The 60,948-nt window shown below is 42.2% G+C and overlaps 1 protein-coding gene across 1 annotated transcript; it reads right to left on the bottom strand.

Moving 5' to 3' along the window:
• Positions 1–1,023: 1,023 nt before the first annotated feature.
• On the bottom strand, positions 1,024–27,479 carry ANXA10 (annexin A10; the record flags this gene model as incomplete). The annotated part of the gene is made up of 12 exons (XM_084262887.1): positions 1,024–1,092; positions 1,872–1,994; positions 4,311–4,369; positions 5,006–5,101; positions 6,445–6,538; positions 6,664–6,717; positions 9,483–9,562; positions 10,202–10,292; positions 12,274–12,387; positions 15,858–15,952; positions 18,227–18,308; positions 27,462–27,479. The coding sequence occupies 12 exons, from the start codon at positions 27,477–27,479 to the stop codon at positions 1,024–1,026; spliced, it is 975 nt and encodes a 324-aa protein (XP_084119013.1).
• Between the last annotated feature and the right edge of the window lie 33,469 nt (positions 27,480–60,948).

Raw genomic sequence — 60,948 nt, 5'->3', positions numbered from 1 at the left:
TGAATTCAACAACCCCGTGGCACCCTGCAAAGCACCTCAGTTCTCCGAAGGTCGATGTTCAATCAACGATTAAAACGAGAGAGGTGCAAATGGGATTTCAGAGTTTAATCCTCTGGAACTTGGCAGTTCAAAGCTGTGTTTTAGTGGCACTAAGCTGTGCCAGGGCAGGGTCAGATCAGAAGTGAGGGAAAAGTTCTTCCCTGAAAGAGGTGTGGGGATGTGAAACAGGCTGCCCAGGGAGGGGGCTGAGTCACCATCCCTTTAAAAAATGGGTATATGAGGTACTTAAAGATATGGTTCAGCATAGGACAGGAACCGTTGGACTCAATGATCTCAAAGGTCTTTTCCAGCCTATAAGATTCTGTGATTCTGTGTCTTCCAGGGGTCTCTAATGCATGGCACTAAACCAACAGTGATTTGAGTTACTTTATTCTATTTTTTTTCTTTCATTTCAGATGGAAACAAGGGAAATGGCGTTAAGTATGTGGGCTAAGGGAAAGAATACAAAAGCACTCTGGTGAGTGACTGATAATAGAGTGGGGCAGTTGCTTAGTTTGATAGTAACTTCACCAGTAGTCATCAAGAGCATGAAATAGTTACAAGAAATGGGAAAGAAAAGAAAAAAAAACAGTTTAAAGGAAGAATTTGTGCTGCTCAAAGTAAATAAACTTTTTTTTTTCCTCTCTCCAATGTGGAAGCAAATAGGATCTTCCAGAGCCAATTGTCTCATGTTTGGGATGTTGCAAGAATAAATCATAAACATATGCTTACACAGAGTAATTTTACTGTTTGCTTCATTAATTTATATTAATCATAGAAACAAATATTAATTAGAACTAGGACTAAAACTGTGTTCCTGCCAACACTTTTTCCTGTCTCTAGAAAGACTGGCAAATGTATAGTGCTGATTTTTCTGTTCTTTTGCATAGAATAGAGACCTCTTTACAGTTAGTATAGTCTGTATAGCTTCAACTTCTATATAAAATAGAATTATACAGCCTTCAAAGCTCATCGTCTTCTTCCTTAATAATCTTCAGCATCGCCAGCACAGATAGCAAGTAAAGCACTCTCATAGTGCCCTGAAGCAAAATGCTGCAAGAAAAGAAACACCAAACGTTTCTGTGGCTGTACTTAATCCTGTTTTTCCTCTGTGTGTGACAAGGGCTGGAGTGGTGGTGTAAGGTTTGGTGGAATGCTACATTGTTTTCCCAAGGACTCAAGGCCAAGATTGGTTTTCGTTTCACATAACCTCAGGCGTTAGTTGCTCGGGCACCCAGAAACAGTTTACCTTTTGAAAGGCTGGGGCAGAGCTGCTCAGTGCTGCTCGAGTTCAATACCAAAAAAATCATAAGCAATTTCCTACAGTTCTGCACGTCTCAGAGGTGAATTGTAGCAACAGAAGACATGCAGAGTGCCTTAGCAAGAGCTGGTTTTGCACACTTCCATGTTGTCAGAGTTGGGTTTTAACATAAGCAGAGGAGGGATGGTTTTTCTGGTGGTTGATAGCTCAGCACAATGATAACCCCAGACTTTGATCTCAGTTTCACACAGAACTTTCATCTGCCTTGCAGCCCCTGTGAAAAGGAACGATTCACCCAGCCCATTCTTCAGCATACACTGTCCTGCCCTGTGTAGACCCTCCTCTTGCTACTGGGAAGGGACAAAATGAGGTAGGGTGAGAGGGAGCTGAGAATTCACTGCTTGCTTACTGAAGTCAGCCCTAAAAAGGTAGGCTATGGATTTTACACTTTTTCCTTTTTTAAAAAATCAAGTAATTGAATGGAGATTAACTCTTCATTTCTCTGGTAGGGCTTGGCATGGTCTGTGCGGTGCCAGTGCTGAGTATAGTGAAAGTGTGTAAACAAACTTACTTTAATGTCATGGAAGAGCGATTTCCCATATCTCTCTTTGTAGCGCTGTCGTATGTTCAGCAAGTCAATCTCACTCCGGGCAATGAGAGTCCTGATAACTGTTTTATTGTGAAACCCAAAGTCCTAAAAAGAAAGGGAGACGTGAGGAAACTTGGCAGTTGGACAGTATGTGTTTACCTAGCTGTACATGCTCGTAGTAATGATTCATAGATAAGCCAATTGATTGGGCTACCCATAAAGATAACCTAGATTTGAAATACCTGTGCAATATGAGCTGGGGAGCTGCTTTGGCAGGGGGTTGGACCCCACGAGCTCTCAAGGTCCCTTCCAGCCCCTGTGATTGTGTGAATGGAATCCAAGTTTTCAAACATTTTATCCTACACAGTTTTCACATGCTCGAATAATAGGCTTCATGTTACTGAATAACACAGATTCCACTCCCATCAGTGTTTTAACTGTGCTGAAGGTGTGAAAAACCTGATGAGTTTTGGTGAGCAGTCTTTAGGTGTCCAGGTTTGTAGGCAGCTGTTGTGACTCTCATGGTGGAGTCCATTCACAACACACCGAGTCCAACAATCCGTTTCACAACTGCTGCCAAATGTGAACCTGTAGAGTTTGTGCAGCTTGTGTTCAGCTGCCTTTCCTGGTGACTGCTTCTTGAGGATTTCTCATGTCATTGTGTGGAGGATGGGGACATCTAGTGGGAATTAAATAATCAAAACAGATGTAGGGCTGGGATCACTGGTGACCAGTTTGGGTTGTTTAAAGCAAAATTGCAGTTTTATCAACTAGCCATTGATATTCATAGAGTCACAGGCTCACATGGCTGGAAAAGACCTTTGAGGTCATCAAGGCCAACCGTTCCTATCCTCTACTAACCCAGCTCCCTGAGCACCTCATCTCCCCTCTCTTAAACACACCCAGGGGCGGGGGCTCAGCCCCCTCCCTGGGCAGCCTGTGCCAGCACCTGATAATTGAACTCTTGCTCTCGAAACCCACACCCCCCAACCAGCTAACACCTAACCAAGTAATGAGATAAATTACAAAGCTGCATATAGAGAATTTGATACATGCTTAATGGCTAGATTAAAATCTTTCCTCTAAACCATTATGGACTGTGATTTCAACCATTAGAATCCTGGGAGGGTTTCATTATACTGTAGAAAATGGATGTATAGAAAATGAACTGTTGGTATGCCCTGGGCATAACTTGGCTGCAAAACCAGACACTATTTTAAATTACTGGATTTCTTTTGAGAATTACCTGTCTTAATTTAAACACTTTGAGAAAACAGAGTAACGTAGTAAAACAAACTCCAAATTTTTATTCTTAATCATTAAAAACCTTTTCCTGCATCATTTACATCATCTGAATGTAATGCAGAAGAAAACTATGTGATATCTCGTAACATTAGAATGAGGTTTTAACTTGAAAAGTGACCTTGATACAGGACCTTTGAGAAACATCACTTTTCCTGACAGCCAGTATTTCTCAGTACTTTTGGCAACCCTTTTCCATGTCATGTTCCAGAAACCTCTTTTGACCACTCAGACAAAAATCCTGTCTCTTTCTCTCAGCCCCTGGGATTTTCCTTGGTTCTTTCCTGCCACTGTTGCTGATAGAGGCAGCACATGGGAGAGGATACTGGGAGCTTGTTTGGAATGCTGGTGAAGAGTTTTGTAGTTCTGGCCTGAATCCTACACTTGCCATTCCTGCTCTAAGGTGATACTTCACATTTTATCCATGGCTGGGTTTTATGAGTATCCTCTAAAGATTACACTTAAAAAATTGCATCTTAATTTTTACATAACATAGACTGGTTAGGGTTGGAAGGGACCCTAAAGATCATCAAGTTCCAACCCCAAGAATGCTTCACTATTTTCAGTAATGAATGGAAACAAAATAAAATGTCTTCAGTGACCTCCATGAGGAAGAATTATTAGGTGTTTCTCTGCATTCACCCACATTTATTCTTGGCACTTGTTTCAGTATGTTAGCCCCGACACACGGCTGGAAGAACCTGCAGCCATACATTGAGCCCCACAAGATGATCCGACCGTTTGCTTTTACACAACATTAACTTAGGGCTGCATTTGTAATGATGGTTAGCAAACCTCTAAAGACAAAAATTGCATCGTAAGAGAAGTGCACATCGAGTTCTGCGCAGCAGGGGGAGACACAATCCACAGAAAAGAAAGGTCCTCACTTTAAAAAGAATTAAAAATTACCAGACAGATCTTTTTAAAGGAATCTAAATATTTAACCTTTCACTGGTAAATCATGGCTGTTGGTGAGGATCTGCTGCTTTGAAATTTATGTGGGTACCAACAGTTTTAAAACACACAATCACACCACAGGATTTATTTAAGAATAATCAAGTGTGTATAAAAAGTAGGGAAGCCACTTGTTATGGTATGTGAGGAAGAAAGGCTACTTACATGAATTGCATTGTAAAGCCTGTAAGCGAAGTAGGAAGGCTTGTCCCGAACACAGAGCACTGGGATGGAAGAGTTGCAACAGGTAAACACAAGATTATTATAAAACAATTTACACTGGCTTTGGGCTTGTTCAAATACAAAGCTGAGTAGTGCTGCCTGTGACACAGGTTAAAATTAAGCTACTGGTTTTCACAATCACTGCTGTGTTTATCATTTTAAAAGACTGGAACTTAATTTGGGTGGATCCTCATTGAAGGGCTTGTTAAATACCAGTGAATCCACTCACTGACATCTTGGTAGAAATATCTGTATTCTATAAATGGAAAACAAAGGCACATCAGGCCTGGAACTTGTTTACATGCCAATGAAGTCCTGAAAACTTTGCCAATTATTATATGTAGAATCAGTTGGTAATGCAGTTGTCATTGATCACACCAAATCTGTTATCCAATAAAGAGTGGGTACTACTTCTGCTCAGTCAGAATCTAGTGCTGCATATATTTTTAGACTTAAACAAGCATGGAAAAGTACTTCAAATATTATCTTGCAATTATCCCTGAAAAAGTAATTACACAATAGAGGAGGGTAAAGTGGATAAAATATCAGAGAAAATAATGTTCTTGATGCATCAGAGGCACCATTCTAGATATTTATGAAGAGATTACTGCTAGTATAAAATAATATTTTTACATTACCTATTGCAACCAGTAGTTCCTGAAAGTATCCATCATAACATTCATTAATGGCGTCTACTATGTCCTGCCCAGAGATGTTTTGGAATTCCTGGAAAACTTGGGAAGGGAAAAAAAATCTTGCTTTAGTCTAATTCATTAATAATGAACAACGTGCCCCTCCCTCTCCTTTCCCCCAGTACTATAACTATTGAGTTTTCCCTCTTTATTCTCAGTGTTTCATTATGTTTACATCCCCCAGGTGAGGCAGTCTAAATGAGTAGCCTGAAACCTGGCTTCAGTCTGCACTGTAAGGGGAACCCATGCCAAAGCCTCTGCTTCCCTGGAAGCTTTAATACATTTCTCAGTGTGGAAACCCCTGCTTACAAAACTTGAAAGAAAATCAATCGTGTCATTAAGACAGCTTCCCTGCTCAGCCTGGCCAAAACTGGCCAGAGATTCTCAGGGTGTGAGCTGTCGGTACCCAGACGTGGACACCTGAATGTTGCAGGTAGCCAGACTTGCACAGACACAGGACGTGCTTGCTTCTTTAGGAAAGGGGGAAAACTCAACTCGCTGCTTACTACAGAACTTAGAGGGCTGTGTTACAGGCAGAGCCCTCCAATCTCTGTCACAGGGAGTAGAGCATAAGCAGGTGTGTTACATTTTGTTAATCTGTCATCCCCAGCCTTACAGAAGTCATGCCAGAAGAATTAATTTGTTGATCCATGACAGCAGAGCAGTTCTAAGCTGCTGTTAGAAGTTGGCATTAAGAACTACAGCTGGCTGCACAGTGATTAACTTGTCACCAGACTCTTTTTCCAGTGCAGAGCAAAAGACACCTCAAACTTGTCACCAAACAGATACAATGGGTTTCTTTTCTACAGTGGGAGGTCTGGATGATCTCACATCAACTTCTTGCAACCTGTAATTATGTCTGATTATTTTAAATGAAAGCGCCCCATTATGTTTCATGTTCATTAGGAGACAGCGGATGTGGACCCTGAAAGTGCTCCCGTGAAAAGTTCTTGGAAAACTTTTTCCTTGGCAACAGCTTTACCACAGCACTGTGTTTTCACATAGAAACATTTGTTGAAGACACTCCAGCTGCCTCTCCCAGCTACCCAAGAGTTGAGAAAAGTGAAGGAAGTAGTTAAGAAAAATCTGCCTCGGTCTGTTGTGTCATGTGTGAAGCCAGCACAGCCCTAGCCTAAGCCTTTCTCTGGTCATGAGTTCTTCTCTCTGTAATTAGGTGTCCTGATGTCTAACTGCTCTACCTACAGCTGTCTGTAGTCATCAGGCAAAGGTCAGTTCTGCATTGCTTCCAAGATGCCATTAACATCAGTGGGAGTCTGAGAGCTCCCACAGTTCACACTCAGGCCTCACACTGCACTTCTCTGTACGTAAACCTTGGGTTTATTAGCAAGCCAGGTTCTTCCTTCCCAGCTGAACCGCTGACTTACCCATCCACAGCTGCTGGTAACTCTTGTTGCAGAGGATCATTTGCAGCATGTTCTTGTGTTCGCCTGTCTTTTGCTGACATGCTTCCCACAGAATCTAATACAACAGGAAAAGGGGAAAAAAAGAAGTGCAAAAGATTGTAAGTAAATCCTAGGTAACTTTCCAACATTGTCTATTTGGGGGTTTTTATGTTTGAGAAGCTCACATCTGATGATAGTTACCATTGCATCCTGAACAGCTGTAGAAGGATCTGCATATCCTTCCATCCTTGTTCCCTGGGGGAAGAAAAGATACAGTTTCTTCAAAAGCTAAATCCTCTTTTAAAAGACTGCAGGAATATGAAGTTGTCTCTATAGGAAGCTATGTTTCATTTCTTGAGATAACACAGGTGGGCTTTTAGATGGGATCAGCCTATTCAGTAGCTGAATTTGCCACTGTAGAAAGCATCTTCAAGTTGTCACGTTATGTTTTCTTTTCCTTTTGTGAGAGAAAAAAAATGGGGGAAGTGGATAAAGCTCTCCTGCTCTATCCAGTATAATGGATATAACACCCAGTATAATGGATGTTATATTGCTTACTACAGTTTGTAACTACGAAGGGAAAATAAGGCCAAGAGTAACGTTTGTCATGCACTGGTTATTTTTTATAAATATACATCTTACAAGAATAATATTTTCTGAATTTTTTCCCTCCCTGCACAAACTGTAGGAGCAAATACATCAGATGGCAGAGATTTTGCTGGCTTGTAATCATTGCTTAAAACTAAGAACCAAGACTAGGAAATTGTTTGGCAACTTTGATACATAAACCACAGAAGAATACCTCTAATTTTCCCATACATTTAATAGCTTTTCAGTTCCACAAATCAAGCTGATATGCTTTACTAAACACGCTATGATCTGAACGATAGAGTTAAAGAAAGAGGAGAGCACACAACTTATGGAATTGCTTTTTTAGCCATAATAATTTTGAAAGGATACAAATCAGCCGTGGTTGCAGAACTCTTAACAACCTCAAGCTGTATGTAATCACTGCCTTAATGATACGAGTTTGAAGCAATTTGCTTTAGTTTAAAATTTAGTCATTTTACCCTGTATGTGGAAGGGAGGATTAAAATTACGTTATTTGTTGACAACTTGTAGAATGACTGATTTGTAGCTCTTTCCTGTTAAAAATGGGAATTTATGTTTCAATTAAACAGTTAGCATTTCACCCAGTGAAATTCCCAGTAACAAGAGAAATGCTTGAAGGAAATTGTGCTGGAGTGTCTGCAAAATGTTACATGCACAGGAAAACACAGGGGAAAAAAGACAAGCAAACAATATAATACGTTAAATTATACTCTACATGAATGAAATGTCTCCCTTCCCCAGTAACACTGAGCACTGACTAGCTTGGCACAGTTTTGCTAGAGAATCCCACAATATGTATAATTATTTTTTAAGTTTTAGAAAATCATCTTATTGCAATTCACAAAAAATAATTAGAATAAAAATGTGTTTGTCTCATAACTCAATGAGTTAGCCTGAGTTTATGGGTCTGTTAATTTACTTCGGAAGGACTACAACCTGTAACTCCTCACATGCTTCAGTGTGGACATGAAAGCCATAAACACCACACTACAGCCACTGAATGCTTTGCTGTCCTTGTGCGAAGCACACTGACCTCTATCTGTAGCCAGAGTGTGCGGCGTCAGTCCCGAGGCCTAACAGAAATCACAGCAAAGGGTGACTGAAAAAAAGCACTGAAGGATGCACTGGAGATGGTGCTATAGAGTGATCTCTAAGTTGCCTGGTACTAGAACTGGGAAGGATACTTTTTAATGAAGAGTTTTAACTTAAGGTCATATACCAACAGAGCCCTGGGACAGGCTGCCCAGGGGGTGTGGAGTCTCCATCTCTGGAGAGATTCCAGCCCCGTCTGGACACCGACCTGTGTGCCCTGTCCCAGGGACCCTGCTCTGGCAGGGGGTTGGACCTGATGAGCTCTGGAGGCCCCTTCCAACCCCTACAGCTCTGTGATTCTGTGAACATGGATGATTCAACTAGCAGCCTTCAGAAGGATATGCTGTAAATGAGTGGAACTGCAATTTATCTTGTTTACTCTTCTTATCTTGTGAAACATGGCAGTTAGATCTCATTAGGTGTGAAGCTGCCAATTTCAGCCTCCTGTATCGCTATCTGTGGTTTAAGCAAATCAGGACTAGTAATGTAGTCTCAGATAATTTATTTTAACTTTGTTCTTTTGACAAGTAAAATGTGTCCTATTGTTTTAGTAAAGATGAGAAGGAAGGTTGCTTCATCTATAACTCAATTTTTAAGCAAGAAAGAATTATTTTCATTATTAGGCAGAAAAAACATCCAACATTAGGAAGAAAATATTCCTTGTTTATAGCTTTGCTCTTTATCTCTGTACCTGAGTGGAGCCTGCTGCTATTTCAGATCTTAGTAAGAAACACTTTTCCCTCAGACACTAATACATAAAAGTACAGCTGTGCCTTATGTAGGCTGTTACCTCCTGGCAGCCATTCTATTATTATTGATTACTTTGGTTTACAATAGATATTTAAGGTAAGGGGTGCAGTGCCTACAATGAGAATGGGAACTCATGTTCTGGCAAGGATGACCAGCTCTGTCACATACAAATTGGTGGTGTGAGTGACACCACCTGGAAAGGCTGGTCTGTGGTAGTGACAGTTTGTTCACCTGCACACAAACACGCTGCGAATTTAGCAAGTGTGGTGGCACAAAGACGTGCAAGCAGAGTCCTTTTGGGATGAGACAGCTTGCACAGAGGGTCAGCAGTTGAATATCCAGGGACTTACTCAGTAAAATAGTCTGCTCACCTCTGCCTCCAACTGAAAGCCAAAGTCAAAGTACATGAGGAAATTCCAAGTTCTTTTCCCCTTCTGCTTTACCCCCTCCTCTTGTTCAAGCGTGTAGCTTTAACCACAGTCACCTTAAAATTTACGACTTCTTAAATGGCATCAAAAGTTATTGGGATTTGTTTAGAAATGGAAGTCATTCCATTTTTACAGTACCTGAGCAAGGTTCATGAGTGTGTCTCTGAAGTGACCTGAAGTCTCGGAATCGATATCTTGTTGAAGATCAGTATTATATTCTAGGTTAAACAAAAACCATATCATCTAAATCACAACTGAACATGCTTTGAATAGTAAAAATGAAGGTAAGCCAACAGAGGATAAATCAATAGTGTGCAAATACTTGGTGTTACTTGGTAGTTACAACTACTTCTGTAGTTGTTATTCCCCAGTAACCCGTGTAGGTTGCACACAGACCTAGCCATGGGGCTGGCAGGGCTCAGGGGGGACTCAGCTGCTGCCCTGGCTCACCTGTCCACCCACCCACAGGTGCAGCCCCACCTCTGCTGCTGCTCTGTGGTGGTGGGATACTGGGAAATACCCCTTTGAGGCAGGTGAGGGGAGTGTCCAGCCTGAGCAAGCACTTTTTGAAGGAAAGCATCTTAAATGCTTTTCTGAATAAAGCCAAACTTTCTGAAAATCCCCAGGTGGGGCTGCCCAGTATTTCAAATGCCATAGGCAGCAATACATCTCAAAAACACAGTGACCTGTTTTCAGCTCTAAACATTTTGCTTCCTCCTGTGTATTGCTTTGGGAGAGCAGGAAGGGACCCAGTTAGCATTAAGAAATCTTATTTGCAGTTCAGTCCCTTCACGTGTGCTGGTACATCCAGAGCACACATGGTACATGGGCTGCTGTGCACTTGTGAAAAACATTACCCATTAAGTAGGCTTCTTTCATCTGGAAGATCTCCATATTTGATCTGGAGGCTAATATGTCAATTAGACATTTTTCTTCTGTGTCCACTCCCTGCGTGGAAAGAAGTAAATATAGTAAGAGGCTTGGTAGAAACCACAGCTTTTAGATGAAAGTAATGCTGTACTTACTGGGAGTAACAAAAGAATGGCAGTCTCTGCTGGAGCAGTGCAGAGTGTACTTTTGCATAGTCTTAATAGTTTAAATAGAAAATTACTTTAGATCAATAGTAGAACCCTGTATTTCAAATATATTCCTACTTACTCTGAACCTCAGCATGTGCATTTGCAAGTGGGGAATGAAGCAAGACTGGTGTTGACAGAAACGTAATAGGGAGAATTTTAGAGCTTTAGTAAGAATTAAGGGTTTGCTGAAAGAAATCAGACACAAAGGTTGAGCACACATTCTCAGCAAGCATTCAGGCAGTCTGAAGTAGCTATGAGCACACATGTTATGCTTCTATCTTATTGTTTTATTTATTGAGGAATGCTACAGTCTGCAATGTAGAACTTGGTATTTAAGGGAAGCATTGTGGCCATGCACTTTACGCTGCAAGGACAGTGTTTTCCCCCAAGATTTGAATTAATTTTAAAAACTTGGATTGATACAAGATTCACTGCATCTGTTGCTTTTGATGTGCACATGAGCAGTGTTAGTGATTATTCTGCATTTGGTTTAACATGACATCACAGACTCACAGAGCTGTAGGGGTTGGAAGGGGCCTCCAGAGCTCATCAGGTCCAACCCCCTGCCAGAGCAGGGTCCCTAGGACAGGGCACACAGGTCGGTGTCCAGACGGGGCTGGAATCTCTCCAGAGAAGGAGACTCCACACCCCCTGGGCAGCCTGTCCCAGGGCTCCCTCACCCTCACTGGGAAAAGTTCGAGCCTGAGCCCGGAGACACATATGGACTGTTTTTTACTTTAGCCATATGAGTCCAGGTCAAGGTAGGATGCTGTAAGAAAGTATAACTTTGAGCCACATTCAGAAAAAAAAAATGTAACTTTCACAACTTATCGCAACTTGTCAATAACTTTTTACTAAAAATTGTGCTTCCAGTGCTGTCAGTGGTATTTCACAGTCCTTTTACTGCCAGCTGTAATTGAAAATATATCAGTAGTTCTGAAAAGTACATTGGTTTAACTGTTTGAAGGGCAAGAAAAAAACGTTTGTTTGTTTGTTTTTGAGGAGATTCTCAAAATATGTACTTTAGATCACCTTGCTCAGAGTCATAGAATTGGGCCTTATTTGTGACAGTGGGAAATAGCAAATACTCAGGGGGAAAAAAAGAGGAAAACAATGTTGAGCTCCCATCTTCCAGGAACTGGCATTTGAACAATTTCCTGGGAAGGAATTTACCAGGGATTATTATTTTCAATAGCCTACAGTTTTCTAAGCGTTTATTGAAGTCATTTAAGAACTGATTTGTTGATTTTGCCCATGTCTTGCGGGAATGAACTTCACCCTTTAATTACATGGTCTTTGAAAAAATACTTCTGTTTGTTGCAAAATGTCAGTTGTTCAAGGAGCACAGACCTAGTTCCTGGGAAGAAAAGGAGATATTTTCTTCAGAATGTGCAGTTTGAGTGGCGTCACCGTTGCTGTGTCACAGAGCGATTTGCAAGTGTTCATGCAAAGACACGTTCTGAAAAAGCATCGTTCTTCTCAGAGCGCAGCACTGGCTGTTAGGTGACTTCAGAACATACACAAGTGCTTGCAGGTTCAGGGCCTTGCATTTCCCTACATAAATACTGCTTCTCTTACTGAGTTTACCGTGGGTGTTAAATGGCTTGTGTTTGTTACAGGAGAAGGAGATTGTTTATGCTGGTTTTAGCATACCAATGAATAAACTTCATATAGCACTGTATTTCTGATAACCTAGTGTACTAGGCAGTAGTACATTACTCCAGTATACTAACATCCAGCAGTTTATCAACCATTTAAATGCCAAAACCCCCCAAAAAAATCAACTTAACATCTGTTCAGTACTGTAATTAGTGTCTGCAACTCTAAGCAATTCTGAATTTGACAAGTACCTTCAAGGCATGCCAGAGCTCATGAGCATCATAGGAGGCAGGTGGATACATCAAGCCAACCATGACTTCTTTGAAGTGATGGGAGAGATTCTCTTTTAGGTCCATTATCAGATCCTTGAAGAGAAGAAGAAAATGCATAGGCATTATTGTTTCAGTAGTCACACTTGATGTAAGGACAGCTTAAAAAACCTGTTAGTGGTTTTGTCTGTAAATGAATAAACTGTTGAAGATGAATTTTTGCTAAAATGAAGGAAAATACTCTTTTAAATAATACCTGCTTCTTCTAATAGTATGGGTGAGATAACAGATGCACGAACCACACAGGGCTGTTGATCTTTTGCCCGTTAGAATACAGAAGAAAATTCAGGGCTTTAAGTGCAACTGCTGTTTAAAGGCTTGGAAACATGAATACCTTGGCAGAGCACCTGCAGCTCCCCTTGGCATACTGCCTGTGGAAATCTGCAGGAGCAAAGCACCTTTGGAAGTCAAATCCCATAGAGCACAGGCAATTTCTTGTGCTTTTCTTCAGTGTTACTCCCTATGTGAATAATTCAAAAGCCCTATACATATTGTTCCTAGTACATCAAGATACCTGCTTTGGATCACTAGGAGGCAATGTGCTTCAATTTACCTGTATATTCCATTCAAACTGAATTTATTACTTTTGATGGATGCTGGATTAATAAAAAGGAACTCCCCCCCTTCTCCCGCATCTCTCAGTACTCCTTTGCCAGGTAGCTGAGTAATGGATGAAAGTTTCCTCCCCACTCCCACCTTCCTGGTAGCATCCTTCAAAACACTGCCAATGCCCAAAGCTTGTCGGCTATCCTGTTGTTTCTGATTAAGAGGATACTTGTGCACTTAGCTTTTTAATGTTGTGTGTACAGCATCAGGCAGCTGTCAGATATGTTCTGGCCTAAGTTAGAATTTAAAGGGGTACCAGAAGTGGTTCCCATGATAGAGACTATTATATTTGCAGAGCTGCATCTTTTTCAGGCCTATACATTGGTTTTCATCCATACCTGAATATAATTAAATCAGTAGCTAGAGTAGCAGTGAAGGGGGACATACACATATTAAAAATGAAAATTATGATGAGGAAACATACACAGTCTTCAGTGAATGCACGTTAGATGCATTTGACAAGCACTCAATCACACATGGAATAGAAATTAATTCATTAAGACATTTCACTTCTGACAACATGCCCGTGGGGGAACGGATTAATAATACAAATGGATGCTAATTAAAAATTACTCTGCAATCAGAGCTAAGGGAAGTGAAGTATTGAAAAATAAGAAAAGACAACTCTAAGTTGTCATTATTAGCATTTCCCAATCATCTGTGCTGTAAGAAATCCTTCAAGGCTGATTGTAAGAAGGTATCTTAAAGTTTGTCTGTATCCTGCAGCCTGTTCAGGGTTTTATTTTCATTTTTGAAATACGTTTATGTCACGTTTTACATTTGTCTAATGAATTGCCATAGTGGATAGCAAACTTCTGAGGGATCACTCGAGTAAACTGCACCAAGCACTAACCAGATTATCCCTTTCAGTGTGTCTGCCAGTGAGACCAAAAAAAGCCCCAAAAATCAGCATTCCTGAAGACAGCATTCCATGTGTGGCCTGCCAGTTGCTGAATAGAGTAGTGGGGGAAGGACTTCTTCATCTCTGCTGATGCTGCCTTTATTGGTGTAGCCCAGCATCTCGTTGGCTTCTTTGTCGCTGTGGCACACTGCTCACTCACACTGAGCTGCTTGTCCCTTTCCACAGAGCCACGTGGATCCCAGAGCTTTAAAATGTTTTCCTTTGTTAAAATGATAGGCCCAGTTGAAACACCATAGAGAAAAAGGCTAAAAAACCCCAGCCAGCTGCTATGGATGGAGTAGAGAATGAGCATGGTCCCATGATCAAGGAGATAAATGAAGACTTGATAAGAATGGGTTTAGGTTCTTTACTGTCACAAGCACCTTTGGGTAGCTTGGCATGATTTTGCTTTCTGTAAGTAAAACTAAAACTCAATGAGGAGTGTTGCATGGGGAAACACTGAACTTGTGTGGTGTGTGTGTGTAGTGGGATACCTGTGATTCGGTTACTGTTCTTTTACGGTCTGTTTCAAGCCTTATATACTCATCATTCAAGGCTGCATCTAAGATGTCACAAAAAGATGTGTTTTCGTAACAATCCCATTAAAGCCAGTGATCTCCCACAGATGAGTAACAACACAAAGTCAATCCACTACACTGAGCTCTTAGGCCTTCTTCAGTTCTAGGGCAGGAATGTGGTGTTTCAGCATTGCTAGGTGTCCACAGTTGTGGTATACAGGTGGCACAAAAGCTGTCTCTGGAAAACTGCTCAGCTACCCAAAAAAGAAAGTAACACACTGTTCTTCTGGTTAACAGACTGATGGTGTAAACAGACTGATGGTGTAAGAGACTACTACATCTGTAGTTAACTTAAATGGACTTTGGGAATGAAATTTAAGGCTAATTAAGGCTGATGGCTGTGTTACAGGATTTCTGCAGGCTCACTGTCCTCGTTCAGGCTGACTGATTCAATGGCAAGCATACACTGACCTGCAAGGTGTTATCCAGTCAGCCCTTAAGTTTTTCAGGCTTCAGAAAAAGAACACAACTGGATTTAGTTTAAAAAATTTGTCTGGCTTCTGATAGGGGAAGGGAGTGTCTTGTTAGTTTAATCACAGCATTTTTCTGTAGCTTTCCAATATTATCTATTTTCATACAGCACTTCTCATCACTAGACTTCAGAGTTTTTACAAAAGGTGTTGCTGTTATTTTTGCCCTTATATAGAGGGAGTAACTGAGGAAAATGCAGGCATTGCAACTTCCCAGAGTCATTTGGCTGGCAATAGTAGATCTTGAAATAGAATGGGGATATCTGTCTCTGTGTGTGCTTAAGAACTGATATAACAAAAATCACCTTGTTTCATACAGTAAATATGGATACAATGCACTGAAAGAGTTAACTTTTTATGTCTTAAAATTTTTGAAATGCCTTTTAAAGATTCATAAATTTAATATTGAGCCCTTTGGATGAGTGTCGTGCTTACTGCTCTGGTGGGGTTACATGGTACCAAGTCTGACCATGTCAGTGCTTGAGATGAGAACATTCATCAGTGCGTGAGTCAGATACAGTGACCTGCAGTTGTGGGTGTGCTGTTTTTCTTCGGTGTTTCAAACCAAACACAACACTGGTTTATTACATATTCCAAAAACTTGGAAAAAAAGCAATTCAGAAATCTGCAGAAGCACTGAGGAAGAAATCAGTCTGTCCAGAAATTCTGGTTTCCTCCAGTAGAGGAGAAGGAACTACAGAAAAAGAAATGTTCCATCTCCCTGTTTTTAAACTTTGTGTATCAAACTTCCTGCTGTTGCTGTGTAAGTGACAGGTGGGAACTGTCAGTGGTGTTGCTAGTTACACGAGCCAAGTTGCCTGCCAATCTGTTGGTGCCAGCCTGCTGCCTGCCAGGCTTTTGGTTCCAGTGACTGACCTGGGAGGAGGGCTGGCCAGCAGCACTGTGGACAGAGAGACAGAAGGAGCCCGAGGACCGAACCGCTGTGCGTACCCTGCCGTACATGTCTCTGTACGCCTCGGCAATCATAAGCCGCTGTGAGTTGCAGCGCTGCGTTAGGATGTCAATCAGCACATCTTTTTCACAACCTGTAATTGAAACATGACACAGACTCTAAATTAGCCAAGTGTTATTTCTTATATTTGTGATTGTGTGTGTTTTGTTCAAGATCATTAACCTAATTTCTTTAAAAAAAACCTCAGATCAACAGATTAACACCCTACAGATAGATACCAATATGATTTATATTTACTGTGCTGATCATCTTTCACTTGCTGGTGTGATACCAACAAGAAGTGAAGTAGTTTGTTATTATTGCCATCTCTCTCAAGCTCAATGGGTTTGAAAGCATCAATAAAAGAGATTGAGGCTTTCATCTATTCAGAACTAGGCACAGTAGCAGAATTTGTGGCCGACACTGGGAAGTCATACTTGTGTGCCCTGTTAGTATTGATTGAACTGTCATTTCAGGATTAGGATACCTTTTGTGGGGAAGACAAATCAATGTCAGACCATTTGTTGAAAAACCAAAAGATATATATTTTCAGAGGAACTACATAAAATAAGTTATGAAGTTTAAAAAATATATAATATTTAAACCAATTCCAAGAGCATCTTATTGAAGGTAACTATTGTGTTTTGCTTGATGGCTAGAGCATATTGCTAAACTTCTATAATGAATCAGTATTTATGGCTTATGAAAAAGAAGATAATGGTCATATACTGAAAATTATTTTGTCTTTTTTTTCCCCATCCCAAAAGTAGGCTGAGCATTTTAATGCCATTCCAACACAAATCTTCCTCCAAGTGTGAATCATCTGACTTCATCACATTTGCAGCTGAGTTGAGTTAGGAAAAGCGTGGGGATCAGCTAGCATCTGAATGGAGTGGGGTAGTCTCTTGTTCTACCAGTCATTGTTGTATAAGCATATATCTATGTAGGTGTTACAGGTACACATTCTGTACCTATTGCAGCTTTCTTAGGCAGATGTTATCATATCCTCTGTAATCCACAGATTCTATTTTGATGCAAATGTAAATAAATTGACACTAAATACCTTTTATTTTTTTAAGTTGGCAGAGGAATTCTGTATTTGCTCATTATACACTAAGCTTAGTTCTCTTTCTTCTGGGTCATCTAGCCAAAATTCCACCAGCTTTTGAGCAAGACACTGATTGACTGATTTCCATCCAACTCACAAAATTAAAGTATTACTGAATCTCTGTGCACAAGGATTTCTTTATGCTTTTCAGAAAATATTTATCACTAAGAATCTGTACAGCTTAAATAGTCTCTACAGAAAAAAATAAGAAGGATTTAGGAATATTTAACAACCTAAATCACCCGATTCATTTATGTAATACCACTGGTATCAGTGGGACAACACATGTGACTGAACCTGTGCAAGGGCCAGGGTGTCAAGTGCCCCTAAGGGCTGTGGAGACTCAAAGTCCTCTGACACGGAGCTTTTTCTTTTGCCAATCGTCCTTGCAATTAGAATTTTATTCCATGTACTCTGTTAGGTAAATCAGAAGTAAGGTGAATGTGAATGTATTTACAGTATTAGGAGAATCATCTCTGCCTTGTCATGTTAGCAACACTCCATTAAAAGTACTGCTGGAAGTTAATGTTTAAAACTTTTCATCTGTAGCCAGCTTAATCAAAAAGATACTTCAGATTCCCTTGATCAAGAATACTCATTGAGGTTCATTTGATATTACATCTGACTCCTCATGTTTCCATTAAAGAAGGTGAAAACATACTGCAAGATTTGGTGTGGTACAACCTTGACAAAAGCCCAAGGGATGTAAAAATTCTGACACAGAAAAAATATGTAATGTGAGGAAAACAAAAAACAGGAAAATAATTTTGGTGAACAACATTTTTTGTGGTCCATAGACTGAAAGCAAAAATTGCTCCTGAGAGAAGGAAAAAATTCTTTGAACTTTTGACTCAATTTATTTTTATTTCTTGGTGACTGATTAAAAGCCTTAACAGTCCCTGGTAACAGTCCATGGTTGAAGTTACAGTTGAAAACCTTTCCTTCGTTGGCTTTCCCTGTAGTGACATACCACAGAATTCTGTTTTCTCTTTCTTATTTTCTCAGGGAAAGCTTTCCTTGCTGTAAGTGTTGGAATAGATTTCAGATTAACCTTAATCACCTTTTAGTTCCTGTAAATGCAAATACTTGATTTATTTGGATGTCAACAGTGTGTTGTACCGTGCTGCTTTGAAGAATCATCACCACATACCTGGTGACACAATTTTATGAGTTTTTATTTTACCTACTGGTTGTTATATTAGGAGATCTTTTTAAGAAAAATAAAAATAAAGTTGTGTTAGAATCAGCCAGGATACTCACAAATTCCCTGTAGAGCTCCTCCTAGCAGCTGGGCATCCATAACAGGGTTAAAATTCGGAGCAGGAAAAATGGTTCCTTGTGTCTGCTAAAAGAGAAAGCAGCCTTCAGTGAAGGTGGTTTACATCTGTAACACTGCATGTATCATGCTGTTGAAAAACAATCAGAAGTTAACTTGTCTTTGCTTCATGGGGAACAGGATGCCAAGCTTGTCATTTGTGAAGCAGAACTTAACTGTGCAGTAAGCTGCAGGAGGACAAGACCATATTTCAAGAGGTTGTCCCTTGCATGAATTAGCCCCCCCCCTCCAAAATATCTTACTACTAACTTTTTTTTTCTCCATGAAAATGTGGCCACATTTTTGTGTTTCTTTCCCATTAGAAAGCACTAATAGGGCACCGTGGCTTTATACAGAAAAGCAGCTACTCAGCAATAGATATCCTTCTGCAGTTTGTTCTTCATTTAGATACAAGGGCCTACACTTTTACAACTGAACATGAATACATAGTGCCTTTTTATTCGTGAAAACAATCAGGAAAATAAGGAGAAAAAATCATTTGGGGATACGGAGAGGAATACTGGCTGTAGAGGAGACAGTGAGACCACGCGGAGTTTTGTAGGCTGCTATGTATTGTATCTAAAATGAATTGCAGGCTCATTCTTAGGGTATGCATCTTCCTCAGCGTGGGAATTGGCTGTGTATGCTGGGCCTCTCTTGTCACTTAGCCTGTCTTGAGAGTAGGTTCTGCAGATGTTGGCCTCAGTTCTCCACAGCTCAGGAGGCAGAAATGCTTGAGCTCTGTGGCTGGTTAGGTGGCCAAGTCACCCTGAAGCTTACTACTGAACAAAACCACTATGGAAGGAAGTGCTAGAAGACACTGTTAGAATGCAGAATCAAAAATATATATTGATATCTGCTGTGAGGTAGTGGGGGGGAAAGTAGAAATTTAGCTTTCTGGCTCCTTAATTAGTTTCCCCAAATTTCTAGGACATAAAAAGACTCATCAATCTTGAGAGGAAAAACAAACCAAAACCAAAACCAAGACACCATCAAACATTATTTTAGGTTTGCTGAAAGAAAAAACATTTTGATGGGAATAGCAATAAAGAATAGGAGGATGCAGATGGATGCCAGTTAACAGGCAGGAGATTCAAAGTGTTCTGTGATCCTGCCACAGCCCGTGCTGGTCAGCAGGGTGGCAGTGGGGAGGAGAGAAAAGGTAGGATGTGTGTGAATTTGTTCTGGCTCTTCATCTCTGTGCCTGCTTTGAACAGGTTCCTTTCCTGTAAAAATTAAAGTTACCCCGAAGTATTTCCTTTCACAAAGTCAGGTTTGCGGTGTCACAAAATCAACCATGAAATTGCTGATTTTTTAAGCATTTGTAATATTTGCATTCAAATCAGAAACAAGTGGCTGAGGTAGGGAGTGCTTTAAGGGTGGATTCCTGCATAGTCCTTAGAACAGAAAATGAGTAAGTGGTTTTCAAAGTAGGGACCACCTCTCAGCCAGAACGGAGGCAAACATGAAGGATTTCTGGATAATTCTCTATTCATGAAACAGCCAAAAAAAAAAAAAATAGGAGGGTTGCATGAATGTATATTTACAAAAATACAATGAACTGATCATAGGACAAACTAGTTTTCAATATCTCAGAATCACAGAATCACAGGGTTGGAAAAGACCTTTAAGATCATCAAGTCCAACCATTCCCATCTAGGGAAGGTGACTCAACCTGGATTTGGAGGCTTATAAACCTCAACATAGCTGTGAGATAAACCTGGAGATTGTGGCAGGCGTTTTGTTTTGCAGAGATTTGTTACAATCTTGTAATATTTTAGTAACATCTGTGGTCACAACATGCTTTTGCTTGGCTTGTCTCAAGAAAATCAGGAAGTGCGTCCAAACAGCACTCACCTTGGGAAAGCTGGGGCTCTGCTTCCAGAACCTAGGGCCCAGGGTCCAGAATTGTGTTTCCCCCCCAAATTAGACAGGGTTTGTTTGCATGGCTGGATGTGCCTGGGAAATGCGGCCCCAGCAGCAGTGTTGGGCACTGCACAGGCTGTGGGAGCGGAACGGTAGAGGCATGTGGTACCTGAATGAAATTACAGCAGATTGAATTTTGATCAGGGAGCTTGCAACTACATGGGAATAGGTTGTTCCTTTCCATTATCTTTGGTTAGAGAATTTCTCCTGCCCTGTTTTGAAGCAGGGCATTTTTAGGTTTGATTGAGCACCCGAGTGTAGTTACACGTTCTGCTGTTTCACTTCATTCGTTTCCACTGAAGTCAGCAGTTACTGAACAATAAACCCTGTAATGGAAGAGGGCTCAGAGGCCCGGGACCAGGGCAGCGTGCCTGTGGAGCTCAGGGAATAATGCAGGATATGACTAACCACAGCTGGGGTGAAGACAGACGAGGGGAGCAAGGGTTGGCCTTTGGTTTAGATGACCGGCTGTAAACAGTTGAGAGGGTGAACTGGTGGTGTAAACCTTTATACCTGAGGTCATTAAAAGTGTGTGAATGTCTCCCTGAGTTAGCCAGACCAGCATGAGTAGAGTGAATGCGTGTCTCAGCCCAACACAGAATGTAAATACTGAACAACTACCAAAATAAGTTGGAACAGAGCCATGGACTTGAGCTGGCTTCAGCCCATATATTCCTTCCCTGGGAGCAGGGATGCCTGGTGTTGTCATAGTGAGTGTATCCTACAGAGCAGTGACAGGGATCTCATCAGCATTACATTTGTGTTGTGTCTTCAGTACATTTTGCACTACTCTGCTAGATGGAAAATCCTGGTAAAATCACTTATCTTCAGATAAGTAAAATTGATATTATACATTACAACTTCTGTGAGTGAAATATCTGACAGAACCTGGGAGGAGAGTATTCAACTCTGACATTGGGATGGCCAGTTTTGAGTCTATGGCCATTTCTGTCTTGCTTACACATCTTTTTCTCCCTGAAGCTCTGAAAAGCATTAGGAAATTCATAGTAGGATCTCGTGACTTCACCCACATGCCTTAAGATGGTCACTTGAGGGATGCTAAGTCATACCACTGTTGAGATTCTTCCCTAATGTTTATTTTTAAAAATACATTGAATTCTTCCAAATATCTGCCAGAAGATCCTGCACATCGAGTGAAATGAATGTGAAAGAAAAAAAGCTACCTGCACAGGACAGAAATAAACCCTTAAGCACCCTCCAGTGAATGAAATGTCCAACAGGGTTCTGAGTAATTGGAGCAGCAGCTCCCCATCAATCGGGAAGAATTGTTAGGGAGGCCACAGCACTGGTACCATCATCAGATTCCAACAGCTTTGAGGCAGCAATCACAGTACAATAACTCCTGAAGATTAGTTGAAAATATTTTTCAGGACCAGAGAGCACATCATAAATCAAAGTGAATAAAAACCTGCAGAATCACTACAGCTTCCTCTGCAAAACAGAAAACGAGGTGGCAAGTGCTGTGAGCCAGAGCATCAAGAATTACTGTGATGATCGTCTTAAAACAAAGTCTGTGCTTCTCTCAGAAGCCACTCTAGATAGAAACAGCATAAAAAATTCCTGATGTGCCCAACAAGAGCAGTAGTAAACTGTGACAAAAATCTGTGCAGAGCGTGTTGTGCCCCCTGAGCACTGAACTGCTGCAGAGTAAAGAGAAAAGAATTGGGGAGAATTGGATGAGCAGAACTGTGCCTGAAGGGTACATGTGGGAAGGCTGGGATTGTACTGACATCATCTTTCCCTTTCTTAAGAAATAGTTTGACAATTAAGGTAATTATTGTTTAATTGTAGTTCAGCACTTCTACGTTATAATTTGTAATGTTAAAAATTAAATCCCAGCCTTTTATCTACAGGCTGAATAAGTTTCTTCGATTTGTGAAAAGCAGTTAAACTTTGTGGTCAGAACTCTCAATGTTAATTCAGCTATCAGCAGTGGAAACTTGCAGTGAAACTTTTTAAAAGGGGAAAACCTACAAAAATCCCAGATTCTCCCCTATGTCCTTAATAAGCTATTTGATTTTATATTATGAAGTCAGGGACTATTTGCATTCTCTAGAAGAAAGGCAGACCAGACCCTTACTGCTTTGTCTGACCCAGGGTTTAATACATCCTTGACTTTCCCTATGTAGGAAAGTCCCACTTTAGTTATTTATCTGCATTGAGCTACTGTATACTTAATATTTAAAATCAAGGCAGTATTCTCCCTCCAGCCTAAACCCAAGTATGCTCCTTCAAACACAAGTGATTCAGAGGTTTGCTGGAGAACAGAAAACTAATTGACATAGGTGCTGAAGTACAAAACCACTGAAGTCAGGACTGGTAAGGCCTGAGGGGGGTGGGAGGGATAAAAGAATCTAAGATTCATGCTCACATCAACTTTCTGATCCTGGATTTCACACTTCAAATGAACATTGTGTTGCTGTTTGCTGTGAGAAATGACACTTCATGGCAAAGCTACATCCAGAGCAGTGAAAGTTGCATTGTTATCTTGGTGATGTCAGAGGAAGAGTTGGGGCTATGTTCATTGAGTGTCATTTCTCTAAATACAATGCTCTCTAACCCACCTGCACAGGGAAAACAAAACTGTGAGTCAGAAGTAACAGAAGTCTGTTTGAAAGTTGTGAAGGAACATTTTCTAATCATTTAACATTCTTAATATGAGGACTTTGTCCAGATAGCTTGGTTAGTGTCAATGGAAGTCTTTTGAGTGATTTCAGGGAGCTCTGGGCCATGCTCTTAATGAGAAAAACTGTTTTACATCTTGTTGAGGAAAGCAAAGAGTGCTTATTGGTGGACAGTAGAAGGTCTCCACGGCAGTTGGAAGGCTGGAGCACTTGCTCTGTGAGAAGCTGAGGGAATTGGACTTAGGCTGTAGAAGAGGCAGCTCTGGGGTTGCTCTTCAGTACCTATGGGAAGCGCATCAAGAACATGGAAACAGGCTCTTCACTGAGGTGCATGACTGAAAGGCAACAGCCATAGAACAAGGCAGGGAACGTTCTGTCTGGATGTGAAGCAGACATTTTTTACAGTGAGGATGGCCAAGCAGTAGAAGTTGCCTGAAGAGGTTGTGGAGTCTCCATCCTCAGAGGTTTTAGAAACTGAAAGTTATTTCTGAGAGCGATTTAGAAACTGAAACGGGCCAACCTGTAACCACCTTGTCTGAATTCAGTGTTTACCCTGCTTGGATAAGGAGGCTAGGCTAGGTGACCTACCAATCCTCCATTCAATCTAACCATTCTGTGATGTTTTTCAAAACCAAAAATGATCGGAAATTTCTCCAACATTATCAAATACCCATTGGTCTCAAGGACATGGGACTGAGTGACAAATTAGCATAAAGCTCTGGAGGTCGGTCCTGTAGGGTGTACACCAGTGCACAGATACTGTGAAGACTTTGCAGGATCAGGCATCCAAGAATGGGGGTGCTGTGGATATTAGGACAGTGTTTTGTTTTGAAACATAATGTTTTGTGATGCAGATTGTAGTGGGACCACTGCAGCTAGTAACAACAGGTTTCTTCCAGAGTCTTCTGACTCTGTATTCTTTCTTACTTCCTCTAGCCACATCACCAGCAGTTAATTTCCCCTCCTTGTTCCTTGAATCTACATTTGCAATCCCTGAGGTCCTTTCTAAGTCACCCCCTGGCTGAGTAAAAGATGATTTGTCCTGTGACTGAGTCTAATGTACCTTCTTGGTACTTCTTGTACTTCTTGGCTAATGCTAGGCCAATAAAATAAATGATTGTTGAGTTTAAAATACTGTATTTTTTCTAACTGGAAAAAGAATTTGGTTCCCTCACCTCCACTGAGCAGTGGTTTTGCAAATTTTCAGAAGTTGTCCTTCCTCTGCCAAAAATAATAGAAATTCACTGTCAAGTTGAAAAACCCTGATAGGGACAGATGGATGGCCAAATTTTCTGAAGAAACCAGTGGGGAAATGCCTGGTATGGTCACTGAAAAACATGAAGAATACCACAGTTTAGAAGACTATTTGACTTGTGATACCTGGATCCTGGCATCCCTCATCACTAAGCACCGTTTTGCTGGAGCACTCTTTGCAAGCAGACTATTCAGCATGGCAGGGCTTTCTGCATTAGAAAGAAAGTGCCATGAAAGGGCAGCTGAGAGAAGTTCTTTCTGAGAGCAGTTTGGCTTTTTTATGGGTTGTTTTAGATCCGATGCTGTATGTCAGCATGAAGAAATGGTTTTCATGCTGTCTTTCTTCTGCAGCAGTCTAATGAAAAGGATATCTATTATTCAGAAGGAAGAACATAGCAATATTTTAGGGTTTTCCCTTGCAAGTATCCAAGAAAAGGCAAACACATCTCCAGAGGTCATTCGGTCATGTTTGACTTTAAGGGTTTTAATTGTTTTTCTGATATCCTCATCTGCAATTCCCAGGTCTGTTTCCACTGAGGTGGTCCAGGCGGGTGCTCTGTGCACCTCCCTGTGTGTTTCACCGGTGTCTTTAACCCTTTCCAAAGAGACTGACTCTGAACCAGCTGTGTGGACAGAACAGTGAAGTGAGTGGGATGAATCAAATGAGTCGAAAGAGATTGGAAAGGGACTGTGAAGTTGTGATAAGGCTGAAAAATGATAACTTGCACTCCCACCTTCCCTCTGTGTGGGAGCAAGGAAACCGCAGCTCTTCCTGACCGAAGCTGTAAGCAGCACAACAAAAGTATCAGCAGAAGCTGAGGCTGCTTTATGATGTGTAAAGTTCAGGCAGTTCGGTCTTGTGATGGAAAAAGCAATCTGAATTGTGAACAACCTTCTAATAATATTTGTTCAGTAAGTCATTCTGCTGATAACAAACAATCAGACTCCTTAGTCTGAATGTTTCCCATAGGGAATATCTGCTAAAATAAAATGCTGGCTTTATTAGCTAACTACATGGTACCAGCTAGCTATACTTCTGCAAAGATACCCTTTGTGTGCAACTTTATTAAATGAAAATGTCATGAGTATTTTGATTTACTGTGAGTTTATCATGTGCATTACACTTCATTTGAATAAGGAATGCAGTTTCACACAGTAATGGAAAGGGTACTTCTAAACACAGATATTATTTTCCCAAAGCCTCCCATCTTTCCCTGTGTATGTATTTTGGAGGGGTCACAGATGTCACCGTATCTAATTTTGTTAGTTGTACCTCAGTGGTACAGTGGGGAGCTGTTTTCTGTATGTAACCTCTAATAATGATCTTGCCCTGCACTGCTGAGTCTGGCAGAACTGCTGCTGTTAATGTCTTGTTCTTGATCTTGGGGTGCCCACCCTATCCAGTTCATATGTAACATGTGGAATTACTAATGTGGGTCACATGAATATAATGGAGATAATCTTAAAGAGCCAAGTGTGTTTCTTTTTTCATGTTTCTTATGCTTCTGAATTAATGGTATATTAGTGTTTTGGGATTCCTTGAAAAATATCTTGAACAAGTGTTAAGTGTACTTCTAAGTCTTGCTTTTAAGCTAAGGTTGTGTTTAAGAAGAGCAGACAAGAAATGATGTGGCAGCCTGACCACTCATTCCTGGGTAAGCCCCACTTTCTTGCTTGTGATTAGCTAGAAGGAATGTTGGGGTTTTTTCTGCTGTTTCTTTGTTACTGTCACCTGGGAAAACTGCCACTGCTCCATGACCAACCTGATCTTGAGGAACCAGCTGCCATGCAGGGGAGAACATTTGCATGGGCTCTGCACTACATGTCCCCATTGTGTCGGGATGCCTCAGCAGAGTAATCTGCTCCACTGCTTAGGATCCAATGAGCTAGTTCATACAAACCCCTAATTTCTCTCCCTTCCCTTCCCACAGGACACAGAAATGGGATTAAAGAATAAAAATGTACCTAACCTGAGAATCCATCACTAGGCTTTTCAGAGGAAGCCTGTAATCAGGTTCTGATGTCTTGCCTGAGACTGAAACACACCCTGTTGTCTAAAATTGCTTCTCTGCTCTCTTACTTCTGTGATTATCAAAAAAAAGAGGGCTAATCAGTGTCTCTTTAGATGTTTAGAAGTGGAGGGAATGGAGAGATGGTACTCATTTTGGAATATTTGATGCAATTCAGAGGATCAAAATTAGGAACTTAAGTTCCCTCTCTGCTCAAGCGGTCCTGAAGGCTGACTAATGCAGAATGATTTCATTAAATTAAGCCTAAAATAGCTGGTGTGAACATCTCCCACAGCAAAGAATGAATGTGGAATCTATTAGATTTTTTTAAATAATATTATCAAACTCTTGCAGTATCCCAAATTGCAGGAAACCAAACGTTAGTAAACCCCATTCAGACCTGTTGGGTTAGAAAAAGAAGTGTATGCTATATAGTTTTATAGGAAGAAATACATTACTGATGAGACTGCAATAATCAGTGCAATTATGCTTACAAATACAAGAAGTAAGAAAAAAATTCCATATTGATCTGTAAATTTTTCGGGAATGCAAATGCAAAAAGCATTTGATAGGGATGAATCACTATTCCTATTAATAATAATGAAAAGAATCTGAAAATCCTTAGTGAACATAATTAGCAGTATGCTGGATGCAGAAAGCGATTTCATCTTTTGTATTCATGAAATAATAACTGTAGTAGCTTTCAGAATGGAGATTTAAAATTGCAGCATGAGCTTTTATTTTCTTGCAGAGTGCTGATGAAACGATTTAATGTATTGCTGTAATACGTTTATGAGGAACAGCCATAGCTTTTCCTGTGTTATGGCCCTTGTAGACGTAATATTTCTTTGCTTTAAAACATTTTTCACATTGTGAACAGCCCCAAATGTTTCTAAATGCTACATCTGATCAGTTACTTTCTGCAGTTACAGCCAGTCTTGTGAAAACATAAACCCACCAAAACAGTGCCATGAATTGGTATCTCCTGAACAACTCACATTTTAGGCACAATTAGGTGATAGCATGCAATTTTGTGTCTTGTGTAACAGCTAAGTGCAAGTACACAAAACCCAGAACAGCCTCACAAAGAGGTAATAAAAGACATTATTTTGTCTTGAAAGGTCTAACACTAGGAGAGAACTGATCATTCTTTATATTTTAGTCTTAATATCAGATGCTTCGTTTATACTGTAAGTACGCCCAGAATTCAACCCAAATCACAAATAAATTAACTTCATTAACTGAGATTAATTTCTACCAGTGGAGGGAAGTGGGTCCCAACATGTATGACAGCAACTCAAAAGCAATGAAAAGTTTGATTTCAGAGAGCAGATGATTATACTCACATAATCTCCACAATACATTTTGATACAAGTCTTCGAGGTCAGTTGAGATGAAAATAGCTTTCCTGGAATAAAATTAACAGGTCAGGAAACTGCGTTGTTATAGTTCAATCTTACTCTGTTTTGGGGGAATTGAGAGAAACCAGTCAAACCTACACCAGGTACCTTAGGCTCTAAGGTAACAATGAAGCAGGAACACTGGCAGGTACTGTACGTCCTTGGGTGTTATAGATTCACTGTATACTTAGTCATTAATCATATGTGAATAAATATGATTATAACGTAAGTAAACAGAGTCATTAGCACCCTCTGTTCTGCTGTGTTGATTTTAAGAATCAGAATTCAGCTAGTCACAGAATGAAATGCTCTCCTACGGCAAATGCTTGTATTAATGATTTACTTTTTAGCCTGGGTTTGGTCTAGTTCCTTTTCCCCTTGTTCTGAAAGCGCTCAGCTCATCACTTGTTCTAATAACTCTTTGCACTGAGCATGCAGAGAGAGATGCTTTGTAGCCCTTATGTTTTACCTGGAGTGATGAGGACAGATCACAGAATTGCAGAACCACAGACCGTTACGGGTTGGACGGGACCTTGAAAGATCATGTAGTCCAACCCTGCTGCCAGAGCAGGGTCACCTCCATTAGGTCACACAGGAACATGTCCAGGCAACGTTTGAATGTCTCCAGAGAAGGAGACTCCCCAACCTCTCTGGGCAGCCTGTCTCAGGACTCTGTCACTCTCACAGTGACAAAGTTCCTTTCCATATTCACACAGAGCTTCCTCTGCTCCAGCTTGCACCCACTGCCCCTTGTCCTCAGTGGAACCATGTAGATGAGGGTCTTCTCAGAGGTTTTCACAGAAGTTACAATTTAAAAAGTCCTGCAAGGACAAAGATCCTGTAATACCACTCTGTTAGTAGACTTACAAAGAATCTGAACTATCCAACTGGCAGCAAACCCACATTTTACATAGCTAATGCCATGTATTTCTTCTGTTAGTGATAGTTATTATTGTGACAAACCGTTGAGAAGATATGAGAAGTGTGAGATAGAGGTGCAGAATGAGTCTGTATATCCTCTAGTACAACCTCAGTGGAAGGCACAGGCTACCATTATCCTGATTGCGTCCCAGTACAAAGGGAGATTGTTTTTCTGCAGCAGTTGGACAGAAATAGCAGCTCAAAATCTGAATTAAATTACTGCAATTTTTCTTTGTTTTCATCGTGTATCCATCACATGCTCCATAGCACATCATAAAACCTGGATTTTCTTTCACTCTAGAAAGACTTTGGAAAGCATGAAAAATTTATTTTGCAGCCTTGATTTCTTAGCAGCTCTTCTCATCATTAAAAGCTATCTCTGGGCTTGTACGAACTCAGCAGCATTGGCTTGGGTACAAGCTTCTGCATGTCGCTCTGTGTTACGTGTGTGTCCTTAGTAAGAGCTGGAAGAGTTTCAGAGAGAAGCATATGCATGTGAAACACAGGCTTCAGACTGATGTGTCTTTGCTTTCTCTTTTTTTCATTTTCTTTATTCTACTTGTACCAGGTACTTTAATCTCTGTATCTCACGTCTCTCTGAGGAACATCCTCCCACTGTATATGTAGCAAAGAAGGGGCTGTAAAGAAGCTGGTCTGGCCTGTTGGAAGATGGCACACGTGAGGTGCTGAAAGGGGGTACCTAGAGGAGGACTCAGGCTCCTGACAACACGTGTTTTAAAGCAGTGATAGGAATATGAGCACATTTGAAGCCTCTCATTTTCAGACTCTGGTGTACACGCACTTCCTTGCTGTGATTCAAATGTAACACGGTTAGTCTTCAGCACAGCACCAAATGGATTAAGTTTGCAGGATTACGGAAAGGTTTTAGTCTGCTTGTGTCAGGTCTTCAGTGGTCGGGAACCATAAAGTATGAATAAGGAGGCCAACAAAATGTTCTTCTGTTGTGAACACTTGCAGTATAATGTGAGAAAAGCCCTTAACTAATTACTGAACTAGATTCTGATTTTAATGAACCTTTCTGAGAAAAGATGAGTCTACAGAAAATGGGAGAGAAAGTGTTCCACAGAAGAGGAGGTTTCAGCCTCCTTTGCCCTGTGAATGTCATTTGGCTGTCCTTTTCTGCTGCCTCCCCTCCAAGAAGAGAGGCAAGGCTTACAACAAGGAAATGCAAAATCTGTTTGTCCCCGTAACGAGCAGCAAAATGGATCCAGGGTTTATGTACCAGACTGAACATGTTGAACCTGACCTCACCTTCACATTTTCTTCAAGACTCATAGGTTAAAGGTGGTATGAATCATTTCTAGGGGAGGAGCTTACCCTGACTTTTGGGGGGAAACCAAAGGAGTTGTGTTCCAGGTGGTTTTGGCAATCTCACATAAAAAAACCCAACAAGGACTACCTGGAGAGAATGCAGAAGAGATAAGAAATAGTTACCTGTGCAGAAGGATGAAAAACACTGTTTAGGCTAAAGAAAAGTGAAGGAGACCTTCACAGTTCAGGAAAAGGAAAGCTCTTGCAAGGGGAAGTGAAAAAAATACTTGTTGTCCTGTTCACAGTAGACTGGACAGACGAAAGGCTCTGTTTCTGTTTCGCCCTCGATTTAAACTTTCTTGCAACTCTCCAGGGTGAGCTTTTTGTTTCTGTTCTGGGCAGTTGGTTGCTTTCCTTCCTCTTTTTCTTACCAAAAAGTTTCCTGGTTATGTTTCTTCTAAAGTACCTTGCTACCTGCTCTTTCTTTTTGAAGAGATTTAGTTCTTTCCTGTAGAATCAAGGAGGGGTCAGTTCTTCCTCAGGTCCTTCCAGACAATGTTGTTTCTCACCTGTGTTAAAGGTTCTTCCTCAAACTTCCCCTTTGCCTGTTCATTGAAGTGCTCAGGCTTAGACATTGCAACTGATTATTTCTGTGCTGTTCTAATGCAAACACGGAGTGAAAATAAGGAGACACAATTAATTTCTAATTAAAGATACATATATTTCTAACACAAACAATAGTTTAATTAAAATTATAAGTAAAAAATATTTAATATGAAAATATCCTATTTACATTCCCTGAAAATTAAGTTCTAGCATATCAGTTGTCAGTAAATTAAAACCAAAATTCACATTATTGGTATAATAAGGTTCTGGTATTGTGCTGGAGTCTCTTCAGGTAACCGGAATGCGGACGCTCACACACACATTGGTGCTGCTGGTTTTGTCCAGTATTACTGCAGTGGAAGCAGTGATGTGGTAAAGGCACAGGACTTCTTACTCTGTGCTGCTGAACATGCAGTTGATGTGGTGGGAAGCAAATCTGACAATAGCCAGAGCTCATGGAATTGTGAGCCTTCACCAGATCAGAGACTGTGTGACACAGGACAGAGGTCAAGAGGTAGTGGTGGAAATGGAATCTCTAACTCTACTCTAATAGTAAGTCTTGGGGCTCTGTACACTCACTGTAGGAGGTTACGTTCATGTGGAGTCTTACTCACCAGGATTATTTGAAGGATATGGTGGTAAATACCTTAATGCAGTGAATCACTGTAGGGACCTCTGAGTCAAATCTAACTTTTGCAACTCCCAGGTCTGCCTTTGTGAGCACTTATCTACCTGTCAGTTCCGCTTCAGGTTGCCAGGGCCAGGTTCTGCCCTCTGTCTAGAGCTCTGAGCACAAGAGCCATACGCAGGAGGCAACAGCAGGTACTGTGAGGCCTGTGGAGCTGGCAGTCTGCACCTTGGAAGGGTGACCACCACCTGCCATTTGGGATATAGCTAATGGCACAAGGCTGAGCACATGACACAATGAAGCCTCTTAAAAGAGAGAAGAGGGTTTGAATGAGACAGTGGCTAACGGAAGGTGTAGTGGGAGCAGCTTTCTAGAAACAGCAGGGGCATTATTTCTTAGTGAGTCTGACATTCCAGTTTCATCACTGTGTCAATATAATCTAGAATTGCAGTTCCCAGGTGAAAAGTCTTGGGCTTATGGAGTCCTTCTCAGTCCCAGTGATCTGGATTTTAGGCTTGCTCTGATGATTTTGCATTCCTGGAAGCACTCTAGCTCAGAGTCCTACACTGTTAGTACTCCTAAGTAGTATAATAATTGTGGTGGAGCAGTAGTTGCCCAGGGTAGTAGATTATTTTTTAAAATAGTCGCGTGCTGGCCACCCAACACAGAACACAGATAGACTTGTGGCAAGGCTCTGATCCTCTAAATTACCAGCTTCCCTACTGGAGGGGCCTTCAATATAAAGCATTAGTTTATAGATTATTTGGAGTTAAAGGAGTTGTGGAACCTCTTCCTCTAATTTCTCTGAGTATTTTTTGTTTCCCATAAAAAACTGCACAATAGAAACCCCTATAATGGGCAATAATGCCCTACAGCACACATTTCATGACATCTTTTTGGGCCACCACAAGCTGTGAGGTGGCCACAGGTCTCCTAAAACAAACTGGAGATTAGAGCTGACCCCATCGCAGTCACCATTCGCAGTTTAGGTGCCCCAAAGGGAGATGTATTCTTTTTTAAATGTGTGTTAATGAAGAACACCTACATTCCTAAAGCTTGGTAGGTAAATGAAAAATAATGGTACCTTCTCAGCCAAGAAAACCTTTTCATTAAAAGCTTTTAAAGCTATACAGAAGTATTTCATCAGACCTTCTGACACTTTTGGAATGGTTGTATTAGAATCACCATGGATGCATTTTCAAAAGTTTCACAGTTTAAATATAAAATTGGAATGAATGCAGTAAAAAAAGCAAAATAAATGAGAATGACAGTGGGTAACCTAACACTGCGAGGAACATCACATTGCTTCACAACAGTCTTCTCAAACTACCACGGAAGGAATTTGTCACTATAATAAAACTTCCCAATTATTTGCTTTAAAAAAAAGGGAAAAGGAAGGACCTGAGCATAATTAATAGTGCAACATGTAACTTTAACAACAGTGTGGAAATGCCAGGAGGATGATTATCTGACCTTGCCATTGTCTTCCTACAGACATTAAACTTTCTCTGTGAGCGCTTCGCTGGGAAGCAGATTGCCGGTGCCAAACAATGCACAACCCAGAGTTCTCAGCTATTGCCGTGGCAACTGGTAATTGCTATTAAGAATTATTTCACTTACAAAATGAACTGATTTCTACCCTTGTTCACGGAAGATGTTCTGTTTACAGGAGTTCTTTTAAAATGTTTAGTCATGGGTAGCAGGGTAAGCTGTGCAATGCAGATGGAGGGAAATGTCACTGTAATTGGTTTTACGGCTTCAAATACAATACATATTTGTCAAACAAATGCATAGCACTTATATTGCCTCAAAGGTTGAGTATACAATAAAACTGTTCTGATTTGTATGATTTATTATTCCTTTATTTGGAAGTTGGCTTTTTTTCTTAATTTTGCATTCAGTAGTTTGTGTCTAATCCTGTTTCCTTTGTTTATCTCTCAACTATTGTTATTTCCCAAGGTTACAGTAAAGCTGAGCAAAAGATTAACGAGTGAAATGGGAAGACATTCAAATGAGCAAATTAAAGTCAGTCTTTTCACTTATTTACAGGTTGTATCTCATAATGAGCTGTATTCTGCATATTTACTGCTGCTTAGTAAATTATCCGGAAATTTGAGGAAGTTTTATCAATTCAGACTTTGTTGAATATGGAGTTTAAAGGATCATTTGCTTGAGAAAAACTGTGAGATTAACTTCATAATTCCCTTCTGTCACCGTTTTGCTTCAGAGAAGTATCTGCTAATAGCTGAGTATAAGGTCTGTAGCACCTTCTACTGAGCGTTACATTTCGATTTATTGTATGCTACCCCCAGAAAACTAGTATTATTGTCTTATTTTCCAAATGAAGGAAGTAGTGGTTAAGGGATTTGTGTGGTGTCACCTAGGAAGCCAGTAGCAAAGCCTGCTAGCAAGTGTCAAGGCTTTCAGACCTCTTAGCAAAACCACTCTCTCCTACTGTCAGCACCGATTCCCGTTTACAGGCAGGCTGAGAAATGCGGGTTCATTGAAAGCAATCTGGTAGGGTGGTGGGTTGACTGAAGTATATAAAGATGAACTCTCAGTTCTGATTAACACATTAGTTTGTTGCTAACTTCATGGGGTTTGTGGCAGGTAAATCCTATAGGTGTGCAATTTATCTGATAAAGGTTTCAAAGTCTGTCAGGTAATGATACATGTAGAGTTTAGTGCAAACACTTCGAGGACTTGATATGTTTTATGAAGAACATTTAAGGATTACTTTATTTATACAATGAAATGCTCACGGTGCTCCCATAGACAGCATATTGCTTTAGAACAAAGTGTATATAAAAAGAATAGGGAATATTGTGAATTTAAACACTTTATTAAGCTCAGCAGCGTTTGAACGATGTGGCTGTAACTTTCTATGTCGACGCCTGGTTTAACGTTTAGACATCTTGGCATGTGTCTCCAGTTCTCCCAAACCCAGCATATACAATGAGCCAGTGGTTACAGACATAATGAATGTGTGATCTCTTGTCTGCTAAACTGTCAGACTACAGCACCCTGTCCATTATACAAGCGTTTGATCTTGCCGAGGATGGCAAGTTTCTCTACCCCATGCTTGGTACTGGTAATGGATGTTGCTCGTTTCCCATGCAAGCTCTCAGAAGCAAAGTGGCTGTGGGTGTGTGTACGTGGGGCAGCTGCAGTTTATCCAGAGAGAGAGCAGCTTATTTGTGAGCTTTTGTTTCTCGGGAGGGACTTTGTTGTAATGGCACGCTGAAATCTGTTAGTGTGTCTCCCACCATAAAGACTGAGAAATACAATTAGCAAGTTGTTTACAGCAGAGCTGCAACTGCTGTGACTAAAGTGCTATTGATAGAGTGAATCAACTTCTTTGAGAATTGTTTTCCAGAGATGAGTTTAATAAAGGTTTGATATGATGCTATAACTTAGCCTTGATTAGCTACAATGTAAGGCTCAATATTATTGCTTCACTGTCAAATTACTTCACATAAAAGTGACATGGTATTTTGCCTACATTATTCCAGGCAGTTAAGCCTGTTCTTACCACTTTTAATCCTGAGCAGTTGGACTAGCCTTAGAGCCTGGAAGCAGCTTGATGCTAAGTGCTGTTGAAATTTCATTTATTTGGATGCCTGAATCTGAAGGCAGGAATGATAATAACTTCCATACTTAAGGTAGAACAATTTTCTGCTTAGGAGTGAAGTCAAGAGGATGTAAGTGAAATGTGTTGAAAATTGGTGTGTGCAGCAGAACGAGTAAAGTTAAAGCTGCCTCTTTAATAACCTAGCGCCAGTCGTCTGGTTTTTAAGATCTTCACCGATGCTGTAGTCACAACTCATGCATAAAGAGGAGTACATTTTATCTGGCTTGTGCATTTTGTGTGTGTGTGGTGTGTGTGTTCTCCTTGTTGCCCTAGTAACTGGAGCTAAGTTGGCACGAGCATATACAGGTTTATATGAGAAAATAATATTTATGCCTGCTGTGCCTAAGGAGGAAAGCTGACAGATGTAGCCAGTGACAAAAGCCAAGCGTCCCAAAGTTGGCCATGAAAGGTAAGAATTATCTTAAGTGTTGAGAACACAATTCCTTTCTGTGGCAATTTGAGGTTATGACTGCTGTATTTTGGTCATCATCATCCTTTTCAGAGGCGTGAGAAAGAATTGATCAAAGCCTGGAATGGACTTTGGGATGTTTGATATGCAATCCATGGGCTGTGGCCCCATGGGAAAGTTAACTGACCTGTCTGTGCCTCCATCTTCCCTCTGTAAGTGGCTGTAGCGGTACCTCTTATTAAATTACTGAGATGCTGATCATGAAAAGCTTTAAGAAAGAACTGACACAGACATAGGGCTTTATTATATGCCACATATTGTCCAGCAAATATAGGTAACTTACAGAGCCGGAGTCAGGAAAGACTGCATTAGGCTGAGCAATTCCCAATATGTGCATGGCAAGGAACATAGCAGTTCTGTTTCTTTTGTTGTTGTGAGGCAAATGAAAACTCCTTTCTGACTGATCCCATCCCCACATTGAAAGATCAGCATTAATTTTCCCATGCATTCAGATGCAATGTAGCCTTCAGTCTACAGAATTTATGTTCATCTGAACAAAATATTTATTGTCCTCTGTATGCAGAACTTAATTTTTAAGCCTGAGGATGTATATACAACTACACAGATTTCTCATCCTATAGAAACTTGTGCAACTGGGATCACATTTCCTCCTCACTCTTTCCAAGCTCATTACATTTACCAAAATGGCTTATATGCCCCTTGGTATTTGGGTGTTCAGCTGAACATCTCTCCACACAGAGAGGCTATTACTACATGGTGCTGGGAAGTCCATTTGTCAGATCTAGTTAATCAATATTTTATAGCTATTCCTTTACATTTACTCTCTTTGATGGATTTTTTAATACACAAATCCTTTTGTTTACCTATCAATGAGACCTGCCCAGTGACACCATCTATCTTCTGCTGATGTCATGCAGAATCTCTGATTACAATTCCCATCAGTAACCTCAGTACCATTCAGTCAGAGTTCTACAAAATCTGTCATCAAAATTGTAGTCAATGAATCTTTTTTCTCTATTCTGCTTTTTTCTTTCCTACTGCTTACTGCTTCCAAATGTGGTACAGATGACTCATGTCAACACTGAAGCCATTTGCCTTGAATACTATAGCCTGTGGTTTTGATTCCATATCCACTCTCCAATGTTTTCCTCATCACTGACTGAAGGTTACACAGAAGAGGCTATAATTTGAGTACAGCCTTGTGTTTACACACATGACAGCTGTTTATCTTTGACCCTTAATGACCCAAAACATTGATAACGGGTATTTCCTCGTTTCTCTGGCCCTACCATATGTAACAGTCAGGCATTAACTTGCCTTGGCTAAGTACAAAAGCCAGAGAGGACACAGAGTGTCTTCATACCCTTCAGGAATACTTACAACTTCTGCCATACAGTGGGATTCGTTGTTTCAGTCAATCCTGAAACAAATTGTGAGAGGACAGTGAGCCTCTTCACCATTGTGCCAGTGGCTAAACACACGGTTGGAGGTCATAGTGGTGAGCGTGGACTGAGTGTTACTGGTGGAATGAATCTCTTGCAGTACTACAAAACAGAAGTGTTTAGAAACATCAGGCTGGTAGAAGTATTGGTGGATGTAAAAAATCCTCAAACCAAGCTAACACTCATCTTGGATTTGGGTGTTCCTCTAATATTTAATTACTAAGAATAAAATGGTGATCTGTGTGAGGGCTTTAGATGAGTAACATTGCTATTAGACTGTCTGCTTTAGCTTATGATGGTGACAGAAACATAGCAGAATGGGTAAAATGGCTTTGAAAGTCATTTGGGAAGAAGATGCTGAGCAGAAAATACTATGTGGGTGATTAAAATTACCTTCATGCTTACATGATAATGGAAAAAGTTCAACATGCTGGGTACAGGGCACCACATTGGGAAAAATGTCTTGCTGAACCAGCACTCCCACCCTCATTTGGTGTAACAGCGTTTCTGAATGCTTTTGGATCCTGCCTGGTGAATCCTGCAGATAGTTAATTCTGGCAAAGAAGGATTTGAGGACATCACAAACTTTAATTATCCCATGAGTAAGCCATTAGAGAAAATAATGTTGACCTTAATTAATGGTTTACAGTTGGTCAGTAGCTACCAGCCTAACGGGTTTGATCTTCCTAAGGCTTGCAATAGGCACCATGGCCCCTCATGGCTCCTCCTGCAGTGTGTAATGAGAAAAAATAACTGAAGCTCTTAGGTGTTCTATGAAACAAGCTGCTGACTGAAGATTGGGTTTGCTGAAGTCCTCTTGTCATAGAGGATCTGTTAACTGTCCTCTAAGTCAGATTTAAAAATGGTGGCTTTTGTGCTGATTTTTCAGGATGACATCAGTTCCCTGGATTCTGGCTCTCAGTAGGTGCTGCTTCTCAGCATATTCACATTTCTGAACTGCTCAGCAGACAGTCACTTCTGTTTCCCTGTAGGAAAGGAAGGCTACAGATTGCAGGTAGAAATGGCAAGCCTGTTTCATCCTACAGCTGAGGCCAGGACATTAAGAAAAAAAGACAGCATCTGAGCAATTTTTTCTCTTTCAATAATGATTCACAGGCTTTTCAACAAATAATGCTCATGGTCAGCCTTATTGATTCAGAACTTCAGAAGGAAAAAATAAAGTTTAACCAAACTCTACTGAAGGTAATCAATCTGTAGCCAGGGCTAGAACTGGCATGTAACCTTTAGCTGGTGCAGAAAAGCTCTGTGAGTTGTATATATAAAGCTCTGAAGTGTAAAGCAGCCTGAGTCAAGGCAATTCAGCTGTGGTTTGTCTGAGGTGGGTCTTGAATTTGTTAGGCAGGTACCCACCATGTCAGGAGGTGCTGGGGAGCTGCCAGCAAGGATTGCAGGAATAGGGTACAGCCTAACAGGGATGTGGTGTGCTCCAAGAGCAATCCAGTACGCCTTGTGCTGTTCAGTGTGTAGCCTGTTAGACAGATCACTGAGAGTAAATTCTGTTCTTAGACAAAGCTTAACCATGGAATCATTGAATCACAGAGTGCTTTGGGTTGGAAGGGACCTCAAAGATCAGCTAGTTCTAAACCCTCCCCCAACCCCTGTCCCTGGTGAGGGACACCCTCACTAGCCCAGGGTGCCCAAAGCCCCATCCAACCCGGCCTTGAACCCTGCCAGGGATCCAGGGGCCCCCACAGCCTCTCTGGGCACCCTGTGCCAGGGCCTCCCCACCCTCAGAGGGAAGAATTCCTTCCTAACGTCTACCCCAACCCTGCCCTCTGCCAGCTTGAAGCCATTGCCCCTGTCCTGTCCCTGCACTCCCTGGTGACAGCCCCTCTCCCACTCTCCTCTAGGACCCCTTGAAGTAGTGGTGGGGAATTAGGTATCCCCAGAGCCTTCTCCTCTCCAGGCTGAACAAGCCCACCTCTCAGCCTGTCTTCATAGGAGAGGTGCTCCAGCTCCCTGATCACCTTCATGTCTCCTCTGGACTCGCCCCAACAGCCCCCTGTTGAATAGTTTTATCCTGTACATGTAGGGATGCAAACATTTCTGTGATAAAAATGATAATGGAAGGAGAGCAGACACAGTCACATTTCAGAATATATTTTTCAAGCATATTTGTTTGCTTGAATTTGTTTTTAGTTGTGTTTTCTGTGCTTCAGTGTATTCCTCTTCAGGAGGATGAAGCCTAAATGCAGTGTGTACCCCAGGGCTGACACTGCCTGGGAAGTTCTCTCCACCCTCCCAGCTTCTTTTCCCAAAGCCCTTTCTGCCAATCCTCTGTTCCCTTCACCTGTCAGGGTGTGATAAATGCAGATAAAACCCAGCTTTGTGAATGCTGCTATTTCTTGGTCAGCCTGGAAAGCATGAGCTTTGTTTCCAACCCTGTACAGGATTTCTTCTTTTCCCCCAGCAGTGATTTGGCACCGGGAAATCAAAGGGTAACAGAAGTTTACTGTTCAGCTGTTAGTTCCCTTGTCATGAAATCTTAATTACCTCTTCTGTTGTGTCTCCATTAGCACACATCTTTCAGCTTGCCTGGCTGCTTCTGTCACAACTCTCTGAAGAGACAATGGTAAAATTTCATAATCACCTTACCTGACTCCCTTATCCTTCTGTAAGCTGCTTGAAAAGACAAATATGCTACCACAGGGAATTGAATAGGGAATGACACTCATGTACAATTTACTTCACTGGGGTCCTTTCTGAGCACCCTGTCATGGTAAAAAAAGCCTGTTACTGGAAATCTAGCAGCTGTCTCTGGGTCTTGTGGAGATCACTGGGAGACAGGATCCAGAGGGCGGATCACGATTGAAGAGCCCTTGTCGTGGTTTAACCTGGCTGGCAGCTATAACAACCAGGCTCTAGCTCTCCTTCCCCAGTGGGATGGGGGAAAAAATGGAAAAAACCAAAGTGGAACTCGTAGATTCAGATAAAGACAGTTAAATAGGACAGGAAATAATAGTAATAGTTATAACAGGAGCAATAACAATAACATAATATCCAAACCAAGTGATGCACAGCACAGTTGCTCACCACGGGCTACTGAAGCCCAGCTAATGCCAGAGTTCCTGAGACGTGGTCTAACCCCTGGCCAGCACACCCCCCCACCAAGTTATGTACTGAACATGATGCCATATGATTCCTTTGGCCAGTTGGGTCAGCTGTGTCTGCTCCCAGCTTCTTGTGCACTCCCAGGCTCCTTGCTGGCAGGGCAGTGTGAGAACCTGGAAAGTCTTGGGCTGCTTGGCAACAACGAAAATATCAGTGTGTTACCACACTGCTCTCATCCCTAATCTATAGCACCCTCCCATCCAGCACTATACCAGGAAGAAAATTAACTCTCTCTCAGATGAAATCAGGTCAATGTGCTTCTATTCAGGGGGATTTGATATGTTGTCAGACCTTAGGAAAATACAATATTTTAATATGCCTAAACTTTTTTTTTACTGAAACAGAGCTTTCCTGGTAAAATAACTAAAATAATTTCCTTTTAGATTTTACCAGGCACAATAGTGGAGAAAGTAAGACGTAGACATCCTACAGTTGTAGTTTATAAACCAAAACAAATAGCCATTTTCAACTCAGGGCAGCCTAATTGTGCTGTATATGGTTTAGCTTAAGTTTAATTTAGCTGCAGGGAGGATACAACTTTACTGGGCTCAGAGCAGAACTCTTTGGAAAAATAAACACATGGACTTGCAGCAGAGCAGCTTCCAAACCAGAGTAGCTCTGCAGGTGTGTAGAGACACACGTTGTGCTGTGTGCAGCTCAGCAGAGTGCTAAGAACGCAGGGTGTGGGCCTGCTGCTAATACTGTTAATCTCTGTTAATAATGCTGGGAAAATCTGCCTGGATTCTCCAGGTGATCTATACTGTAGAAAGTTAAATTGCTTTGCTAACCATTTGCACTTTGTGATGATCTGGGCAGTGCTAGAAGAAAATTCTCCAGAATGATCCATCAGCCTGTTTATTAGGTAATTACACTCATTTTCCTGGTTAGTGTGCAGTAGTGCACTGGGGGTTCTCTGGCAGTGCCTGTGCATTCAAAGGGATTACATAGAACTGCTGAGTCCCTAAAGGATGAAGTACGACGTGTGACAAGCATTGTCTCCGTCCTCCCACAGCTGTGTAATTATGAACACTGGGTATTGGAGAGGAGGATAAAGCTTCTTCACTGTTCTGTTAACATCCCACTTCTTTTCAGTATAGGAAAAGAGAAAAGTGTAGGCAATGGAACAAAATGTTTTACTGTTTATCCTCAGGGGAAATGACATGAGCGGCTTGTAGTTAAACTCCACGGCAGAGTCCTTGGCTACAGCCAAAGGCTGTGCTTCCAGTATTCCAGGTACTGAACAGAAAGGAAGGGAAAGAAAAGAAGATAGCTGCTCTCTGGGGGCTTGTGGATAATGTTTGGTTTTCCTTGCCAAATCTGGAGTATTTCCAAGTATTATTTCTGTAGTTAAGTGTATTTGGAAGGGAAGGAAGCGAATAATCCAGAAAAGCAAATTATGTTTTCCTTGGGAGTACAGGTAGAGATTCCATGAGATTTTGGGGGGAAAATTCTTGAATCAGATCCTGAATCAGCATGCAAGCCAAACCTGCTGTGCCAACCAGCCTCAACCTTTGCTGTGCTTTTCTTAGGCTTCTGCACAGGCTGGGTAGGCTGGGGGGGGAACAACCCAAGGGGCCAAAACGCTGCCTTTTCCTGAGCGTCTCCAATGGTGTGTGTAGGTGGAGAAACAGCAGCACCTTTCAGCATCTGCTGCATCTATCTGCACTTGCTGCATGGAGATAACTCACTTGAAACCTTCCCTGATAAGCTAAGCCCGAGCTGTAGGTATGAATGTCCCAACATTTTGAAGTGAGAGCAGTTCAAGGAATGGATCTAATTGAAAATTTAAAATCCTGTGCTCTTGTTCTTTTCACTGTTCTTGTTCATGGTTCCCAAGCAAATAATTCTGGAAATCTTGTAAGAACTGTGTTAGCATAACAGCAGGACCTTGATGTGAAGTTATTTGATGATATTCTAGCAAATTTTGCTTCTAAGATTTCAGAACTGAAATGCATGAAACATAGCTCCCAAATCTGATTTTCATGCCTAATTAGGTGTCCTGATTTTCAAAGTTGCTTTGCTTCTAGCATCTGCCTGCAAATTTGGCAGTGGCATCTATAAAAATGAGATTAACTACTCTTCTTTTTAAAGTTGCATATCAGTGATTAATTACCTGTTTAAAAATCAAAACACAACCCACCAAAATCTTAAAGGTGCCAATAACATCAGGTTTGGGTCTGCAGCTAGAAGGTTTTGAAGCTTCAAATCCAGAAGGAAATAGTAATATTGAAAGCAAAAGCTGCTGTTTTCTACCACAAGTACAAAGGTTGAGCTGAACCTCTCTGAGATAGAAACATCTTCCAGGTGTATTGAGATGCCATTGAGCTGAGAATCTGGCAATACATCTTCAGTAGCTCGGGTGTGAAGTGGGGCTGCTATAGATCTGGTGGGCAGGATTCTGGTTAGCCTCTCTCCTAAGCAGCAGTGAAGAGGTGACCCAACCCAGTGATGCCTCTGGCTAATCTGGAGGTGGGACAAAGAGAAGCCAGTAAATACAGATCTAAGGGGTTACAGGGGCATACTTCAGCGATGCACAGGCTGCATTTAAAGTGTACTGAGTAATGAGGTGTGAATCCCAACGGGCAGGCAGGCTGCCCTGGCAGTGTTTCAGTTTGGAGGAACTTTCTGCATGGGGAGTGGAAGAGCTGTAGCGGAGCTTTCAAGCTGGGAGAAAGGTTTGGGAGTGAACATAACCAAGAGAACTGAGATCCTTGGTCACAAGTTTACTAAATCAACAGTTCGTTTTTTTTAATTTGGGCCTAAACAAAAGACAAAGCTCAAAGCCACTTACAGAACTGTGTGTATCACTTCTTCAGGGATTACTTCAGTGTCACAGAATTGGTTCTGTTTGGTTTCCATGTGCAGCATATACATTTACAGTACCTGAGTAACTTGCATGAATTTCTCATTTTTATGTTGCACAGTATTTGACCCATCCCACTGCCTGGAAACAGCTGTGCTGTTTGGCACCCTGGGTGTTCAGGTAACAAGCAATAGGAGGAGAGGGAATGGCTTAAAATTACACCAGGGGAGATTCAGGTCAGATATCAGGAAGAATTTCCTTACTGAAAGGGCTGTCAGGCACTGGGACAGGGTGCCCAGGGAGGTGGTGGAGTCACCATCCCTGGAGGGAGTTAAAGAGTGTAGAGATCTTGTGCTTGAGGACATGCTCTAGAGGTGGACAGGGTTAGGCTGTGGTTGGACTTGGTGATGCTGAAGGTTTCTTCCAACCCAGGTGACTCTATGATTCTAAAGCTCCTGCTAAAAATTGTTAATAATTTAAATATTTGATTTGTAGTTCCTGTCATAGTTTAAATGTATACATCAGCCTTTATGTATTTTTACTTCTGGGCTTGTTCCTTTGAAATGTGAAATGTAAAATCTGCCCAGGGTTCATACCACACGTACTGGCAGTCCCTGGGAGAGACCAGCTGCGTAGCTGCAGCTTTCCTCTGTCCTGCTTGTGTGGTGTTAGAGGAGTATGGAGTCAGAACCTACCTCTGGCAAGTGATGCTGAGAGCCCCTGACTTTCTCTTGGCAAGGGCAACAGGAGTTAAGGGTGTATTTTAATTTTGGAAACCTCCAGAGAACAAGCAGGAGAGTAGTTGCGTTTTGGGTTGGGTTTTTGCTTATTTATTTATCCTTTTTAAGACTGATCATCAGAGTACTCCTAACTTCCTAAACTCCAGCTCCATGCAAACACTGAAGAAGGGGGTGCCACAGGGGTAGCAATGAGTGGAGACTGCTCAGAGTACTCCAGTCTATTTTACTTGGGTACATTACTGAAGGCAACATTGTTTTAAAAGGTTTGTGCCAGAAACTGTCCCCATAGGAATGATAAATGGGGAGGGGGGTGTGTCTGCCGGTGGTGGTGGGGGTGTTTATTTATTTGCTTTGCCACTTGTCTATTTCTAACTTGATTAGTACTGAAATGCCCCTTTTCTCACTCAGTTCTGGAATGTGTGGCTGGTGAGTTTAGATCCGGCTCTATTTGCACCAAGACTTTTCAAGTCAGCAGGAATTAATGTCCTTGAATAATTACTGGTGTGGTTCCACACTGATTTTAAGATTCATATAAAATAAGGAGGGAGGGAGGATGTAGCCAGCCAGGTGAATTGAGATAAATTCTACAGCAGAGATGTGATGGTTCCTGCTGGCACGTGACTGCCGTGAGTGCAGTGTGACTGTCCGTCTCCAGGCAGGATTGTTGGTTCGCTCTCAGACAGGATCTTGTTTCTCTCCCTGTGCACTCACAAGGAAATCATGTTTAGGGTTAGCAAGTTCATCTCAATTCCCATGACAACTACTCTGGATGTCAAATGTACAGGATTAGTAATTTTTACAATGTCAAGCAAAAGAAGAATGGTGAAAAAAAATTGTTTATGAAGTATGAGAGGCTTTAAGGATTTCAATAGAACAACTGCTTGCTTTTCACTGGGACTGCAAACCCACGTCACACCAGTTGTGTGTCTGAGGGTTTCCTTCTCTGAGAATGGCCAGAAGTCAGTGCTGGGAAAAGAGGGTAAAAGTAGGCCAAGAATATAGCAAGTTTTATCCTGGAGAATTCCTTATGGATTTCTTTTGGTGGAATATTTATGGAATTTTTCCATATATTTTCTGCTTTCTTTTTTTTTCCAATTCAAGCATTATGGCTCACTTTAAAAAAAAAACAACCCAAAACCCTCCATATCTTTGTATTTAGGTAGTTTGTGCATCCAGTTCTCTGTAGAAACATGCAGTATTTCTGGAGATGCACTTGGAGGTTTGGCTGATTTTGACCTGTCAGAGTGACGTGAGGAAATGAACTTCCCAACCCGTATCAGGTTAGACAGTGGGTATGTTTATTGCAGCACTGGGTGCAAGGGGGATCCCTCCTCCAAACCTGCACACCACAGGGACTGGCAGACAGGTATTTGTTATACATACTCATGTATATTCATAAACTTCATCGTACATATTCATTTAAGTTCCAAGAAATGGGCTGGACTATTACAATTCGTTTCAGGGACTCATTATCCTAAATCCTCTGCTGCTGGGCTTGGAAGGCCAGCTAAACTGGCTGTGCTCTGCTCGGTTACCCTTGCAGGTGCTACAGCTCCTTTTGTTCCTTTCTATCGCTTACAAGTACCCTTAGTCTACACAACAAATGTTGCTCTAAAATGTCGAGTTTTCCACATTGCAAGCTAATCTCGTTGAGAGTAGGTTTTCACCTCTGTTTAGAGGTCAGAGAAAGGTAAAGGTGGGGCTGGGGATCAGTGGAAGCTTTGGGGGACTGGCATGGAGGACTATGAAGAGACTTGGAGGAGTTCCGCGGGAGGAATCAGTGTAACTCAGAGGTGATGCGAGTACCTCCCCGGGCTGCCTGAGCTTGCTGTTGAAGGGGGATTCTCCGTAAGGTGGGTGAACTGGGATCTTCAAATCTTGAGGAATGGTTTCCTGTTCCTCTCCCAGTCCATTGTGATCCAAGACCACTATGCCTGCACTTGCAGCGACCTCTGTTGCCGCAGGAGGATGCTCACACCTCCCTGCAGCAGCCCTTGTGTCTCTGGGGGCTGCTCAGGACCGAAGCAGCCTTCCATGAGGAGGGGTGTCCTGGGCAGGTGTTCTGATGCTGCCAGGATTGGGAGAAGAGGACAAACCTTTCGGGATAATCTTTGCTTAGGTTTCAGTGATGGTGTGTAGGATCTCTATCAGGGGCCTTGCGAAAAACCCGACTAGGTTGAATTGTACAGCATCTCCAAAGTGCAAAGAAAACACTTAGTGTGTGTGACAGTCAGTTCTCTGTCCTGTTACTTACCCTGCGTGGGCTGAAGAGACCAACTCCAGGCAGCGTTAAGTCTCTCTTACCTTACTGAACATTAACGTGCACGTTTCTCTGGGGACTTTAAGGTCTATAAAATGATGACATCGACATTTTCTACAGATGTTTCACATCTTTTGTACTTATACAGCATCAGGTTATTGTCAATGTTTACAGCTTCTGAACTGCTACAGCTCTGCTCTCTTACTGTCTGAGAGAGCTACATGGGAGTAAGATGAAGTCCATAACTAGGGAAGCTTTACTCGGTGTAGGGGTGTGAGTCTTGGGCAGTTTTTACTTTGCTGTTGTCAGGTGCTTGCACTGCATTGAGCTGGTTCTGGGTACCCCTTGCACTGCTGTCCTGTACACTGAGGTGTAAATTCCCTAAGAGCTGAGGGGAAGATGGTGTTAAGGGTGCAACCTCAACTGCTTTTGTAGAAGTGGAAGGTTCCCATTTGATGGAGAAGTCCTCTGAGGCCAGGTATAGCCAGCTGGCTGTGCAGCACAGGAAAACGAGCTAACCTAAAGGAAGGTGGCAAGTAAAGCCTGCCCGTTTCTTGGTTACAAGAGTTGATTATAACAGTTGTAATTACTGCCAGCAATAGTAATTACTAATGTAATGATGCTAGGGGAATGAAGAAGGGAAGAACAAATTGTGTATAATTTGTAATGTTGAAGAGCAGTGCACTTTGTGTGTGTGTGTGTGTGTGTGTGTGTGAGGAGGGGGCAAACAAAACCCCTCATAAAGGTAACTCCCAAATATTTTGTGGAAAGTCTGGAAAGAAATGTTTCCAGCATCTGTAGAGTCCTGTGACAAAGTGTATTTGAAATGCATTGTCTGCCCCAAGACAACTAAAAATAGCATGCAAATATAATTTGTTTTCAGTGTTTTGACATTACATGACCCTGAGCCAGAAGTGAGAATTCAGAGCATTAAGCATCTGACCTAAAGTCCGCTGAAGTTAGAGGTAAAGTCCCTGCTCTTCTGGCCTTGTCTTCATTAGCCAGAGAAGTCCTTGTGATGAAGTCTTTGTGTCCCTTGAACAGCCTATATACTTCTCAGAATTTTCTTAATTTTTGCTGAATTCTGTGTCTGGATACTGACCTTCATTTGCTCTGTTTGTTCAAAACCTAATCTAGTGTGTTTAAGCAATAACAATCGAAGCCCTGGGCAATTTCTGGGGATTAATGACTGATTGAGAGGGTTGATGGCCTGAGGCAAGACTTGGGGCCATTAACTTCATCCAGAGAAAATTTCTCAGGAAATATTTCTGACTGAAGTTGCTGCTTGGCACTCTGCAGCTGTGCCTGAACTGAGCTCTATGGGAAAAGCAATCACCTATAAAGTCTGAATCAGTTTATTAAAAGGGACTATTACAAGTTTGTTTTATAGCAGCTTTAAAAGACCTGGACTAAAATGGGGATAAGGCAGGAAAATGGAAGGGTTTGTTCTGCAGTGTGCTGTGTGAAAACATGGTAGTGGGCAGTTCCTCTTGAGAAGCTTTTCTTTAAAAAAATAAAAAGTCCTGTGAAGCCTCATAAAGCAGCTGATCCCAGTTTCTCTTATGGTTTTGAATATTGCATTATGCAAAAGTATTCCAAAATGGAACTTTAAATCAGAATTGCCTTCTGGAAGTGTTTCATACCCATAACCTTTTAAAATTACATACCCAAATCCTTAAGTATTAACACAGAGATAGTCAGATATGATTCTATGATGAGATGCCTAATGGGCATTAGAGATGTTGCTCATGTGTGTCTGTAGATGTCTAATCAAGGTACAGACGTGTCACAGGCACTGAATTTATTCCCATAAGCTGCCTGAAGCAAGGCTGTGTCGTTACCCCATTTTACAGGTGGGATCTGCTGTTTGAATGACCTGCCAGAGGTGCAACAAGCTCCCTGCAGAGCATGTAGAAAAGTCATCCTTGGAGCTTTCCAGAACTTGGCTCGATGAGGCCCTAGGAAGCCCTCTCTAGCCTTGGAAGTGGCCCTGCTTTGAGCAGGGGCTTGAACTAGATGATTTTCAAGGGTATCTTCCAACCTGCACTATTCTGTGATTCTTTGCTCCTCTGTACATGTGGCAAAGGCAGGAGCTGAAATTAAATCCTGCTGCTTGGACAGGACCTAGAACTCAATTAGCACTGTACTAATAGCATAGAAATCTTTAAATCTGTGACTTCCAGTGGGATATGGGCTTCTAGGTTTCAAAATCCTTCCTTTCAGTGCTTTGCTTATTATTTAAGCTAAGGAGGTGCATGCAAACTCAGATTAGGGGTTATGCTGATGTTTCAGCTGTTTTTGCTGAGTTAATGTTGGCATTTTCTGACTTCATTTGAAAAAGGAAATAATGAAGCAACAAGAACAAGTATCTCATGAAAGAGACATGAGTATTTGTTTACCATCTGAGGAATTCTGTGCCTACAGTTTCTGGTGTCAACATGGAATGTAAAGGAAGTTGATAATATTTAGCTAAATTTTACCATAATCAGCAAATGGAGTCTTGAGACCCCCACTGCCCTTCTCTGATACACCTCAGGATTCTGCTTTACACTCCTGCATTTTCTCCTAAACCTTCTGGAGTCTTACTTTGTTTTCTTACCACCCTGGGAACTGCAGGTTTAGTTCTGCATGTCCTCCCAGGAGCACACGGGGCGTGGGAGGCCCTGCCCTGCTGGGGTGCCCAATGGGATCTGTGTTTTGTGCAGAGCAGGCTTGGTTCCCTTGTGCAGATGTTGGATGAAGATACAGCTGTTTCTCTTGAGAGATGCCATTTTCTAATTTCACTGCTTCTCTGACTCCTGTCACGAGGAACTAAGCCTATGTGTCTGCGTAAGGACACATGACACTCAACTGTATTGCTTGGAGAGAGTTTCTTTTTCTGATTTTACTTATTCCAGGTGATGGCAGTAAAGGACCTTTGCTCTTTCACCATATGAAGTACAGAAAGCTTTCAGACTACCACCCCACCTCCAGGGGAGAAGACTCCCTTCTTCTGTTCCTCTTCCTTCTTGTAGCTAATCATAGCATCCATCATGAGATGGGAAAACAGCATGGCTTTGAACAAGGTTGTTTTTTCCCCCTCATTCTTAATAAATAATAAGCACAGTAGGTGTTTTTACCTGCATTTCTCTGTATGGGCGTCTATATGGCAGTATAAACTTTCCATATATTCCATACAGTGCCAGTTGTAATGTTTGGATTTGGTCTTAAATTTAAAAGTGCCCCTGGAAGTTTAGCCTGGATTGTGTGCTAAGGGACAGGGAGCGTCTCAGCGAAGCTGTTTGTCTGGGATTTGTCACTCAGGCAGATGGTAACATAGCAATGTTATGTCAGAAACGTTTTCAAAATGAAAAGCCTTCCAGTCAGCCTGGAGTGTACCTGCTGGAACTGGAACAAATCAGCCATTCACAGCTAATGTTTTATTGATGGTCGAAAGGAAAGGAGGGGGGGAAAAAAGCCCAGGCCAGAAAACACAAATTAATTCAGTGTGGCCTTGAAACTTCCTTCCTTCAGCTTCTATTTAACAAGCATTGGGCAAGGTAGAAAAGTGATTAGCTTCCCTACAGTAAGACACCGCAGTGGCTGTTGACAGAGGATGTGTTTCACCTGTGGTTTTGATTATACTGACTAATGGTCTCATGCCTCTAGTGGGGGAGAATGAACCAAGTATTTTCCTCATGGCAAAACCAGAGTTGGGAACATCTGCTGAAGTCGTTGGTGCTGTAGATTAACTTCAGGGAGGGTCTGTAGAAAGGTAAGATTCTGCCCACCTCAAACTGTGTGCAGCTTAAGGCTGGCAGTGCTGTAATGACAGCAGTCTCATATTTTAATTCACATGGAGAAGGAACTTTTGAAGCTGTGTCCTAGTTGTGTCCTCTCACTGAGCTCTGACTTGTGTTGCAGTGCATTCCCAGAGCATGGACTGGGTTGATTTCAGACAAAATTTAACTGGAAAATATGTTCCAGGAATACATCTAAGGCACATCTGGTCACAACAGAGTCAGTGGTTGGTGCAAAGGGAAAACCTCCTGAGATCTTCTCAGTGTGGATGTCAGGTCCTCAACACCAACTGTTTTGCCTGGCAGATCTTTCCCCCACTGGGCTGTGCAACATCTACAGACAGACCCTCATCCCGTGCAGTGGTTGTTAATGGGGAATACCCATTAAGTAACTTGGAGCTTATCTGTTCTTGACTTTTAAATGTTGATTAAAGCCCCTTGATGTTGGAGAGGTCTGTATAGAATCAATCAGGTTACAGATTTGGCAGAGAACAATCTAGATCCTCACTTACAGATCTTGACATATGAACTGTGATCACTTTCTGTTCAGCATGAAATAATGTGGGAAGACAAGTCAAATACTGTCTGCTGACACTGTTTGCTTTGGGGCCGCTGGGACGCAAGACCTTCAGCTGCAGGAAGTTAATGCTTTTGAATCAATAGAAGAAGCTAGGAAAAAAGACTACCATAAAAATCCAAGCTTGAACTTTTTTATGGAGCCAGCTGACCTGGTATTTTTCTTTGCCTGGAGGGATGATTGGCCAGTCAAAAGCAACTGTAAATGTCTAATCTGTATAGATTTCAATGCAGCATCCGACACGGTGCCACGCGCGAAAGCCATAGGCTGGTTGAGATGGGGACTGACATAAAATGTCAGAGTTATGTATGGAGCAGATGATGCAGAAGGTTTGATATACTGACAGGGGAATTACTAAAATAAAAGGATATTTCCAGTGGTGTTCCTCTGAGCGTGGGGTTGGAACTGATCATATTTAACGATTTCCTAAGTGACTGGGGCACAAAAAGTGCACTTTTGAAATACCCTTCTCAGTGTGTGTCTGCAGTGTGCTCACAGACCCTCAAGAAAATGGGAAGAGCAAGAACAGAAGCAGCTCTGTAGCACGGAGAACAAAAGGAACCAGAGAGTGGTGTCATTAAGCAATAAATCTAATAGTACGAGGGACAAGGCGAACACTGAAGGATTAACAGCAAGGATTAGTAGTAAGTCTATCAGTTCTGCTTATTCACGTTCAGGAGAGATGGAATTTAACTGGAATGAGTAAAAAGAAGAGTTATTGTCTCAGTGGGACAATTAGAAAAAGCTTCCTAGCTTGGCAGAATCAGGGCAGAGAAATACGGTGACAGTCGCTGAATACTTTGTAATGATAAACATCACAGACAGGGTTGCTTTTGGGGAACAAACAGTGTTGACACTGGAACAAATAATTACAAATGGTGTGTGAATATATTTTGGCAAAATGCAGCTACCTGGATTGGCAATAGTAGTAGCTTTTCTGAGATACCATCCTAGGGATGAACATTTGGGCCTCCATGGGATTTTTTAATCCTCCTAACTGTTGGACAGTGAAAGGGTGTGCCATGAAGGAGAACAGAGGCATTCTCAAAGTTAGAGCTGCAGTCCCATTTGGACACGGCAACATCACAGAAGTATTTGGAAGAGTGAAACATTTGAATAATCTCTTTCCCTTCTAAATTCATTCTTACTGCATAATTCAGCCATATGCAGAAACACCACAGAAATGCAGTTAGAACTGCCAAAACCATTGGTGCACTCCAAATCTTGTTTATGGGCAAAAGGAAACACTCCTCACATGAAGCCAAGAATCTATTGCTAACATAATTGAAATCTTAATAGTCTAATCCAAGAACCATCGCTGGTCCAAATGTAATTAGTATGGAAGGAGAAAGAGTATCTCTATGCAGAAAAGGTTTAGTAGCAATGAAAGTAGAGATAAACTTGTTATTCGTGCACTCCTTGTGAGGGTAAGGGTCAGAAGCTGCTGTGCTTTCTGTCCCCCTATACTTCTGGGGACACAAGGATTTGTTCTGGTGGGGGTGAGGGTGTTACAGTGGCTTGTCAGCGTATGGACTCCTTTGCTGGGAAGAACGTTATGTTCATGTTGATGGCTGCTTCTCCATCACTCAGGGATCTGTCTGGGGCCGTCTCTGTATGTTTGCTAACGGGCTTTTATGCCTTTTTTGGTCATCATTCTTCTGCAGCTCCACGTCTTACCCAAATTTTGCGCCTTTCACACCTGGTTGATACTACTTCTCTCTTCTTTAGTTCACACAAACCCACTTGTGTCCAGTTCCAGGTCCACATTTCTTTTAGTGGCCACTGGTGGGCTGTTTCTAACAGGGAGGTTTCCAGTACCGGGCCTGTGTCCCCTATTTTATTTTCTCATGGCAGTAAGTACTCCTCTCTGCTCCATCCTGTTTCTCCACTTCTCAAGCCTCTGCTATTGTACCAGGCCTGTATTTCTCTGTATTATTATCTTACCCATCAATTTCTCATTCTGCATGGAGTACCTCCTTGTAACTGCTGTCTGTATAAAAACTAGGATTGCACCAGACACGAACAGCACAGGTAAAATAAATTACCCCTAGAACATGGTCAGTTAGGGAAATTTGTGGTAGAGGTAAGCAAATAAAAGGAGGTTATAGGCAGGTCAAGATCAGGTTGGACAGGCCAAGATGGACAAGCCTCAGTCCTAAGGCCTTGCAGATTTGGTACCAAGCATACAGCCTGTTGCTACAGGGCAACACAGTTACACTGCCTTTACCCCACACACGTGAATTCATATTACAAGGAGGTTTTTACCCAAACTGTGTTAACAGCTTAGAAACTGGACGAGGGGTGGGAGGGTGGGGCATGATGACCAAAATCAAACGAATGAAACGTTTCCTGCTATGAAGAAGCAGTATGGTGATTTTGCATCAGTTCTGCTGCTTGAATAATATAGTCCCCAAACAATGTGGACACCTTTATGGGACCTGATTTGTTTCAGCCTGACCTTGGTACCCTACCAAGACTGTTTCAACCTGTCAAACTCAGTAGCACATTTATACAACATTCTTTTACTGCATGTATTCTGAATTTTACTCTTGTTCCCTGAGGAACTGAGTAAAACTGCCAAAAGTAATTTTCCTTGTCACCTTTCACAACCATCAGAAAAATGGAGCCATGTCTATAAATGATGAGCTCGAAGGTATTAGTCACCCATGAGCTATTTATTGCTAAATCCACCTAGACCTAAACTGTACCGTTCCTCTAAATGCTGGTGGCATCTAATGCAGTAACTCAGAATACATTAACTGACTTGAAATATAGGCCATTATTTTTTGGTGTTAATTTGGCTTTAGACAAGGTGTAATCAAAGAGGTGAAACCTCAGATGAGAAATGCAGTAGAACATCTTCAGACACCTTTTGGTTCTTCATGATCCGTTTCCAAGTATCCAATATATCTTCTGAATAGACTGTGTAAGCATTAGCCAAAAATGCATATAGCAGTGATGTGGTAGCCTGAGCAGTGACAGGGACGTACAGTGCTATGCTGAAATGTTGTGGCTGGCACCTTCATCTCTGCAGCATGGCAAACCTTCATCCGAAGAAGGGACTGACACCACCGAGCACCAGGTTGGCAGTGAGACACTGGTGCGAGTCGGTGCTTCCAGGTCAGCTGAACTCTTGTCTAACCTGCACTCCTAAGCCCTTGGCACCAAGCAAGGTGAGACCTGAACATAGAAAGAAGCTAGCCTGGGAAATGAGAGGCAGGGGAGAGGTGCAGCTTGTGCAGTGACAAGCTGCACATGGTAGAAACAGCAGTTGTTGAGAAGTTGTGCTCTGGCGGCAGTCAGTCTTCTGTGCAGAGTCTCTGGCTGGCAGGGATAGGAGGTGCTGATGGAGAGTGAGAACGCTCTTTGCAAGCGGGTCTGACTGTAACTGAGAGCAGTGTGAACTGCTTGGGGATGCTGGGCTTAGGCCTGCTTTCGGCACGAGGTCGTATCGACAGGAGTGATTGCTCCTGCTTGTCATTTCACATTGTCTGTCTTAGGGGAACAGCAGTTTGTGGCTTACGAGTGTCGCAGGTTCCCGAGTGGCATCTTTTATCCAGGTGTGGATATTGGTTGAGTTAATGGCATCTGAGACCTAGGTATGCATGGGCACCTTTGTATTCTCAGTCTTATTTTGGGATATGATTAATGCAGCCCAGCTGAGTGCATCAGTGTCTGCCTGTCACTGGGTGTTTGCTCACAAGTCCTGTCAGCCGCCTCTTCGTAGCGCTCTTTGCAGCTGACACTGTGCAGGAGTGATGAAGTTACGTTTAGCAGTGCAGAACCGCCCCAGACTGCACAACGTTCACAGCTGCCAGCACTGGAGGGGGCCAGAACTAAAACTGAGGCGTGAGGAGATGCAGCTTGGGAGGGCGGGTGCTGGAAATGGCGCTTCCCAAAGGGTGCAGCAGTTAAAGTCCCTGCCGAGCGCCATGCAGCCGTGCTGCGGGGAGGAGTGAAGTGCTGACGGCTCCTGTTCAAACCAGCACCATCTGTAGGTGCCAAGCATCAGCCAGGCCAAAACACAAGGTATAAATGCAAAGATTTCTTCTTCTTGTGCTTCCAGGACTGCACACTTTGTAAAGTGTCTTGTCTTTATGACTTGTTTCCTCTCAGCCCAGCTGAAGGGAGTGGGGGAAGGTCCCGAGTCAGCTACAGGTGGAATGTAAAGTGAGAGCTGAGTCACTTTTGTTTCATCTGCTACTGGAAGGATTGAATCTTGGCAGGCAAACAAGAAATCTGCACCTTAACTTGATTCAGAGTGTGAATTGAGGCTGCTTTTTTACTTTTTGACTGTTTGTTTCCCCTATGATGAAACCTGCTGACACATCATCAGAAGATGTCAGGCAGACTTCAAATAAGCAAGCAAAGCGAAAATCAGCAGGGAGAAAACTGGAAACTGCAAAATAAAATAATGTAAGAGACTGTTCCATAGCAAGGAAGGGTAATTGAATTTGTGAATAGTAGGCAAACATCCTCCAGTGAAAAAAAATTGCCAACATCTTAACGGGTTATGGAATAAATCATCTGTCTTAAATTTCTGGCAGTTGGAGAGGTCTGTTGCTATACAAAAAAGGCAACTTTGGATGAAATATTAATGAAATTATCCAGCAGGCAAGGAATAGGGTATAAAATGAGTTGTCAGTGTTCTCTTGAAGTTTATTCTTTGGAAGCATCTTGGCAATAAATAAGGAAAAAAGTGACCAAGGAAGAGCATACATTATTTATTTCTTTCCAAATGGGCTGTTGACAGCTAAAACTTGACCAGAGGGATTACTTAACCAAAAGTTCTTTAAAAACATCACTTGATACCATTTCATGGTCTACTGTTTTCTGACATAGAGCTGTGTAAATGAAATGTATGAGTAATTTATCAAACAAAACTTTTTATGCAGTATGAGGAGTTTTGATACTGTCACCACATGGAATATTATAATCAGCTTAGAATACACATTATTGACTTAAATAAGTAGTAAGACTGTAATACAAGGTTTTATATGCAACATATTATAGAATCCCAGACTGGTCTGGGTTGGAAGGGACCCCAGGGATCACAGAGCTCCAACCCCCCTGCCACAGGCAGGGACACCAACCTTCAGGCCTGGAGCTACACAGGGTTGCCAGGGCCCCATTCAACCTGGCCCTGAACAGAGAGGCTACAGCTGTGGTGTGCTGGGTGGTGGAAAACTGGGAAAGAGGATCTGACTCGTGAGCAGTGGGTAGAGCTGTGCATGCAGAAGGTATACAAAACCTAAATCACTAGAGACACTAGGTAATTGAAGCTGATTAAGATTGCAATTAAACATAGAACTGGTTGCTGGGGTAGTCTATGCAGTAGGTTCAACACACAGCTGAAAAAAGTTTTCTTACAGAATTCTGAATAGTTTTCTTTTAGCAAGTGGAACCTTTTCTTTCAAAATAACCAGCCTGGCAGCCACAGCTTCCTGGTGGCTTTGGCTAAAAATAACGAGATGGGTGTACAGGTTATTATATGATGAAAAGATAAATTAGGTTTCCTGCCCATAATTCTTCTTGGGAAATGGACTTCTGTTGCTCTGTAATATTTTTCTACCTGGGGTCCTTGAGGGAAGCAATCTGAAGAGAAAGCATGGAATTGGAATACCAGCTGTGAAAGGGAATAAGTGCAGGAACCAGCTCGCCACAAACCCACACATTTTTTTGGAATAAATAGAAGAAAACCCAGAATGCCTCAAGCAGCCTAATTGGTTATTTCCTCTGAGAAAAACCCAGAACTACTGGTTAAGATCAGTGTTCATTGGCTCACGGCTTCCAAGGATCAGATTGAAAATTAATAATGTGGTAACTGATAAAAATGGTACAGTTATGAATTTTTAAAAGAAATTTTGGGCGCTGGAAATTTCTGCCTTTTGCAGCTCTACACTCTTCACTGCCTTCAGGGCCACCCAAGGACTGATGCCTCAAAGGAATTCCACTGGTAATTATTGCATTAAAGGACCTGAAAACGTATCAATCTGAGCTCTGAAAACAGCCTTTGGGATGGTTAAAAACAGTTGAGCAGATTACCCCTCACAACCAATCTGTCTGGCTAAACCAAAACCTCTCATGCTGAGAAGCAAGGTATTATGTATGAACATTTGTAGAAACAAGGGAGATTAAAACAAACATTGGCCAGTTAAAAATTACCTGGCTAATTGCAGATTATTAATCCACAGTTTCTTTTTATCTTGTTCTGCTCAGTCTCTCTTCATTTCTGCTGTATTTCCTACAGCTCTGAGAGCATGTCAAACACACACTGCTGTTTAGACTCCTACTGGCAGGGGCAAAATGGCTTTTTTTTTTTTTTTATTTAAAAATTCAGTTTTTTCCAAGAATTTAAGTGATTCCTGAGAATGTGACAGATGAAATCTTTCTCTTCAGTAGTTACAATTTCTCACTTCGTGACCTACAGAGAAGGGGAGGCTCTGGGGACACCTAATAACGGGCCACCAACACTGCAAGGGGTCCTGCAGGAGAGTGGGAGAGGGGCTGTCACCAGGGAGTGCAGGGACAGGACAGGGGCAATGGCTTCAAGCTGGCAGAGGGCAGGGTTGGGTTAGATGTTAGGAAGGAATTCTTCCCTCTGAGGGTGGGGGGGCCCTGGCACAGGGTGCCCAGAGAGGCTGTGGGAGCCCCTGGATCCCTGGCAGGGCTCAAGGCCGGGTTGGAACTGCTGGTCCTGGATCTCCTGTGATAGAAATCTCTCCTGTCTCTCCTTGTGTCTTTAGTAGCAGTTGCAGTTTCTTTCTCTGCTTCTTCTCAAAGATTTCTACAGGGGCCTGGCATGGAGGGCAGATGGATTTGGCTCTGCAGGTGGTGTGTAGTGTATGGATCTGCTGTGAGTGTTGCTCAGCTTTGTAGTGTGCTGGTTCTGACGTGATGCTGGCATGAGGCTTCCCAGGCAGTTCAGCCTGACACTGGGGTTTATGGCTGACACCTTCTGGGGTGGCAGCTTCTGGGGCTGCTGCTGGACGACGTGGTCTGTAAGCACCTTGGTTTTGCTCTGGAAACATTCTGTCAACATCAGTATGGAGCTACCAGAGCTGCATGTTACCCATAATACTTGTATTAGCATGAATGTAATTCCCTGCCAGTTCCCTCCATGGCACATGTTTGGGTCTGTGTGAACTGGGAAATTCCCAGTGCTGTTGAATCAAAGGGCTGGCTGTGAAAACCAGAGTTTCAGGTGGGGAAAGGAGTCTCCCACTGCTCAGTCAGCTAGGGAAGGAGGAGAGGCAGTTCAGTTTGCTTGGGTTCTGCTGTATTTGTGCAGGTGTCTGCTGGTCACCAAGGAATATTTTTTAAAAACAATCATGTTTTTTAAATGCTGGAATAATCATGTTTTCCAAATTACAGTTAAATGCCAGTCTCCCTTTGCACCTAGCAGAAAGATTCCTAATGATGACAGACCAGGGCAGGAGCTTGTTTCTGTAGCCAAACATCACTCCTCTTAGCAGGCAGGAGATGCAGGCACTAGTTGTGAAGCTGCAGCACTGATGCACATGCAGCAGGCAACACAAAAGTCTCTCTAAACTCCCTGAGACAGACTCTATTATTTATGTGATGCAAAACCGATTTTATTTCTTTTTTAAATAGATGTAGTTGCTATAGAGATATCTGAAACTCAGCACTGTCTCTAGCTACATCCCATGACCTGTTATTTCTGAGGAATAGTTCCCAGAACAGCAGAGGAATTGGTTACAATTTTCCTTTTCCTAAAAATTGCTCGTTCCTTCTGCGTGAATTGCTGAAATGAAGGGGGTGGCAGCGGATGATCAGGCATAGCTGGGGGAAGTTATTTTCCCACTATCAAAAATGTTGCTGTGAAGAATCATTGAATCACAGTATGCTTTGGGTTGGAAGGAACCTCAAAGATCACCCAGTTCCACCTCCCTGCCATGGGCAGGGACACCCTCACCAGCCCAGGGTGCCCAAAGCCCCATCCAACCCGGCCTTGAACCCTGCCAGGGATCCAGGGGCTCCCACAGCCTCTCTGGGCACCCTGTGCCAGGGCCTCCCCACCCTCAGAGGGAAGAGTTCCTTCCTGATGTCTAACCCAACCCTGCCCTCTGCCAGCTTGAAGCCATTGCCCCTGTCCTGTCCCTGCACTCCCTGGTGACAGCCCCTCTCCCACTCTCCTGCAGGACCCCTTGAAGTTCTGGTGGGCTGCAATTAGATGTCCTCAGACCTTCTCTTCTCCTGAATAGGATGAGATATACAGGATGCTCACTTTTTGAGTGCAAGGATTCATTCAGGAAAAAGTAACCTCAGTGTTAATTAGAGCCAGGGCCTCTGTTAGCTCCCTGCTGAGGGTAAGTGACTGTACACTGATGCTGTGTGGCGTGAGCACATTGGAGAACCTGCCTGAAATCTTTGCCGCCACGCTGGGTAGCGAGGGTAGAACAGCCACTGCTCGTGTGAGTAAGGAATACTGAGGGAGCACTGAATGGATGGTAGCTGTCTCCTTCCACAGTTTAGCTGCTGGAAATTATTCTCAGCCAGTCGTGAGATCCATCAGGATGAAGAACTGTCATTGGTGAGCATCTGTGTGAAATGATCAAGCAGTGCTATCATAAAGATGGCTTCACTCTCATAATATGCCCCATCTATGTATTTGTGAATCACCATAAGCAGATGTTGGTTATTTTTTTCAGGCGGGCTCGATGTGGGGCTTGTCACTGTGGGAGGTGAGATAATCGTAACCAGCAGAGGGTGGCACGGTGCTGGTGTGTCTGAAAGGCTACACAAGTCAGCATAGCACTTCAGTGCCTGGAAGAGGGCCAGGTTTAAGGAGCACTTAAGTTCTTTCTGCTGTGGGTGCAGCATAATGAATACAGACAAGCCCAGGCTGCAGGCTGGCTGACAGGGCTGTCCTCGGGGTTCAAGGGCTTCAGTGGTTGCCCATCCCCGGTTCTTCACTGGTTTTGAGTAACATCCACCCTGGCCTTGGAGACTCAATCCTTCCTCACAGTGAAAGTAAGTCAGAGACTCAGTGAATTGCTTTCTCACCACTTCTGGAAGTGATAGTGTCACTTCAGCATCAAAAAGCCCTTCTGCATTTCAGTGTGCTAGGCATGAATGTCACTCTCTGCTGTGCACACCTCTGTACATACATACTGGGACAAGACTGGATGTGAGCTCAGAATGCTGTCACCTCTGAGTAGCTGCAGAATAAACTTACTTTACTGATCATTACTCCTAATGTTAGTGAAAGGAACTAGGTTGGTTGCACACCCCTCTGGCACAACACAGCAGTTTCTCAGGACAGTCCCACTGATGGTGAGTGGGACTGTTCTACACGTGTGCAAAACACCTGCAGCCACAGCAGTGATCTCAGGAGTGGTGATGCTTTGTTGCCATACCCCTGTGTTCGTAGTTATGCAGTGAATACTTCTCTGATGTGCATGAAATGTCAGGGAAGACTTTTTTCTTCCACAAAGATGAAGGCATGGAGAAACATAGCAACTGTAGCAGCAAAAGGCCTCTTGTTATTTTAGTTGGGAAGGTGCAGTGTGTGGGACACAGCTGTGAGCCTTTTTGTGGATTGAAAACAAGCTGCTCAAAGTCCCTTGTCCAACATGAGATGCCTGGTTGTGTACCAGCCCTGAAAGTCACCATGGAGAAAGGAAAGAACTCTGAAGTAATGAGCTGGTCCTGACTGCTGCTGACAGCACGATTCCTCCCTCATTCAAGCCTTTTGTAATGTCCTCTGCACCTTTTGATTCTAGAGCACAGACTGAAAGCCTCTCAAAGGCTGCCATCAGTTGGGTCAGAATGCCAGTTTTAGGAAGAATTTGAAGTGGTTTATGATGTAACTTTATACCTTTTTGTTGTTGTTTTTTTCACTAACTCTGCCACAGTAAGTGAATAGCAAAGTGTGGTGGTGAAAGAGCAGCCTTGGCAGGTGAGACATCTAAGGGGCTCACAGGAGTATCACCTCCTTGCGTTCAAAATACCCTTCCAGAACACCAGGACACCTTAAAAAGCAATAGATAGTAATAGTGCTTTGGAGTTCAAGCTGTTGATGGTGAGAGGCCCAAGCTGAATGCAGAAACTTCCCTGTAACTTAGGGCAGCAGTGGCTTTGGATGGCAATGGCTCTGGAGCCTGGCAGTGTTCTGGGGTGGGGTGGGGGGTTGTTTGGTTTTTAAGCAGTTGGTGCAGAAGGCTGCAGCTGACATCAGGGCTCTGAATGCTCTTGAATCTGCCTTTTGTAAGCTGCTAATTAGGATTTAACTTCTGATGATAAATCATGCTTTTTTTAGTTGGGAGGGACCCCTGGGTTTGTTGAGTCTCATTCCTGGTCAGTGTAGTGTTTTGGTTCTTCCTGACAATAACTTGGATAAAATGGACTTTGCTCTAGGTGTGCCCAGTAGGTATTGCTGATGTATTAGTTGCACTACTTGCAGTTCAGGTTTGCTTCCCATTTCCAGTGCTACCAGATGACAAATGATGCAGTTAGAAGTGTGAGGGATTAACTTGAGGGCTTTGTGCCAGTGACCCCTTTGCCCCTGGCCCTCCAGAGTAGGTTACTCTGGCCTGGGTCAGGCGTCACGTTTGCTCCCGTTGGTGATGGCCCCTCGTGCATGTGAATAATAACCCATAAGGGAGGAGAACAGTTCATTTCTTGGTCTCAAAGATGGAACCAATGAAGTTAATCTCATGTTGAATATCCCCATGTTTCTCCTGCTTAAACAGTCTGAGGCTTGCTTATCAAATTGAGCTAAATTAGTGTACTATGAATTTGGGATGCTCAATTTAGCATTACTGTGAAAAATCCATTTGGGATAATAGACTTTTGCCATAGGGATTTAGAAGAGCTGCCAGAAAAAAAACCCCAACCCTTTGGTCTTGTGCTGCTAATTAAATTTAGGTGTGGGGAAATGTTTAATGCTTCAGTGTAATTTCCCACAAACATGATAGATCCTCTAGATTAGCTAATAGGGAGAGATGATCATCAAGTCTGGGGAGGTCTGTATAGTGTGGCAGAACAACAACGACTTGGCAGTGGGTTTGGGTGTCACCTGTCTTTGGAGATGATCTGAGCTGAAGAATGGGGTAGGTTGGAGGGCACTTACTGCTGACACTAAGCTGTGTGTCCCCAGAACTGGTGGGCAGAGCACTTAGAACCTGTTGGAGGAGGTATTTAGAAAAAGGAGCCAGGTGAATCTTAACAGTCTAGATCAGGTGGTTTC

The sequence above is a fragment of the Gallinula chloropus genome (genome assembly GCF_964237585.1).
Source record: "Gallinula chloropus genome assembly, chromosome: 4".
NCBI lineage: Eukaryota > Metazoa > Chordata > Aves > Gruiformes > Rallidae > Gallinula > Gallinula chloropus.
This window is presented reverse-complemented; position numbering and strand designations above follow the sequence as displayed.